This window comes from Andrographis paniculata, unplaced genomic scaffold, assembly GCF_009805555.1.
Source record: "Andrographis paniculata isolate CXL003 unplaced genomic scaffold, ASM980555v1 Contig61END, whole genome shotgun sequence".
Taxonomy (NCBI): Eukaryota; Viridiplantae; Streptophyta; class Magnoliopsida; order Lamiales; family Acanthaceae; genus Andrographis; species Andrographis paniculata.
This window is the reverse complement of record NW_026137597.1, coordinates 393,834-465,922: the sequence shown is the minus strand read 5'-3', so window position 1 is coordinate 465,922 and position 72,089 is coordinate 393,834. Positions and strand designations below refer to the sequence as shown.

Genomic DNA, 72,089 nt, shown 5'->3' with positions numbered 1-72,089 from the left:
CAGGTGTTAATACCACCGGTAAGTGAACGAAATTTGAAGCTATAGATTGTTGCAACTTATGGCACGATAGGTTGTCTTCTCGCTCAAGAAGATGATGAAGATCAGGAATGAGCTATCTATTATCTTAGTAAGATCTTAAATGATGCTGAAACTTATTACTCATGTATTGAGAAACTTTGTTGTCGTTATATTATGCATGCACGAAGTTAGAGTATTATCATATGTCTGTTGAGACCAAAGTTATATGCAAAGTCGATCTTCTACGCTATTTAATAAACAGGTCAGTCCTCCGAGGCTGTTTATTTAAATGGGCATTGAAATTGACATCATCTGCGTTGGTCTGCCAGTCCCTTAAGACCGTAAAAGGCAGGCCATCACGGACTTTCTAGACGAACATCCTGGAATGGTTCAGGCTATCCCTATGGACCATGTGGGGCTAGAACCTTGGCATATGGATCCAACACCTCGGATGCAGTAGGAGCATAAGTGGTGATTTTCAGTTCAGAGGGAAAAGTATGACACTTCGCCCATCAGCTTCTGTGGGGCGTCACAAACAATCAAGCGAAGTACGAAGCCTTGTTGTTGGCATTGGGGTTTTATCACAAAGGATGTAAGAAAGGTCATTATAAAAAAGGATTCTCATATGATCATTCGTCAGGTCCTCAAAGAGTTAAAATGTAAGGAACCATGGCTCCAAGGTCTCCTTCGAGAGTTATGACCTCCTTCGACAACTCACAAATGTAACTTTGGGGGATATACCTCGGGAAAATAATTCAGAGGCAAACGATTTGGAGAAATGGGCTTCTTGAATTAAAAGAAAATGGGCACCGCATAGGTATGAATGTCTGCAGGCTGATCATGACCTAGACTGGTGCATACCACTGCTGGAAGGCCTACCAGATCCCGAAAAGGCCACCTCAAGAGCGATAAGCCATCAACTTCTGAAATACATTCACTTTATGAATAGTTGTACCGATGGAGGTCTCGATGGAACTTTGGCCCGCTGCCTAGGACGCGAGAATGTTATGAAAGTCATGGCCAAAATCCATAAAGGTATTGGAGGTGCATATAGGACCGGACCCACTATGAAATGGACTGTCCTTCGATACAGCTACTTCTAGCCCCAAATCTCACTAGATTGCATGGATTACGCCCCGGGATGTCTTGCATGTCAATGTCATGGCCCTCTATTCCGGATCCCCGTCGAAGAACTCCACTCGATCGTCAAACCTTGGTCTTTCCGTGGATGGACCATAGATATTATCGGTAAAATCCATTCTCTATCTTCGAAGTGACAATCTTTCATTCTTGTAGCTACTGACTACTTCACAAAATGTGCAGAGGCTATCCTATTAGCCAAGGTACAACAAAGTCATGTTATGCGTTTTATCAAGAATAACATTATTCACAGCTTTACCATCCCCAAGACGATAACCACCTACCAAGGAATGGTGTTTATGAGTGCAAAGGTCAATGACTTCACATCCCAATACGTGATTCAATTGGTGCATTCTTTTCCAGATTAGCCTCAAGCTAACGGGCAAGCCGAGGCGACAAATAAGATATTGATCTCCATCATTAAGAAAGCACTAGAGAACAACCCGAGGGGCTAACATAATTTCCTTGGAAGAGACCATATGGGCGTATCGGAATGTCAAATCCTCCGTAATCGGTAGTACTCCCTACAGACTCACCTACGGCCACGACGTAGTGCTGCCGTTAGAAATTACAGTGCCTTCATTTCGAATGTTGAAGATAAACGAGCTATTGATGGAGGAGCAAGACCAAGCCCTGCTCCAGGAACTCGATGCCCTGCCTGAAGAAGGGTTACAGACTCTTGAACGAATTTGACATTAAAAAAATAAAAAAAAATAAAAAAAAAAATCATATTATTAAAACTTATTATAATTTTATATGAATTTTCTAAATATTTCTAATTTATAAAATTTAAAAATAAAAAGTATTAAAATATAATATTTGAAATCAAAATAAGAATGAAAATAAAAAATTAATTAGTATTAAATAAAAAAAAATAATGTATAGTTAAAAACACGTAAATAATAAGAATGAAAACACTAAAATTAAAATTATTTTTTATACATTAAAACTTATTATAATTTTATATATTAATTTTTTAAATATTATTTTAAATAAAAAAAGTTCGAAATTTGGATATAATCTATAAAATAAAAAATATATATTAAAATATAATAATTGGAATCAAATCAATTAAAAAATATATATACAATAAGATTGAAAAAAATTTGTGAGTATTAAAAAAAAAGAATACAAGATAATAAAAATATATATAATACAAATAAAAGTAAAAGAAAAAATAAAATTAATTTTTTATATATTAAAATGTACTATAATTTATGTATGAATTTCTTAAATATTTTTCCAAATCAAAATATTTGAATTTGGACATAATCTACAAAATAAAAAAAAAAAATATATATTATAATATAATATTTAAATTAAATAAATTAAAAAAAATAGATAAACATATATAATAAGAATAAGAAAGAATTCATCAGTAAAAGAATAAAAATAATTTTATATTAATATGATATAATAAAATTAATTCATATTATTAATTATAATTAATTAAATAAATAACTAGAGGAAAAGACATCTGATCGTTCAACATCCTTTCTTTTCTTTTCTTTTTCATTTTTTTTTTCTTCCACCTCTTTCTACATCTCTTTTTTATTTGGTCTCGTTCTCCTATTTCTCTCACTTTTTTAATTTATTCAAACTTAGTAAAAAAATATAATTTTTAAAATTTAAAATATTTATTTTATATTAAAATTTATCATTATTTGTATTGTATAAATTTCATTGATATTTTTTTTCAAATCAAAATATTTAAATTTTAAATGTAATCTATAAATTAAAAAATATTATAGTATATACTTGAAGATAGATTAATTATAAAAAAAAAACATAAAAATAAAAATAAGGCAATCGAAATAAAAAGAATATAAAAATAAGAATAAGAAAATTTAAAAAATTAAATAAAGAATTTTTCTCCCACAATTTTTTTATATATATTGATGGCAAAACGCAATATCTTGCAAAAATATGAAGATCGATAAAAAATTGTAACCCTCCACCCCATTGCAAGGATATAATCTAAGATAACGAATTATATGGGCAAACAAAATATGAAATAGATACGACAATTTTTCACATAAAAAATCTTGTATGATGAAGGAAAAAACCACAATAGTCCAAACCAAAGAAAAAAAATCCACTAAGATCAAATTGGACATAAGAGTTACTAAAATTGCATGCTCAATTACCACTCAATCAATCCATGAAAAACACAAAGTTAAGAATAAATATCAAGAAAACAAACAACAAAAAATGTAACGTTCTGCTAACTTCTAGACAGACATTCAATCAAAAATCACACTGTTGGATTGAAAAAGCTACGAATTATGAACATTTTTTGAAATTTTTAGTTTGATCCGACGGTTAACAAAACATAAATCATGTTTTTTCAAATTTGCACAGTGTTGAACGAAAATCTCATTCTAAATCTGGAATATGATTTGATGAATGAACGTGGAATCTGATTTTTCTTGATAAATGAAAGTTAACTGAATACTTTTATATACTCATATATATATATATATATTTATATATTGATACATATGGTATACTAATTAAATCTTAAATATAAATTTATATCAATCAATCAAATTTTAAATAAATAAAAATTAAAAGAAAATGAACCATACAACTTTCAAATATATATATATATATAATAGCATGTAATCCGTGCTATACACGGATTATTATGTAATGTCGATATTTAAATTAATTTTAAATTATAAATAATAAATAATTTTTAACATTCATATATTTTAAATAAGGTTAAATTGTACAAAATTTACTGTAATTTCATGCAATTGCGTCAAATCTCCTATACTTTTAAAACTGCGTCAAATTCTCTCGTGGTTTCATAAACTCTGCGTCTAACACCTTTGGCGGTCCTTATTTAACGGACATAAATGCATCCGAACTGCGAATAAATTTTAGAATTTCAATTTCTAAACTTCTAAAATTACAAATATATTTATTTTTCTTATATTTAACCTAAAAATAAGATAACTAAAAAAAGTATATGCACAATAAAAATAAAATAAAAAAAGAAAAATAAAATCTTATATTAGAATTTACTATAATTTTATAATAAATTCATCAAATATTCCTTTAAATCAATATATTTAACATTTAAACATAAATTAAAAAAGTAAAAAATGGATTAGAATATAATGTTTGAAAATAAATAAATTAGAGAAAATGCATTAATGAAAAAATAATAATAATAATAACAACGCAATAGCTAATTAAAAAATATATACATACACAATAACAATGAAAATAGTAAAATAATTTCATATATATATATAGGGTGAGTTTGTTTAGTGAGATAATTTGAAAGAGTATTTTTTATGTAAGATATAAAAAAATTGTGTAGAGAATATAAAAACAATGAATATGTGTGATATATTAATATTTTTGAAAAAACATGTATAAAAATATAATACTTGAAACCAAATAAATTAAAAATCATATATATAATAATTTGAAAATTAATAAAAATAATAAAAAAACGCAATAGATAATTAAAATAGTGCATACAATAAGAATGAAAGTTGTACGTCTATCTATTTTTCTCTGACACGATTTTCATTAATATACAACATAGTATAATTATATAATATATACACTTACAAAAAATATTATTTATATTATCAACATAATTTTCTATACTTAAAATTTAAAAAAAAAAAAAAAAGAAAAGAAAACATCAATTCAAAAACACAAAAGAAACAAACTAAATATATATATATATATATATTAAAATTTATCATAATTTTTTAATGAATTACCCAAATATTCCTTAAAATAAAAATACTTGATATTTGGATATAATATATAAAATTTAAAAATATTAGAATATATTACTCGAAATCAAACAATTAGAAAAACCACATAATAATAATAATAATAATAATAATAATAATAATAATAATAATAATAACACTATAGATAATTAAAAATAAATACATACACAATAACAGTAAAATTTTGCATATTAGTATTTACCATAAATTTTCATATGAATTTATCAAATATTCTTTCAAATCAAAGGATTCGAAATTTTGACATAATCTACAAAATTAAAAATTTTATTAGAATATAATATTCAAAATCAAATCTATTAGAGAAAAGAAAAAACACATATATAATAAAAATGAAAAAAAAAATAATTAGTAAAAATAACATACACAATAAAAATGAAAATACTAAAATATAAATAAATATTTATATTAAAACATACCATAATTATCTGCATGAATTTCTTAAATATTCATTCGGATCAAAATATTCGAAATTTGAAAATTATATATTAAATTGAAATTTATATATATATATATATGATGGCGGTTACAGTGCTGACGCACCACCGTACTGATTTAGAGGATGTTTGAAAAATAGCTTTTTGAAGAGTTTTTAATTTGAAGAGCTTTTAGCTATTTGACCAGTCAAAAAGCTAATTTAGGGGCGTGTTTGGCAATTAACTGATTCAATTAAGTGATAGCTGTTAGCTGATTCAATTAGCTGGTTTGACTAGCTGATTCGATTAGCTGTTTGTATTAAAATGTTTGGTAAAATAACGGTTTGATATTAGCTGTTTATACATAAAATGACAATTAAGGACATTACTATTTTATTTTTTATCTAATATATTCAATTGAGTTCTTTTGAGTTTAGAATATTTGACATTTTTTTGTTATTAGTTATTGAAAATTGTAAAAATATTATAAAATAGTATTTATTTTTATTATAGTTAGATTAAAAAAATAATATATTTTTATTAAAAAAATATAAATAATTTTTTCTATTGAAAATAATGTAAAATATAAAATACTAAATTTTTTTTTATGTTAAGTATAGACTAGTTCACTATATTAATAATTTCCAATAAGTTTAATTTATTTAATTTATTTTTAGTAATAAAATTTATATAATGTAATTTTAATATAAAAATAAATTATTAATATTATATTTTCTATTTTGTGTTATTTCAATAAATTTATATATTTTATAATTAAAATAATTTTTATATAAAAATTAAATATTTTAAATTTATAAAAATAAAATTATAATATAATAAAATATTCTAATATAATTTATAAATAATCAAAATATATTTATTGGTGTAAAATGCATAATAAACTTTTAAGGGCATATAAAGAATAAAAAAATTTAAACTGAAAAAACTATTTCAAAATGCTGGTTAAGTTAGCTTTTTAGAAATTAGTTTTTTGGATCCAAAAAGTTATTCTAAAAAACTAATTTACTAAACACCTAAATTAGTTTTTGACTGGTCAAATAGATAAAAGTGTTGAATGAGCTAAAAGTTCTTAAAAAAGCTATTTGCCAAATACAGGTGTTTGGTTCTTAAAAAAGCCCTTTGCCAAAAACCCTCCAGGTGTTTGGTAAATTAGGAGTTTTTGGCAAATTAGCTTTTTGAAAAAGTTTTTTAGATCGAAAAAGCTAATTTCTAAAAAGTTAATTTACGCAATGTTTTAGGAAAGCTTTTTCATTTTAGTTTTGGTTATTCCTTATTTACCCTTAAAACTTAATTATTTATTTTATACATATAAATATATTTTATAGCATTATTTATTAATTATTTTTAATATATTTAATTAACTAAATTATATTTTTATTTTTGTAATTTTAAAATAATTTTTATATTAATTATTACATATAAATTATTTTATTTTTAAAATATATAAATCTTTAAAACTAAGGGTGTTTAGAAAACCATTTTTTGAAGAGCTTTTAGCTTATTGAACAACTTTTAGCTATTTGATCAGTTAAAAAGCTAATTTAAGTGTTTGGTAAATTAGCTTTTTGAAAGAGCTTTTAGCTTATTGAACGACTATTAGTTTTTTTGGTCCAAAAAGCTCTTTCAAAAAGCTAATTTACCAAATACTTAAATTAATTTTTTGACTGGTCAAACAGCTAAAAGTTGTTCAATAAGCTAAAAGCTCTTCAAAAAGTTGTTTCCGAAACACCCTCTTAATACGACGCTCAGATACTATATGAAAACTGTTTGTGTACTTTTATATTTGATTAAACAGAAAGACTGTGTGTGCGCTTTTATTATATTATACATGTGATTTTTTTATTTGTAACATGTGCTATTTATCTATTTATATTAAATATAATTTTATTATTTTAATAAAATTATTGAATAGTTATAAAAATATATTGATTTTCTTTTACTAAAAGTAGTATATCATCATATTACTTTTAGAATTTATATATTTTTTCAATATATGTTCCACTTTTTTTTTTTTTTTTTTTTGTGATTTTTATTTATTATGAGTTGTTGTTTTGTTTAGATAAGTATATTTGAATTTTTTAATGAAAGTTTGTGTATGTGCTTTTATTTTATTATATATGTGCTTTTTTATTTATAATATGTGTTGTTTATCTATTTTTATTAAATATGATATTTATTTTAATAAAATTATTAAATAATTATAAACAATATACTAATAATTTTCTTTTGTTAACACACGTTAAAAAAGTCGTATGATTATCAAGTTACTTTAAGAATTTATATAGTTCTATAATATATATTTCCTTCGTCTCAATACAATAGTCTTGTTTATCATTTTTGTTTGTCTCAAAACAATAGTCTCATTTTTTATAAATAATCACGTCACCATAAAAGTAACCCTATTTTTTCATTATTATTACACAATTGTCACTACTTTTTACACTAATATACTCACAAGGGCAAAAAAAGTCATTTATCCTTACTTTTTACCAACTACCAATATAATATCAATATTAGGTAAATCTCGTATCCAATACAGTAAGACTATACTTTTGAGACGGATGGAGTATTAATTATATTTGTTGTACTTTTTTGTTTTTATCTGTGTGTTTTTTTATCCATTAAGCGTAGACTTGCCGATTCGGCTCCAAACTGTCGGTTCGAATCGGCGATTATGGTTCAAACCGAAATCGTACCCAAACTGAACCGAAATTGTAGTTTGAACAGTTCGGTTTCAGTTCGAGTTTTTCTCACCGCCGGTTTATAGTTTGAATAGGCGGTTCGGCATTTGTTTATTTTTTAAATTTTCCTGTCACCTATCATCAGATCAAGCACAGACGCAACAAAATAGGTGAAGAAGAAAGAGGAAGGAAGAAGAATGAGGAGGAAGGAGGATCGGAGGAGGATCGACAGAGAAGAAAGAAAAGAAATTGAAAAGAAGAAGAAAATAGAAGAATATGGTCCGCTGCGCCTACTGTGGATGGGTAAAGTGTAAAGTACTGATTAGACTATCCGCGTCACATCATTAGTTTTTAAAAAATATATATATAAATTGGGAGATATTTTGCGGCAAAAAGGCCGAGAAGAGATGCTGGAACATGTTATCTAGTTGCCATTAGTTGGGACACATGACACTTATATATATATGTTTTGTTTTTGTAATTTATATTGAATTTATTTTTATATTTAAATTTTATATTTGTATTTTATAAAATGATAGTAATATTGAATATATTTTATCAATTTAAATTTTAAAATATATAAATATAAATATTATATAATTCTATTGAACAAATAATACTAATAAATTTAATTTAATTTATTAAATAAAATATAATTATATATTTTAAAGCAATTAAATAATATAAAATTATATTAAACAATAAATATATTTAGTTTATAATTAATTATACATACATAATTAATAATAAGATATTAATATAAAATAAAAAGACAAGATAATTTGAATAACATAGAACAAAATACATATAATTTAAATAATATTTAAAACAACTCTTCGAACAATTTAGCCTTAACAAGTAGATCATGTTCCGTCAAATTATCTTTCTCCAGTAGTGTTTGATAAAGTTTTATTTTGGCAATACGCTCATTGCTTTTGATTTTTTCTTCCTTCAGTTGTGTCATGCGAGCAAATTGTGATGCAACTTCAATTGGAAGATTTTTTAGAGTTTTTCTCCATTGTTAAAACTTGAATATAGAATAGTGAGAGAAAATATAAAAATCTTTTGATGAAAGTTTGTGTATTTTCTTTTGTAAATGCAAGCATATTTATAGAAAAACTTAGACACTCTATAACTTATATATTATTTTTATATATTATGTGTTGTTAAATCAAATCAATTTATTTTTATCTTGTTTAACTTTTTAAAATATTGTTATATCACATCACAATATTTATTTTTATCATTGTAGTAGTGATCAATCATTTCAAGTTTTGTCTTGTTGAACTTTATTAATTGTATTGTTAGATCATATCATAATTTATTATTGTACTAGATAAGTTTGAACACACATGCATTGTTAGATCACATCATAGTTGATTATTGTACTAAGTAGCTTTAAACACACTTGCATTGTTATATTACATCATTGTTTATTGTTGTACTATTTAGCTTTGAAAACACTTGCATTGTTAGATCACATCATAGTTTATTATTGTATTAGATAGCTTTAAACACACTTACATTGTTATAGCACATCATTAGTTATTATTTTATTATGTAGATTTAAATACATTGCATTGTTATATCACATTACTATTATTATGTGTCACCAAATTTATTTTCAATTATTTTATTATTGTACTATTTATTTACATATTTTTAAATATATTATTATTATTATTATTATTATTATTATTATTATTATCATCATTTCACATTATTATTTGTATTATGTAATTTTAAACGCACTAGTATTATTATATCACATCACTATTGTTATATGTCATCAAATTTATTTTGAATTACTTTATTATTGTACTATTTATTTGCATACTTTTAAATATATTATTATTATTATTATTATTATTATTATTATTTATTTCATATAATGCAAACTATAAATACTTTATGTTTGCAAAAACTCTACACTACAATAAAAATACAAATTTTTGATATTAAAATTTAAAAATAAATTAAAACTAAATTTAATTAAATAATAAATAATATAACTTTTTTCTATAATTTTTTAATAAATCAAAATATTGACAAATAATAATATAATATAATATAATAATTAATTAATACTAAAAATTAAAACTATAATTAAAAAATAATATATATAATATGAAAATAAAAAATGATTAAAAACTTAGGATTAATATCTTTGTTGTAAATATAAAATAAAAGAGAATATCTCCACTGGTGTGATAGATAGAGAAAGTGATGTGAATAATAAAAAGTAGTGGAGATACTAAAAAAACGGGTATCTCAATTGCGGATGGTCTTAGAATTTAGAACAAAAGTATTTATAATAATAATATATTTATTATTTATAATTAAAATTTTAATATATTCATATTAAATTTCTATATAAATAAAATAATTTTAATATCATTTAAAATTAGTATTTATTAATAATATTAAAAAACAATGATACTATAATAATATTTTTAATTTATATTTTAGATTTTGTAATTTGTCATGATATAATTATATTTAATTTTAATTATTTATTATATAATTTATACGTTAATAATTTTATAAGTGATTTTTATTTATCATTAATTTAAAATTTAATTTAATTATTTATTAAATTAATTATTTTTGTATTATTATAATTTAATTAATTATTATTTATAATTTTTTTATATAATAAATAAATAGTATCCCTTCGTCCACTTAACATTAAAAATATCTTTATATTTGTATAAATGCGCTTTATTAGTATTATAAGACACTAATAGAAATATTTTTGTATTTTTTTCTTGATTCGTACTATATTTTGATATAATAATTTATATTAAAAAATCAACCTACAAAAAACAAATGTAAACTTTACAAGTGGACTGGGGGAGTATCAAACATAAAATTAATTATTGTTAAATAAAATTCAAATTTAGAAAAATAAAAAAAATATATAAATTTATATAAACCGCCAATTTATATAAACCGTCAAACCGTAATCGAAATCGATATTCGAAAGGTTCGGTTTCGGTTTAAAATTCTGACACACCGTAATCGGCGAAATGTAATTATAACCGGAGGTTTGAACCGTTTGACAAGTCTAATTAAACGTTGTTGTTTTGTTCATATTAGTGTATTTTTCTATTTAAATTAGGAGCTTTTGTGTGCTATTATTACCTTATATATGTAATTTTTTTATTTGTAATATATGCTATTTATATTACATATGATATTATCACTTTAATAAATTTATTAAATAATTTTAAAAATAATATTCCTATGATTTATTTTTATTGACATACGTTAAAGTGGTACTACAACCACAAATTATTTTTTTTGTTATATATATATATATTTAAAATATTTGTTGTGTTTTATGATTTGTATGTATGTGATTCTACCGATCAAGACTTGTGATTTTATTTTAGATTAGTTTATTTTATATTTAAATGAGAGATTTTTATGATATTATTACGATGTAATATTTACTATTTAAAATACTATTATATTATTAGTTTAATAAAGTATTAAATAATACTAATATATTACTTTAGAATAAGGAATACTTGTAGGATTATGTTTAGGTATATGGCTTATAATATATATATATATATATTATTATATGTTGTACCTTTTAGTTTTTATGTTATGTGACTTTTTTTACTATTAAACATTATTGTTTTTTAGTTTAGTGTATTTTTATGTTTAAATTGACAGCTTGTCTATTTGTTATTATTATTTTATATATATATATGTGATTTTATTTATTTGTAATATATATATATTTTTATTTATTATTTTAGATATAATATTATTGCTTTAAAAATTTGTTAAATAATTTTCAAAACAATATGATTTGCTTTTACTACACACATTAAAAAGGCACGATCATTAATTATTTTAAGGTTTTTGATTTATATATATATATATTAACATATTTGTTGTGCTATTTTATTTTTACGTGATTGTTTTCTACTGACTAAGCGTTGTTGTTTTGTTTAGATTAAAGGGGTGTTTGGCAAATAGCTTTTTTAAGAGCTTTTAGTTTATTGAACAGCTTTTATTTGTTTGACCAGTAAAAAAGCTAATTTAGGTGTTTGGTGAATTAGTTTTTTGGAACAAAAAAAACTAATTTCTAAAAAGCTAATTTACCCAATGTTTTGAAATAACTTTTTCTGTAAAAAAAATTTTTGGGCGTGTTTGGCAATTAGCTGATAGCTGTTAGCTGTTAGCTGATTCAATTAGCTGGTTTGACTAGCTAATTCGATTAGCTGTTTGTATTAAAATATTTGGTAAAACAACTATTTAATATTAGTTGTTTATACGTAAAATGACAATTTAGAACATTTCTATTTTATTCATGTTTCTAATATATTCAATTATGTTTTTTTGAGTTTAGAATGTTTAAAAAATTTTGTTATTAGTTATTGAAAATTGTAAAAGTGTTATAAAAGTATTTATTTTTATTACAGTTAGATTTAAAAAATAATATATATTTATTAAAATATATAAATAATTTTTTTTATTGAAAATGATGTAAAATATAAAATAATAATTTTTTTATATATTTATTATGTTAGTTATCGATTAGTTCACTATATTTATAATTTTCAATAATTTAATTTATTTTTAGTATAAAATTTATATAATGTAATTTTAATAAAAAAAATAAATTATTAATATTTAAATTTTTTATTTTATATTGATTTTAATAAATTTATATTTTACAATTAAAATAATTTTTATATAAAAATTAATTATTTTAAATTTATAAAGGTAAAACTATAATATAATAAAATATTCTAATATAATTAATAAATAGTCAAAATAATTTATTTGTGTAAAATTTATAATAAATTTTTAAGGGCATATAAGGAATAAAAAAAAAATTTACAGAAAAAGTTATTTCAAAACTTGGGTAAATTAGCTTTTCAGAAATTAGCTTTTTGGGTCCAAAAAGCTATTTCAAAAAGCTAATTTATCAAACACCTAAATTAGCTTTTTGACTGGTCAAACAGCTAAAAGTTATTCAATAAGTTAAAAGCTCTTCAAAAAGCTATTTGCCAAACAACCCCTTTATTCCTTATATGCCCTTAAAAATTTATCATACATTTTACACAAATAAATACATTTTGATTATTTATTAATTATATTAGAATATTTTATTATATTATAGTTTTACTTTTATAAATTTAAAATAATTAATTTTTATATAAAAATTATTTTAATTGTAAAATATATAAATTTATTAAAATCAATATAAAATAGAAAATATAAATATTAATAATTTATTTTTATATTAAAATTACATTATATAAATTTTATACTAAATAAAATTATAAATATAATGAACTAAACGATAACTAACATAATAAATATATACATGAAAATTTTATTATTTTATATTTTACATCATTTTCAATAGAAAAAACTATTTATATATTTTAATAAAAATATATTATTTTTCTAAATCTAACTGTAATAAAAATAAATATTTTTTTTAACACTTTTACAATTTTCAATAACTAATAACAAAAAAATTTAAACATTTTAAACTCAAAAGAACATAATTGAATATATTAGAAACAAAAATAAAATAGAAATGTCCTCAATTGTCATTTTACGTATAAACAGCTAATATCAAACAGTTGTTTTACCAAATATTTTAATACAAACAGTAAATCGAATCAGCTAGTCAAACCAGCTAATTGAATCAGCTAACAGCTATCAGCTAATTGAATCAGCTAACAGCTAACAACTATCAGCTAATTGCCAAACACGCCCTAATACTCCTTCCGTCCCACTTACTGTCTCCACATTTCCATTTATGTTAGTCCCACTTATTCTGTCATTTTTTTTTGAAAAGAATTATACACTTTAATCTCATTTTAAATTTTTTTAATTTATAAATTTTTAATTTTAATTAGACTAATTAATTATCTTAATTTTAATCTAAAATTATTTTTATTATACTATAATTATTTTCACTAATGCATTTTTAATTATTTACTAATTATAGCCTCATGTATTCTAATGTCTACAGTAAATGGAACATCGTAGCCTGAACGAAGTATATTTTATGTTTAAATAAAAAGTGTAATGTGTACTATTATTATGTTATATATATATATATGTGATATTTGGTTATTTAATAATTGCTATTTAAAATACTACATTCGTTATTTAGTTTAATAAAATTACTTAATATTAATAATAGTCGTATCCGCATTGCTGCTTTGGTCTTTCCCGCCTCTCATGTCACTTTCTTTTTTTGAAAAATAATTATACACTTTAATCTCATTTTAAATTTTCTAAGTTATTTATTTTTTTAACTAAACTAATTAATTATCTTAATATTTATTTATAATTATTTATAATATATAATAATTATTTTTACTAATATATTTTTAATTATTTACTAATTATACTTATCCTAAATTTTCACGTGAAACGGAGAGAGCATTACTTTAAGAATATAATCATTACTTTCTTGTGACATACAGAATAAAATGTTACTTTTTAATTATATAGTTTATAATTTTTTAGTAAATAAAAATAATGTTTTTCTTCTATATATATATTTTATGATGTGAGAATTCGCAACTGCTATCCGGACGTATGCACTAGGTAAACTTTCGACCGAACCTAATACCCTATAAACTAGGCTCAACAAGCAAGTCACACTAGCCTTGTGATGGTTTGAATCTATGTTTTTTTTTTCTTTACTTTTTCTTATACTTTTAATGTTTCGTACGTGTGATGTCTTATATTTAAATATGTGCTTTTAATGTTTGGTATGAGTTATGTTTTATATTTAAATATGTGCTTTTAATATTTGATGTATGTATGTATTGTTTTATATATAAACTATGTGTACTAAATTTATTTTTGGTTTTAAAAGAAAAATTAAAAATAAAATTTAATTATATTTTGTTAATTGAATTTGATTTAAAAAAAAAAAAGAATTCAAAATATGACAGAAGAATTTATGGCCATGGAATGAAGAAGATAGATTGTTGGCAGCCATAAGTGACTTTATATATTAATGATTGTCGTTGGATTAAATTTTAATAAGATGAATTAGGGATAATCAGTACAGTATTGATTAGCCCTGATCACCGTACAACCCTATATAATACGCATAATCAATACATACAAAATTAAAAGAGTATTAAGTTCGGCCGAAAGTTTATTCAGTGCACACTTTTGGATAACAGCTGTAAGTTATCACGTTATAAAGAAAATAGTAGAAAAAATAATAGATAATTTAAAAATATATAGACAGTAAAAATAAAATTTTTATATATTAAAACTTATTACAATTCTCTGTATCGTTTATCAAATATTTTTTCAAATTAAAAGATTTTGGGTATAATTTACAAAATTCAAAAATATTATAATATAATAATTCAAAACCAAATCAATTAAAAAAAATATAATAAAATATTACTAGAAATAAAAACAACACTCTAGTGATAATATATATGTACACAATAAAAATAAAATTACTTTTTATATATTAAAACTTACAATAATTTTTATATGAAGTCAACTTATATTTTTTCAAATCATAATACTTAAAATTTAGACACAATCTACAATATTAAAAAATATTAGAATATAATATTTGAAATCAAATAAATTTGAAAAACCACATTCATATTAAGAGGAAAGGGAATCCATTAGTAAAAAATTAAAAATAATTTAATATGTAAAAAAAATAATACATAATATTAATCATAATTAATCAAATAAATGAACAAAAAAGAAAAAAAAATCATACATAGTCGTTCTCCATAAATTTTTTTCTTTTCTTTCTTCTTTTCTTTATTTTCTTCCTTCCCTTCTCCTGATTCTCCTATTTATTCTATTTTTTCTGAATTTATTCATTCATAATAAAAAATATAAATTTTAAAATTAAATAACTTTTTATATTAAATTTATCGTTATTTTTGTTGTATGATTTTCTTGTGAAATTTTTTCAAATCAAAATATTTGAAATTTCAACGTAATTTACAAATTTAAAAATATAAAAAAATACATAGCAATAATAAAAAGAGAATCAATATAAAATGAATGATTAATTTTTGCGGAGAAAATTGTAAAAGGTATTCTTCATTTATACTCAATTATAACATTTGTCATTTATTTATGTAAAATATATCTTATATGTTTGAAAAAATTGCCATTTAGATCCTCTAACCATGCGTCATGTTAACGCAACGGTTGTTTTACACGCGGCCACCCACGGCTGTAGGATAGAAATGACGATCTTTGCAAACTTATAAGATATGTTTTGTTCAGAAAAATTAAAAAAAAAAAGAACAAAAGTGATAATTTGATATATATTAAATGATATTTTTTTTGCAATTTTCTCAATTTTGCCATAATCAAATTTAGAATTTTAAAATATAAATAAAGAATTTTACTATAATAATTTTAACTATATATTGATGGTAAAAGACAATTTCTTTATAAGAATATGAGCAACGATAATGAATTATATACATAAATAAAATATGAAAAAGATACGATTATATTTTTAAGTAAAAAACCCTTCTAAGATAAAAGAAAAAAAACTATAAGTTATCTGTACCAAATAAAAAATTCATTGTAATGAAATTGAGTATAAGAGTTTTTATGTACGTAAATGAACCAACAAAAATTATAAATAAAAAAATAAAAATCAAGAAAATAAAACTAAAATATCTGTCACATTCTGTAAACTTTTGGTCAAATTATAAATACGATCGAAAATCTCATTGTTGGATTGAATAAACAACAAATCAGAAATAATTTTTAAAATTTTTACCTTCATTCGAGGTTTAATGAAGCGAAAATCATCATTTTTTTGAACATAAACAGTGTTAGGCGGAGATATCATTCATATATTTTTCCTTTTTTTTTTCTTTGTTGTGAACGATTTGGTTGATTATTTGATTAATCCCTTAATTGTGAAAACAAAAATCATAATACTCCCTCCGTCCCATTGAAAGGTTACCATATTTCATTTTTGTCTGCCCAAAACAAGGTTACCATTTTCCAATTTAGTAATTTACTGTCTATTTCACATAATAAATACCTTTTCAACTTATAACATATTAAACAAATGTCATTAATTTTATATTACACTATCCTAATAGGGATATTTTTGTCTTTTTACTATAATATAATATAATACTAATATTCAAAAATTTACGTACAAAAAGCAAACGTCACCTTGTTGAGGTGTGGAGGTAATATTTTATTATATAAATTTTATATAATTTGGAATTATTATTTATATAGGAATAAAGTCTAATCTAACCCAATATTATTATAACAAATTTTAATGTATCTGTTTTTTTTTTTTTTAACCAATTTTAATTATATAAAAAATAATTCTATAAATTATTCAAATATATTAAAAATAAATTTCAAATTTTAAAATATTAATTAAATGAAAATTTAAACTTAAACTTAAAACTTTATCAACAAATCAATAATTAGATAAATAAAAATATAAAAAAATATTATGACGTAAATTAAGTTTTATAAAAATTTAGGTAATTTGGATTTTGGAATGTATATATTTATCAAATAGTGATTTTGATAAAGATAAGAGATTGTAAAAGATAATCTTAACAAATATAAAATTCAATTATAATAAGTAGGCATTGGCCAGCAGAAAGAATCGCATCCCGGGCGTGTTCCACGCAAAATGCTTTCCTCAACCCCAAACCCAAATCAGCAGGAGGAGTTTGAGGAGGAGGAGGAGGTGAAGAAGAAGAAGAAGAGGAAGCTCCTTCAAAATCACCAATCCAACCAAGAAAATGCTAGTGCTAGTGCTAGTGGTAGTCCTACGCGCCGCTTGCTCGCCGCCGCCGCCTACTTCCTAAGCTGCGGCAACTTCGCCGAGTGCAGAAAATACGCCCTCCGTGCTAGGGATTCCGACGCCACCAGCCCTCAGCCCGCCCGAATTTTATCCATAGCATCCGTGCTTTCTGCGCCCAATGTTTCTTCGAATCTATCCGATTACTATTCTATACTCAACCTTTCCAGGTTTGAGTCCAATGTTGCTCGGATTCGGTCCAATTTCGACGAATTAGCATCCACTTTAAACCCTAAAGTGAATGAGTACCCGCTTTGCTCTGAAGCGCATCGTTTGGTGATGAAAGCTTGGGGCGTCCTTTCCAGCCCAAGCGAGAAGGCCAAGTTCGACGACCAGTTGCGGAGGAATTTCGGTGGTTGTACGCCGCGGAGTGGCACTTGTACGTTTTGGACGGTATGCCCTTATTGTTATTACGTCTACGAATACGATGGGGCTTTTAAGGATTGTTCTTTACGGTGCACGAACGAGAGGTGCCGGCGAGTGCTGCACGCATTCGAAATTATGGCGCCGCCGCCGCCGCCGGAGGTGGTGGAGAGAGGTTATTATTGGAGCCCGGGGTTTGTTCAGTTGGCATCATCAGGAGATGGCAATGGCGACAATATGTGGGTGCCGTTTGATTGCCCGGTGAGTAAACAGTCAGATTATGATATCCAATACAATGGCAATATGGAGAATACAGATGGGAATTTTGGTGAATTTATGGGGAAGGGTTCTAAGAGGAGGAAGTCGCATGTGCATTGGGATACAAAGAAGTCAATGGGGCAAGGGGACCATTGCTCTGTCGGAGATGGAAATGAGGAGGAAGGGCATTCGGAGTCTGGTTTTGAAGGGTTAGCAAAGGATGGTGACAAGGGAGTAGTTGAGTTTTTCGATGGGGAAGATGATGTGTTGGTAGCGGTGGAAGGTAATATTTAGTTTTTCAAACATCTTCTAGGCCATTGATGTTGATTTATATGGTTCATTGGTTGATTACATACATAAATTGTTTCATTGGCGTAGGAAGAGAATTAGGATTTAGTTCTGGATTCAACTTGTTCACAAGTCATTGGAACTTTTTTGCTTGATTTATTGTCTCAGTTGATAGGAAGTTTTTTTTTTCTTCTTCTTTTTATAAATTTATTTATTCTTGCTCGATTTACGGAATTTTGTTTATCTCACCTCTAAACTCATGTTTACACAAGGCCATTTTTGGTCTGATTATGTTGAATGATTCAGTTATTTAATATCAATCTCTAAACTAATCAAAGAACTTCAAACATGTGATTAACCTTGATAATATAATCTTAGTCTAGTTATTCAAACTAAACATGGGCGCTTGTATCCAATATCCAGCATTATTTCTTTACTGTTGCTATCTCAGCTGTCGATGCTCTTTATCCGTTAGTTGGTATTCTACTTGTGAACCATTTTGGGACAATATTGTCCTCACTACACCTCTGAGTCCCTTGATTTTAATCATTTCGCCTTTAGTAACTCTGCTAATTTGATTTATGCTTATTTCTGGAACTTAGTTTCAAGAACACTGTGGAATTTGTTTTGTAAGTAACAAGCTTTTAAAACAAATAACACGGGAACGGATCGATCCTTCATCACATGTTGATTGCTCCAGAATAGTCATAATTGTATAGCTAAAATCAAAATGTTTGTTGATGCTTGGATGGGGTGCGGGCAAGCAAATCAGCTGAAGTGCTATCGATATATCTTACTTAGAACCAGATAATATGTGTCCCTACAACTAACTCAATGAGTCGATGTAGATCTATTAGTTTTGTATAGAACTATATATAGAAAACTGAGTTATATGTATAACTAATTTTATATTGGGTGTGGGTGGGATGTGGTCTACTAAATGGAGTCGAGTTTTATTAAGCTTGAGTTGACAGCTAATATGTATAATGTGAATGATATTTGAGATTGAACTTAACTCAACTGGAAAGAGTGAGTGATGGATGTGTTGTTGGAATGAATTGAAAAGGAAGCCTATGATCTGTCGTGTTGAAATGTTGAAATAATTGAGAGTTTATGTTCTCTAAACCTATGGCACAATCCTTCTGAAAAAACAGATATGGCTTCTGCTGTTACTTCCACGATGAAATATGAAAATTAATGGTTGTTGCATATCTGAGATTACAATCCTACTTTATATCTCTCATCGTCAGGTTAATAAATTACCATCTGGGCATAGGAGATGCTCATTTACTAAATAGATTTAAATCATTTAATATAAAACTTAATCTGATTGATAACCCTAATAGTTATATTTACCCTATAATATTTTTAATCAGTCTATTTATGGCTTAAGAAAATAAGTTGGACTCTTTTCTCTTATGAGCATGCCATTGCCTTGTTTTTTTCTACTATAATCATTTGGGTACAAGATTCTCACACCAAAACTGCAGGCATAGATATACCTCTTGGGTGCGTTTGTTTGGAGAATTGGATTTTAAATTTATTATTCATTCTATTTTTTCATTTCAAAACATCAAATCAAACGCTTATTTTTTATTTTTTATATTATATTAAAAATTAATTTTACATTCAAAACATCACATCAACACCACCTGTTTATATCACTTCATACAACTATTCAAATTCAAAATTTTTATTATTCAAATTTCAATTTAAAATCTATATCTCCAAACAAACACACCCCTTCTTGTAATGTGTATTATTATTATTATTATTATTATTATTATTATGCACAACTTGATGATATAGTTAATTTTTTAATGGTTGTATTACAATATATAAATTTAAAAATAAAATAATTAAAATACTTGATTTATTTAAAAGAATCTAATAGGATACTATTATTTTTGTATATTTATATTTTTTAATTGTAAATTGATTATTTTAATTGGATTGAATTTTAATTTTCAGTATTGGATTCAGAAATCTTTTTTACTGATTGCACAATATATAAACCTAAAAATAAAATATATTATAAGACTTGATTTATTAAAATATAATAATAATATAATATTATTTTGTATATTTATATTTCAAAATATAAATTATTATTTTAATTAGATTGAATTTTAAATATTTGAGTATTGATGATATTTTAAAATTTAAATTTTAAATAATCCTTCCATTCCACCAAAGAAAAAACATCCCATGGATAAGCTTTGCGGCCAGGAGGTTTCGCAATAGAAGAGACATTTGCAACAAGTTTGTGGACGTGGGCTTGTTACACAACAACCCCTTAAATTAGGCATTTAATTGGCTAAATCGAAATTGATCTTCAAATTTTTTGGATAATGTTGTAATTTTACATTTTAAATAAAACACTATGGATGTGTTCTCTTAACAAATTAATAAACATATATTTTTCAAAAATATTAATATATTACATATATTTATTATTTTTATATTTTCTATACCATTATCCATATCTCAAATAAAAAGTTACTCATTTAAATTATCTCACAAAACAAACACTCTTTACAATTATTTATAACACAATTAATTAAAATAAAAAATAAAAATTCATTGGTGTCGCGTGTTTTTGCCTTGATTATGTAATGGCTCATCGGTTAAAAAAAAGACTTATCTTAAGACTCTTCAACCCAGTCGTATTAGAAGATTTCTACCATTTTTCCCATAATAATTCATGACAATGGTTTTCATTTTTTTCAGATTTGGTTTGAATAATAATTTAATTTAATATTTTATGAGAGGAATTTTATTTGATAAAAAAACACAAGGAACAGACCTGTCTTTGGTTGTGGGTTGGTTCCTATTTTCAAATAATTTAGCATTTTCCCTTTAAAATATTACATCAAATATGTATGTGTTAAAGTAAAAAAATTAACTAAAAAGTTTTGTCCGTTCACTTAAAAGCATGCATTTCTTTTATCAGTAAAAGTAATCATATACTAATACCAAAATACTCGTAACTTTTATTTAAATTATAAATATACTATTACACATACAAGACAAAAATATTCAAATTTCTTACACACTTTCACTAATTAATAAAATAAAGATCTAATAAAATAAAGATCTATTTGAAATGCGACCGAGGGAGTATAATAGATACAAAAATATAATACAATTGTGATGAAAAAAATAAAAAAAGAGAGAGAAGCAAGGCAGATAGAAACCAAAAAATGAATATTGAAAAATTGATTTTAGTTAGAGATGAGAAAAATATTATATAGAAGCATACAGACTTGAACTAAACAAAGAAGAAGCTCAGCTGTTTTAACTAAAAGAAAAAAAAAAAAAAAAAACGCCAACTACTGAAAATCCAAACAGACTAATGGATTGGATGTTATCTCACAAGAAGAAGACACACACACACACATACATATATATATATATATACAGATAGATATATAGGAGCATTAGAATTTAGAAGTACATCAGCAGAATCATGGCCACGTGAATTTAAGATGGTGAATTAAAATACAATCGTGAATTTTATAAATTGTGGTCTAAATTGCAAAGTTTCACTTTATTTTGTATTATAAAAAGAAAAAATTAAAAGCCATGACTCCTTTGTGATTTCGAAATTCAGCGTAAATTAAAAATTACATGGTATCCCCTTATACTTTAAAAAATATTGCATGAAACCTACTGTAATTTTAAAACTCAGCGTAAATTCTCATTTTCTTTTATAGAATTTCATGGCACGCCTTTATACTTTCAAAATATTGCATGAAACTCCCCATCATGCAAAACATACCGATAAGAAATCATCTTCTCATAATACAAGAGAATTTTCATTATGGTGGAGTTTCATGCAATGTTTTTAAAGTATAAGGGGGTGTTATACGCTGAATTTTGAAACCACATGAGAATTATGAACAATTTTACCAAAATAAAATAAAATAACCTTGGACACGTGTCACACATCTATTGGAGGAGACAAAGGGACACAAGTCAAGCGGCACCGAGGATCTCATCTGCTAATAAGTATATCTATTTGGCAACATCCACTGCCTAAATTTTATTCAAATTATGATTATTCATTCCTAAAATAATTCAAAATACTTTTTAACAGACATGGAATAGATGGATTGAAGAAACACTGAACTTTACAGCATACCTACAACTGAGGCTGCCTCAATGAGTGAGTGACTGAGTAACAAAGAATCATCAATATCCATCCTCAGATAAGGTTAGATCAGATCAGATCAAGGCATGCTGATGCACTTCATCATTTTTATTTGTAAAACACAATATCACGGCTGCAACTCGCCTTTAAAGCATCTTCCAAACTTTCTGCCCGGTCCAAGTCCACCTTAAAAGTCACCATTACAACATTATCTTTTCCAGTCTCATAATCCTGATGTATGTCCTCCACTTCAAAACACTGAAGCTGCAAATCAGGCAGGTATCAATCATGCACACACTGTCAACATTCGATTTTTCTAAACGAAGCCATCTATCTCGCTAAAATGTTAGAACCAAAAATAGATACTTGAAACATGACATTTAAGAAACTATAATAACACCATAGACAAGAAAAGGGTAGTTGGTGCCAAAGTTTAGGAAGACTTAAAAATAATATTATGTCAATTTAATTAAAGGAACAAAGTAGCTTTCATAGCTGGAGATGACCATTTATGCTTTCATATTTACTTGCAATATTCAAAGCAATAATACTAATTCGAAATGCTAAAATAAAAATCATCTGATAAGCATATATATATATATATATTTTAAAGGGAAAATGATAGACACTGGTTTGCTAGCTTTGTTGGATTAGATCTTACTCGATGGTACACAACTCCCAAAATATCAAAAGGCACCTCCAATCCCATAGGAACCTACATCCATAGAAAGCAGCCCATTAAGGGACCTTCCATCAAACGTAAATGACCAACAAAAACTGCAAGCACGGCCAAAACCTCAACAAATTTAAGGAAATTCAAGTGCAGAAGGCGAGGAGCAAGGAATGATACAAGCAAGTAATTACTTTGGATTTTACAAGACAAGTTGGTGCATTTCTCAGGCATTCTGCAGCCACCCCTCCATAAGCTCTAACTAATCCTCCGGTGCCAAGTTTGATCCCACCAAAATACCTACAAAAAAAAAAGAAAAACATTAGACCTTTAGTCAAAAGGGGGGTTGTGAGCTTCAACTTCCAACTCCAACTTGAATTCAGTGATTCAAGGAAGAAGTATTTGGTAACATTTTGGCTATTTGATTTTATAAAACTGACCATAATCCTATTCAAACTAGTATGTTTCTAATTTGAAATTGAACAGAATTTCCCGACTGGTTCTCAAAATTCTCTATGTACTTTCTTGAATAATTATTTGGATTGACTTTGGCAATTTAGTGGATAGAAACCTGCGTGAGTCTTTTATAAACAGTCATCCTATAAAGATATCAGTAAACTTCGCAGAATTAACAAACAGGAGTTGAACAGTATTACCAATTCATACCAGACTCTGAACCATATTTTGGTCAATGTAATCTAAATCAATGATTTTCCAACCAGATAAAGGATTTAATGATTCAAAATATTGACTATATTTGAATTTGATTGATGAATCAGTGACAAAATTTGCACTCAGTGAAACAGATCATCAGCTGTTAAACAAGGACACTTCATGTAAGTGCCTGTCAAAACATATGAACCAGGCATATATAAATATATACACATACATATAATATATAATATATATATATATATATATTCCAAACTTAGAGCAAACTTAATACTACCTGATAACAACCACCATAACTCTATCAATCCCGGATGATTCAATTGCAGAGTGTATAGGTTTGCCTGCTGTGCCAGATGGTTCACCATCATCATTACTTCGAAATTGATCTCCAATCTAAAATAGAGGACATGAATAAAAAGGAAATACTGACTTAACTAATCAATCTCCACAACAATTTTCCATCCTACTGTAACGATGATACTAAGTTTAATCCAAAAAATAACCCATCACTACAGAGAAGCTCAAGACAGAATCTAAAGAGCTGAAAGATTTGAAATCAATTTAAAACTTCATATTTGAATCTCCAAGAAAGAAAAAGGATAATAAACTCTTCAATACATATTTCAGAAATATCATCAAGTGCACAAGCTTATATCACACAGATTAAAAATATTCCCAAAAGCCCCAATTCAGTCAAAGAAAACCGAATTTAGCAATGAAAGCATTGTTCTGATACAAGATCTTAGGTAAATACCTTATAAGCCCAACAATTGTGCGTGGCACGCGGCTGGCGAACCTATAAACCGAAAACTAGAAATTAAAAAGAAAAGAAAAAGAAAAAAAAAATTACTGGGGAGTTGGGATTCACCTCGGAAAGGAAGGACAAAGCAGTGCGTTCGTCCAAAACAGGGCTAGCGATAGCAATGAATTTGCTCTTCTTAATTTCTTTTTCAAAGATGACTCTCTCCTTGAGCGTCGTGAATGCGCCGGCACTGGAAGTACGGTTGGAATCGGAGGCGGCCGAAGAAGTGGTTATCATCGGCAATCCGGTGGTTTTGGGACGGAGAGAAAGGAAAATGAAGCGGCGGCAGCGATGGCCGAATTGCAGACGGAGTGTCGGAAAGGAATTGGGCAGCGCCTGCATGGAGATGAAGTGCTTCAGTTTGGAACCATAAGCCGGACTTAATCCAAAGATTTGTTCGGACGGCGATGAAGACAAGTTTAAGCTCCATATTTGTTTGGTCAGGAAGGAATAATTGATTTTCTTTTTTAATAAAAATTAACAAAAACTTATTATTTAGGAAAAAAAAATGAATTTTGAGGGAAAAAAAAATCGGTATTATTGAGAATCAAATAAATTAATTTTAGTCTCATATAAGAAAAATCGTCAAAATTGATCCAATTAAATTTTTTAAAACAATTTTGATCATATTCTTATGTGGATGTAAAAATAAAATAAAATAAAATGAGTTGTTATCTTATCTTGCTAAAACACAACCGTTGTTTTGATATATATTGTGATATATACTTATATTACATGAGATATTTAGACGTTAATCTTTGTAGATAGAATTATACCGAACTCTTAGACAATACTTAAGTTGTGGTCGAACTTAATACTCTGCAACTAGGCCCAGCAAGACAAATCACACGCATTGGACCTATAACTTCACGATCACAAGTTTATCTCCATACCACCAGACCATCTTTGCGGAACGTGGTTGTCTTATTTTATTAGAATACATTTGAACTTATGAGAAAAATTTTCACTCAATCAAGAAATCTTAATATTTCCCACATTAAAAGAATGAATACAAGACTGAGAATGATTAGAATGCAATGCATTTACTCGTACAATTTATATTTGTCAATTTTTATGAAGATCTCACTTATCTTATCAGTAATTGCATAGGATTAGATTATCCTCTTTTGCTCAAGTACTTTATGTAAATATCCAATTTTTTTACAAAATTAGAGATTCGTAATCTATTTGTTGGAATTCTTCGTCGTTTTCTATTAACTTAAATCCATTACCATATGGAATGTAGTATTCATTGTGCTTCGAAACATTAATTCTTAGACTCACCGGAAATAGCTCTTTCATATTTTTGTGGTTGATACGATATTTGAGGTAATGATGTTTAATTAGTTAATAACAGTGAGCTATTATATTATTTTATTATTTTTATGTGATTATTAATATTAGTATTTTTAAAATAAATTTGATATATATAATTAAGAAATTGTAGAATATATATTTAAATAATATGAATATCATATAGTAAAAATAAAATTTCATTACAAATAAAAAAAAAATAAGTTTATTTATTTATAATTAAAATTAATTTTAAATATAGATAAAAATATTTATTTTTTTTAAAAAATAAAAATTTAAAACTTTTAATTGGTGTTATATAATTAATTAAATTTATTTATATTTGTAAAATATTTTTTGATGGAATAAATTTTATCTAATATAGAAAAATTTTTAAAAAAATCAATTAAAATAAGAGATACTATTAAAAAAGATACTATAGATTCACGTTTTTAAGATAAATTGATTTTGTGTGTGGAATAAAGAATTGCATTGATAATGTAAAAAATTAATATGTTGGATTGAATAGTTTATTTGAATGAATATATATCTTTATTATATTAATGTGTGTATATTTTTATTTTTTAATAATATTTATGAATAATTGAAAAATATTGACGAGAGAGATAGAGAGAGAGAGAGATATTTAAATTGGAATGAAGATACGCAAGGTGGAGGTGGTGATTGGTTAAAATTTGTAGCAAATATGAAACAAACGGGTCTGATGGTTCCTTTGGTAAGTCGGGTCATTTCTGAAAATCCCACTCATCAATTCTTTCTCTCCTCAGTCGTCACGCGTCAATTCGATTTCCCCTGATTCCTTCCAATTTGACTGCTCCACTACCTTCGCAGCCGACCTCCGGTGCCGCCATCTGCAAGTGCAAGTGCAAGTGCGAGGTCAATCTCTATGTATTGCAAGAAAATCCGGTTGCTAGGGTTTCTCTTCAGTTCCGTGTTAATCCTCGGCGCCGGTTAATTTGGTGTCAGAGACACGTATAATCAATGCTAGTAATTGTCGCGATTTTGTTGCTTTTTGGCGTTGTGGTCCGGTACAACTGGAGGAATGCGTTGGCCCAGAAGGAGGAGATTCTGAGGCTCGTGGCTAGGGTTTCTGAAGAAGAGGCGGAAATTGAGAAGCTGCAATCGGTCGAGGAATACAATACTTCTTCTCCTCCGTCTCCTCCACCTCCCACGCCCCCGCCGCCGCCGCCGCCAATTCAGCTTGAAAACCGTTACTGTTGTGCTGTTTGTTATTGCCCCACCACTACCAGGTGTTCTCAGTGCAAAGCTGTTAGATACTGGTGAGCGCATTGCATTTTTTTTTTGAATATTGGTTTAGGCTAATTTTTGCTTAAATTTTGTAAAGGTAGTTCCTTTCTTATTCGTTCGTATGATATTGAGGATTAAGTTGTTAATTTGAAGTTATTCATATTTCTGATTGCAAACTTTAGGGATATGATTTCAATAATCTAATTTTTGAATCGGTAAAGGCCGAGGCTTCGCATGAAGTTTAGGTTATGAAGCGTCTGTGGGTGGTTTGGAAATTTAAACGGCTAATTTAAATTTTATTGCTTTTTGGTTTGTTCCAAGTTAAGTTTTATATGAGAAAGAACTCCTTTATCTGAGGCAAATAAAAAGGAATGGAGGATGACATTATCTACTCAATATTTGAGTTCCCTTTGGATGTCAAACTGCAATTGTTGAGTTGCATAATATATAAGGATATGCTATTTCCTGCTGATTTTAACTTGAGTGGCAAGCCTAAGGAAAATATGCTGAAAGTTTAATGAACTAATACACCTATTCAGCTAGCATAGCACACCAACTTAGAGGCTCTGAGATCTACGCTTTAACTAGTTTTAGGCACAGCTTGCATCATAAAAGACTTTTATCTTTTAAATTGCAATAGAGAGTGCCAACAACCATGATATGCTTGAAATAGCTAGAGGATGTTTTGGGTCTATGTGAAGTGTGTATTTTCTTTGTTAAGAAACCTGTTTACTTCTTCTTCGGGTTCTCTGCTTTTCACAGTTTACATTTGCTTGATTCTTTGTAGTTCGGGTAAGTGTCAAATAATTCATTGGAGACAAGGTCATAAGGATGACTGCCAACGATCCACTCCAATTAATGATAGCAAGGAAAGCTATAGTGTGGATGAAACAGCTTGGGATAATCAAGTGAAGAAGGATTTGCATGATGAACCTAAAATTTCTTCTGAACCTCCCTGTGAAGTTGATTCTGGATCTTCTAGTTGCTCTTTACCTTGCTTTTCATCTTCTCCTGAACAAAGTGAAACATCACATGACACTTCAGTCAGTGAGGATCTTGGGCCAGGAACACCTGTTAGGCCAGATAAAATGTTTTCTGACTCTCATCCATTGCAAACAACCTCTGATTCTGATGAGGCAGATGTACGAAGCCAGGTTCCCTTCCGTTCTACTATCTATGAAGCAAATACATTTCAGGCTAATAACTTGAAAGGGATGCCAGCTGCTAAACCTGTCAAAGGGTTCCAGCCAACAAACTTTAAAGATCCAAAAGCTGGCAATGAAACTGTTCAGCTAGAAAAGCTTGCTACAAGTACAAGTGAGTTGAGGGGTTCTCATTCCTCCAGTTCCCATAAGAGCTCATCTTCTGTGGAGAATCTAAGAAATCGATCAAAGACATCTAGCCATAAAGCAAAGAAATTCATGGATTTTGATAGACAAGGGAATCACAATCAAGTGTCTAATATTGAATTGAGAAATTCACAGTTCTCACAATCTTTAAGTGTGTCATCAGATGTATATTGGAAAAATGAAGCCCAAATTTGCAGTGGTAAGGAAACAAGGTCCATGTCTGTTCGGAGTTCAGGAAATTATCAAAATTTATATATGAAAAATGGGAGCTTGCACAACTCACTGTCAGAAATTGAACATGTGCCACAACCTCCCTGCAAAGGCCTTAGATCATCAGTAAAGAAATTTGTACAACATTTTAGAGTATCAAAACAGTCAAAGTCCTACATATTTGACATGGGGGAGGAATCTATGGGAAATTATAACCACAAGGTTGTTTCTCAATCTGTATTCATCATTTAATAACTTCTAATTTTAATTTTCCAAGGTTAGATTGATGATCTTGTAGTCATGTTTTCCTTTAACAGATAATATTTCCTCCCAAAATTTTTGCACAATTGTACTCTCATCATGCTTCGGAACTTTACCCCTTTGGCCTTGTCAACAGTGGAAATAGGTATGTTCTCATTTTGAAATTGCATTGCTTTCTATGATATCTGTGACATATGATAGCTTTGTGGATAATGAGCTGTTTTCCTTTTTGCTACATAAGTTGTTTTTCAAATGTCAGGGCCATTGAAGTGGTAAATAGGTTCTTGCTGTACAATGAAATTATATTTTACAACATAATCTGATAATATTATTATGATACTTTTCCACTGATGAAAGAACAAAGCTTTATGATTACTTGTAGCTGATTTTCATTGCCAAGGTTGCTTATCTACAATGCCAATGGTTTAACTGAAAGCTTCAAGTTAACATAAGGCTTTTGAGGCCTATTTAAGGTTTTCCATGGAAGTATAGTTACCACATAATCTGATTATAGTATTGTGATACTTTTCTTTTTAATTCTACAGTTGTTATGCAAATGCCGTGCTGCAGTGCCTTACTTTTACTCGGCCAATCACTTCTTATCTTCTTCAAGGGTTACATTCTAAAACATGTAATTTCCTCATTATTTTTTTGATAAGCATCACATTGTGCATGTCTTCATTTATATTTATGCTTCCTTTCTTTAAAAATGGTTAGGCCAGAGGAAGGGTTGGTGCCTTATCTGTGAGTTTGAGCGTTTGATTCAGAAGGGACAAGAAGTGAAGTCTCCTTTGTCCCCTGCTGGGATATTATCCCAAATACAAAGGATTGGAAGCCATCTAAGTCATGGAAGAGAAGAAGATGCACACGACTTCTTGAGGTAAGTTCTTGGAAAGTTGAATTTTGGTTTGGTGCAAATGTATCTGAATATGGTAACAGCTGTTATGGTTATGTTCTATCAGAAACATTGTGGATACAATGCAATGTATATGGCTTGAAGAAGTTGGTGTTTCTGGTTCATTGGGTGAAAACTTGACCCTCATGGGTCTGACATTTGGGGGTTATCTTCGATCCAAGGTCTGTCTTCATGTTCATTTACTTAAGCGCTTTAAGTTTATTATCTGCAGTTGATGTTTGAGTTACTGTTTTTGCTAACTTTTGTTTCATGGTCCAGATTAAGTGCATGAAGTGTTCAAGTAGATCCGATCATTGTGAAAGAATGATGGATCTTACTGTGGAGATCGATGGAGATATTTATACTCTTGAAGAGGCTCTTGCACGGTTCACGATATCGGAAACACTTGGTGGAGATGATAAGTATAAGTGCAGCAGGTTAGTCCAGGCGTTTTCAACTTTTGATGATTGCTACATGCCCTATTATCATCCGATGTAAATGCCATTTGCCAATCTGGACTGCGTTTACGTTTTGGAATTCGGTTAAATAAATTACTTTATCCAATATAATAAAATTGTTCTTTTTAATGGATAATATCCTGTAATCGGATAGAAATCTCCTATTAATGACATAAACCATGAGTTTACTTATCCTATTTCAGGGTGTGTTTACTCAGAGATTAAAGTTGGATACTATTATTTTACCAACTTAATCATATGTTTACTTTAAGTGATTAAAGCCCTTAATTATAATACTTAAATTAAAGATTACTAGTTCATACTAAATAGGTATTACTAAATATCTTAAGTTATTGTTATGTTAAAAGGCTATTATACCTTTCATCATCAACTAATCTAAAAATAGTTATATCATATGAATTAAGGTTATTAGGTAAAAACAATAATTCTATCTAATAATTCATTAAAGTTCTCGTTAAATTATTTATCTTATGATTATATAATATCTATCAAAATAATATATAACCTACAAAATAAACACACACTCAATCAATGGAGTAGATAATATGTGAATATTTGTAGTCCAAACCAATATTTTTCATCCATAGAAGTGAACTTAAGGTGAGAGAGTATTGGGAGTTTATTGTATCATAGCCTATTAATGTATGTATGTTTGAGATTTTTATGCAATCTATTGATCCGGGCATTTTCATTGCAGATGCAAGTCTTATGAGAAAGCTAGGAAGAAACTGACCATACTTGAGGCCCCTAACATTCTCACGATTGTTTTGAAGCGGTTCAGGGTAATAATCTTTATTTACTAGCGAGGAGTACTTGCAATGCCATTAATGATCTCTAACTTACGTTTTGCCTTTTTTGTTTTGCAGTCTGGAAACTTAGAAAAGCTGAACAAAGTAATTCATTTTCCAGAGATATTAGACCTTGAGCCATATATGAGTGGACGGGCCGACAAATACTCAACATATCAACTCTATGCAGTGGTTGTTCACTTGAACATGATGAATGCTGCTTACAGCGGTCACTACATCTGTTATGTCAAAGATATACATGGAGAATGGTTTCAAATCGATGACAGCAGAGTATGTTATTTTTCTCACTTTTTGACATTATGATTCTAGTTTCACCATTATATTATGATAGTCCATTAACTAGGCTTGTGAGTTCAGTTTCTTCCATTTGGTTGGATGCTTTGTTTTGTTTATGAGTAGAGCTGTATATAGAGCTAGTTGTTCTTGAATTCAGCTTTTTTGATCAGTTAAATAAAGTGAAGACAACTATAAAATTGTTGAACATGCTCGATTTTTGCTGATGTTTAATAGTGTTATTAACTTGGTATTACTCGTGTTCTATAGTGGCTAATCTTACTCATGCTCATTTCATACGATATGGCTCAGTTCCAGTTCGATAATAAAGCTCTTTGTGATCAGCTAACATATGCTTAGGCTTCTTCATTAATTTTATACTTTACTGAATTACATGATAGAGACTCTAGTGCGAATCTTTTTGGTGTAGGTAAACCGTGTGGACCGAGAGACTGTGCTATCAGCAGAAGCATACATTCTCTTCTACGCAAGGTAATCCTACTTATTACTAGGAAAATTATACATTTTCTTCCAACATGTCTCTAACAACACATCACATTTGTCCAGGCACACACCCCGAATCCCTTCATTGGTAGCAAACCATTCGATGATGGATCTGGATGTGAAACCCAAACGGAACATGGAAGCCATCTCATCAAGCGCCAGTGATAAAAAGAAAGCCTCAAAGGCCAAGCCCACCTCTACCTCTACTAAGCGAACACCTCCGGACTATATGACTATGCATTCCTTGGATTGGGGACACCAGGCATATGGCAGGCTACGGCAACAGCAACGGCTACACAACCCTCTCATTGACTGGTCCAGCGATACGTCCTCCATTTTCAGCACATCTGACACTGGTTCGTGCAGCACAGACAGCACCAAGGACTCGAGCGCAGATGACATATCTGGCTACTTATTCGGGTCCACTCTATACCACCACAGGTAGCACACCATTTATTAAGTGCCACCCGGCTGTATCAGAGACCAGACCAGGCCAGACTGACCAAATGAAAGCTGTAAGGTGTAGTAGTAGTAGTAGTAGTAGCAGCAGCAGTGACTCCATCTCCATGTAGTATTTTTCTAAGAAGACTAGTAGTGAATTTCTATTTAAGGGAGAAATGACAGACAAGTAATTAGAGGAAACAGCTCAAACATTTTTTTTAGGAGGAGTTTGAGTTGTTTGTAAATTCCCTTCGTATTTCACAAAACAGTGTTATAGTTTGTTGCAGTGTAAAAGCCTATTTTTTTTTTTTGCTTTCACTTGAATTATATTACTTTGTGTAAATTATATTGCCCACCTGTGTTTTATGAAAAATGTATAGAATGTGTATTTTATTTATCATATGAAATTCTTTTGTGCTATTATGTATAAAATTTGTATAATATATATATATATATTATATATTGTTAGAAAAATAACAATAATTAAAAATTGCAGATCTATTATGTAAATTACATTTGACGACAAACAGATGTCTTAAATTTTTAGACAAGAATTACAAACAAATGTCAACATCAAATATCTTTTTTTAGTTTTTTAGTTTTTTTTTAGTTTTCCTTTTTTTTTTTTTAATTTTTTTTTTTTTTTTTTAATGAATAAATTGTTATATTAAAATGGTCCGTTTTTATTTTTATATTCTCTCTGTTGCACATAATTTGTCCCTATTTTTTATTTTCGTTCATTCTATATAATTTTAAAATTTGAAATTTTAATTAAACTATTTAGTTATCTTAAATCTTTAATTATTTCTAGAAAATAATAATGATTTTTAGTGATACACTTTTTAATTACTTGATAATTATACTTTAACTAAATTCTCATATTTACAGTAATAGTCCCAAAATATATGGGACGGAGGGAGTGCAATATAATATAAGATCTATCTGTACTATAAGTTATAATTCTTAGAAATTTATAATATGAATATCATCTAATTTATTAAATAAAAGGGAAAAAAATTATTTTTGGTCCCAATATAACCAAAATTCATAATTTTTTTGTCCCAATATAACCAAAAACTCATCATTCTTGGTCCAAATATAAATTTTTTATCAATTTTAGTCCAAATATAATCAAAACTTATCATTATTTGTCCCAATATAATCAAACCTTCTCTTTTTTGGTCCTACTGTTAACAAACCGACGGAAAATGCTGACGTGAACTTGCAAGATTGTGCAATTTCTATATTTTCCGTCGGTTTGTTGACGGTGGGACAAAAAAAGATAAGGTTTGATTATATTGGAACAAAAAATGATGAGTTTTGGTTATATTGAGACTAAAATTGATAAAAATTTTATATTAGGACCAAAAATGATGAAGTTTTGGTTATATTGGGACAAAAAATGTGAGTTTTGATTATATTGGGACCAAAATTGATGAATTTTGGTTATACTGAGACTAAAAATAATTTTTTCCTTAAATAAAATTTGAGAAGTAAACTATCAACCTTATTTATTTATTTCTTTTTATTACTAAAATTTTTTACAAAAATTCTTACAATATTTATTTCTATTTAATACATATCATCTCCATAATAAGTGTGTGATTTTTATTTCTTACTACTTTTTGATAAAAAAACAAGTATATTATACATATTGTATACTAAATACAAGAGAGTTTTATGCCATACATAAATATATGATATATTATGCAAATTTCATAATTATGGAGGGTGTATTATGCAATTTATTCTATATATTTTACTTGCTTCATATCTTTTTTTCGGTTTTTTTTTTTAATTGAAATAATTGTTGCAGTTGCTTAATATAGAAGATTGGACAGAAGAAAATATATTTCAAAAAGTATTTTGAATTATTTAGGAAATGTATATAAGTAAAAAAACATATTTGATAAGATATTTTATTGGAAATAGGATTGTTCGGTTACGAAGTTGTGTTGGATTTGGAGGAGACGAGAGGTGAATCATATTGCATTTCTGTGCCTTTAGCCTTGCTAATTAAATTGTAAAATGTACTTTATTTGTCTTCTAAAAATATCTTTAGTTTTTTTTTTTAAAATTTTTATCTATCCCTTAAAAATGTTCCTATTTTCTTATTTATTAATAATTATACAAATTTTAAAATTGTTTGTAGTTTCTTCTTTAATAAAAAATTATACTCTCTTCCTCCGTTCATTATTTTTCATTTTTTTATGTTAATCTTAAAATATTAATAATTATATCGAATTGTAGTACAAATTAAGAGAAAATAACAAAAATCTTCTATTAGTGTCTTATAATACTAATATAATGATATTTGTAAAAAAAATTATACAAATATAATAATATTTTTAATGTTAAAAATAATTACGCCAACTGCAAATGAGAAAATTAATGGTGGATGGAGGTAATGCATTTTTTTTTTATATATCTTTCTTACTAAAAAAGACAGTAATAAAAAATATCAATTAAAATCCAACACATTAAAATCCATACCCAAAAATTTTGAATATATTTTTATATTTTTTAAGACGAATGAAGTATTATTTATTAATATTGACAATATATAGTACAATCTGTGTGCGCTACGCTGCGCTAAAACGATTGTAAATATGTTAATTAATAATTTGAATGTGAATTTCAATAAGAATCAAGAATCCAAGGATGATTCAAACATCAGTGAACAACCACCGCCAGTATTGAAGAATATGCCGCACATGGAGGCCTCTATCTCGACGGAGGCCGACGAGCATAATCCGCTCATTTACCATGTTGGAAAGAGACTAGATCAACCTAGAATAAGATAGGTCCAATGGGGGGGAGTGGTTTGGTTCACTTCCTCCCCTGCCCGAAGACAATAATAAATACATAAGTTGCGGTCAATAAGGTGGGATAGAATGGTTGTACCAGAAAAAAATCATTTACGTATTATTGTAACACCAGCTGATGTAAAAAAAAAGGTGCATGCCGCACTGATGAAGGGCTGCCAGTGATATACTAGAGGAATGGGGGATGACATCAAGTCCGCATGGCCCTTGTGAGCTGGGCCTGCCATCCGCGACTTCCTTTTTTATCTGAGAGGAACTGCTCTTCAGAGCCCAGCCGCACCACCCAGGGTGTGAGCCCACCCGATAGAAGAATGGAGGGAAAATAGCCCATTCTCCGGCTAACCGGTAGGGGAATGCTAAATTACACTGAAGCTACTAATTGTGCTGACTCTCTTTTTCATTAATATGCAATTTAGGTTCAACTCCTAGCATCTCTTCTTCCTCCCGGTGACTGAAATGTTGCTACCTCTTTTCAAGGATTTCTAGCTGCAGAAAGTTCTTTTTATATGGCATTCCATCCTTAGAGTTTACGTTCACTGATAATTCTTAGCCCTAATTGTCTCTTTATGATGATATTGTTTCTGAACCCATTGAGATGACCAAATAAGCTCTTTCGATTTTGCTAGTCCTTGGGAAATGATTAGGATTGGCAGCGACGGCTAATGAAAAATCAGACAAAAAATAGGTCCAACCAATCAAACAAAAGAATTGACAAGGAATCTATAAGGAATGGGTTTGTTCATATAGATATAAGTAATTCTGCTCTTTCATACTTACACCACTTCTACCTTCTTCATATCCAACTTAAACTTACTACTTCCACTTCAGCAATTGAGATGAAGACATCACTATCATTTTATGTCACGTCAACTAGTCTTTTAGCGACATTTCACCCCTAACCACAACTCATCCGCTGATTCTTTAGCATCAGTCGGTTCGGACCTCCACTTAGTTTCACCCAAGCTTCATTCTAGTCACAGATAGATCACCCAAGTTCGGGTCTATAAGCAGTGACAATTGTCCTATGAAGACTCGTTTTCTTTACGGCTCTAGTGGGTTCCCTTAACCAAGCCACTACCTATGAGTGGCCGGCTCATTCTTCAATAGGCACGCGGTCAGGTCCCTATCCCCTCCCACTGCTTGGGAGCTTACAGTTTCATTGACTTTTGTCTATTACTGAGATGGTCACTTATTCACCGAGTGTGCTTGTGATATCCCAATCCACAAGCCATGCAAAACCAAGCATGTCAGAATTGTAGACTGGTCCCACAGGTTAACGCGAGTCCTTTCAGCGCACTTTTGTCCTCACTCACGCTCACTCTGGGAGACTTCCCAAGGGGTCATCCATTCTCAAATTACTCTAAAGCAAACACACTTAACTCTAGAGTTCTTTCAGTAGGACTTCCGAAAAGGAATGTGCACATTGTTGACATGAGTAGTCTATTAAATCCATTTAATTACTATTCAATCTCGTTTGGCCTGGAACCGGCTCATCCACGGGAGTTAGCCTAGCACCGGCCCAACTTTGGGGGTATTACATCCTCCCCCACTTAAGAATGCAATGTCCAAGTTGCACCCCAAGGATCGTCAACTGCTAGACCTGTCACCAGTCAGGTCAACAACTGCGAGTTGTCGCAGGTCGGCTCTGATACCAACTGTAACACCCCAACCCATAAGCCATGCAAAGTTGGGTGTGTCGGGATTGTAGACTGGCCTCACAGGTCAACACGATTTCTTTCAGAATGCTTCTGTCCTCACTCACGCGCACCATGAGAGACTTCCCAATGGGCCACCGATACTCAATTACTACTCTAGAACAAGCACGCAAACTTTAGAGTTCTTTCAGTAGGGCTTTCAAAAAAGAATGTGCATATTGTTGACATGAGTAGTCTATTCAATCAATTTAGTTACTATTTAATCTCGGATGGCCTTGCACCGGCTCATTCACGGGAGTTGGCCTAGCATCGGCCTCATTCGAGGGTATTACATCCCCCCCACTTAAGAATACAACGTCCATGTTGCACGCCAAGGATCGTCAACTGCTAGGCCCGTCACTAGTCTGGTCAATGACTGCGGGCTATCGCAGGTCGGCTCTGATACCAACTATAACACCCCTGCCCACAAGACACGCAAAGTCGGATGTGTCGAGATTCTAAACTGACCCTACAAGTCAGCACAAGTCCTTCCAGCGCGTTTGTCCTCACTCACACCCATCCTCAAATTACTCTAGACCAAACATGCTTAACTCTAGAGTTCTTTCAGTAGGCCTTTCAAAAAAGAATATGCACATTGTTTACATGAGTAGTCTATTCAATCGATTTAATTACTATTCGATCTCAGATGGCCTGGCACTAACTCATCCACGGGAGTTGGCCTAACGTCGGCTTAGCTTTGGGGGTATTACAATGCCGGATGCTGGCACTGCAAGGTTGGCTAATCATACGCTGCAGGCTCGAAGACCCCTGGTCCGATTCCTTTGTTTAGACTTCTACCATGGGAAATAAAAACTTTGCGGTGTCCTATTTGAGCCTATTTCCTGAACTAATTGAGAGAGCACACCAGATTTGAGTGCCCCAAGCCCCTCTTTCCATCGTACTGAAGCGATTTGAAAGATCGAACCAATCAACTTCTGAGCAGTGTGGGGAAGAATGATGGGTCGCTAAGAAGGCCTCTAAAATAGATTTTCTTCTCAAGACCTTAATTCATTCTTCTTTTTTGGATTCACCCTTTTCCTATCTAGAAGATCATGATCATAAAAGAATCAAGAGAAAAAGAAAGAATCGGAATTGATCGATCGATTTCGCGAAACAAATGGTCTAGTTGAAACATAGACTTCAAGGGATGAGAGAAGGCAAAGAGAGGATTCAAGAGGCCTGTAAGGATTAAGTCTGAGGGCCATAGTACCTGCCTAATCCTTCGCTCCGAGGGACCATAGATCTGCAAACGTCTTCTAAAGCATGGTGCCAAATATTTGGAAGAGTATTCGAATGAGAGTGTAGTCCACTTTCCACAATAATGCGTTATCGTTGAAAAAGTACTTAGATATTCGTGGTCTGACAATACGCAATGAGATAGCTCAGTTTCAAGAGATGAGAGAGAAAAAAAGAAAGCCTCCTGATATCTCCCCCAAAATTGAACCTGTATGGATTGAACAATCAGCATCGGAGGCCGAACTAGCAGCTCGTAAAGCACTATGCTTCGGCCAAGTTATGATCCTTTAGAAGAATCAAGATATCCCCGATGAACAACCGGTTACTTCATTACATAGCAAGGTTGGATGATTTGCTGGAGAGACATCTAAGATACCGGGGACATAGAGCAACTGGTGCATTGATGACAAAACCCATTATTTGTCCCAACGGCACCTTTACCCGGATCAACAGGTAATTTGGCAGCCCTATACATGTTCTTTTCTACCAGTGATGGCAGCCAACCCGCATCCACCGCCCACCACGGCTAGATCCATGCTCCCGTAGCCTAACTTATCCCGGAACAAAGCTCGGGGACCGCTTGGAGCAGTTGAGCGCCGCCACCTCATTCAACCTACTTTTTGACGTTCAGCGGGGACACTTACATGGGTTTCAGTCACCCCAATACCCAGATATGGGGCTGGGGGCAGTTTGACGGCCCAATGAGTGCGTTCTAGCAAAGGATGCACAATTTTGCAGGCTTCGCAGGCATAATGACGGGTTCAACTTCAAATCAACCTATAATTAGGTGGCATAACGTCGTCAACTTCTTTGATCGAAGAAATTTCAATGAGGAATAACCATCAAGATCTCTACAAAAAAGGCACACAACGACGCACATATCCACTGCCGATTCTAATGCCACTGGCTACATCGCAAAACACTGCTGTAATGCTCCGATTTTGAAATATATAAAATAATATTGTTATATCATAAATATTTTGATAATTTTAATGAGAGCAATAAATTAATATTATAGAATAAAATATTCCTACTTTATATATTGATTATAATTAAAAGATTTTAAATGAATATAATAACATAATAATAATAAATGAATAAAGATGATAATTATAATAGTAAGATAATATGATGATATTATACATATACTATTAGGAGAAATAACCGAATAAAGAGGGCGAGACTTCTACCAGTATTGAAGAATGTCTAGCTTTTCGATCATATTAATATTATTTTCTTCTAAATATACTTCCAACTCAAAATTTTCCACATCTGAATCAAATTCACTACTTGAATCAAACTTCTAAAACCAACCAAAAAAGCTAGATTAAAATATTTTATTTGAGAACTAAACTAAATGTTATATAAAAAGAATATATCATATCGAGAAAAAGATTTTATTTTCTTGATGTGGTTTTGTACTATTGTCTTGAGATGTTTGATTGATGCTCTTCTTTAATGGATGAGACAGAGACGAACCTTGAGAACATCCGCGAAAAAGAGTAAACAACCTTTGTCGAATCTTAATAACTTTAATAATTTCCTTATCACCATATAGTTTTTTATATGCCCACTTTACGAACCAAAGTTAGTATCTTGGATCAAAAATTACAACTATAGCTAGCGTCTCATTAAAATTAGACCAATACTTTTCAAACTTTCATAATATCTTTAATGTCATTCTTGTTATGAAGTCATTACCATCACTTCCACTTTCTACTTTTAAACTATGATAAATTAAAGTCAGCAATGGAAAGAACAAGATTGAAGTGGGGTACTGAAGTTTCAGAGAATAAAAAGAGGTCAAATCATAAAAGATCCTAAAAAGTTACATAAACTTTCAATCTTTATTCATTCTACTTCATCGGGGCAAAATGTATAAGTACAATAATTCATTGTCATATATTTGATTAAATACAGTTTTGTAGCAAAGCATGATTTTTAACATAAGAAAATTAGAATTTCATCTTATAGATATATCTTGTTTCAGCCTATGCTTACAATCCAAAGGCAAACTTTTCACACAATCAAAAAAACTTTTTTGTTTTGCTTGAGAGCCCCCGGACAAACTTGACACTTTCTCGAACCTTATCCACTATTGTATCAATAGTCTATAATCCATTTTATATAATCAAATTCAAGATATGCGCACATCAACAAACATGGAAAAAATCACCATTGAAAATGAGTGTTTTTCTACTATTCAACTTATCTATCGGCATCTCATACAACAATCATTTGAAAAAGCATTATCCAATGTAAATATGAAATTTTTTTCAAGAATACTCCATTTAGAAAAAAAAAAAAGCATAATTTTGTTAACCAATGGTGCATTAGTGTGAGAAGAAGACATGTAACTTAAACACAAAATAAACTTTCATAAATACCAATATTTGTTAAAAAAATGGACAATTATTGCGAGAGAATCATTAGTTCATAACTCTGAAGTCAAACTAATTATGCCAGGACTAGATGTCAATAGACACATAATCTTGTTCTTTTTTGCACCATACAATTTTAAAATATCGACCTATGATGTATTTCTTCTAATTGACTGCACATCAGGTCGAAGATATTGTAAACATGTTCTAATAGTTTTGTACTCAACAAAGCAAAAATGTAGACTATGCATAGTCATAGCAACAACCACCAAATCTCTGAATCTCTTAGGTTCAAATGAATTATCAGATAGAGTTGTAGTACCTTGATTGGATGATAACAAAAATTAGCCTACATCTTTCGTCCCTTTTGCACATATATTTTTTTTTATATGCAAGAGTAAATGCTTAGTTCCTTACTAGAATAAGCAATGGATATATTGTGGTAATACTTATATTTTACCCTTTGTTGTATCTTATCTTCATAAGAAAAATTATCAAAATAATTCCAACATTTTGATCTTCTCTTTATCTTTATCTTTTACTCTCTCTTCCGTCTTTAAAGGTCATATTTACCTTTTGCATCATTGTACTCAACATTAAAAATATCCTTATATTTGTAAAATTTTTTGTACAAATATCATTTTATTAGTATTATAAGACACTAATGAAAGTATTTTTGCAATTTTTTCTTAATTTGTACTACATTTTGTTATAATAATTAATATTCAAAAATCAACACACAAAAAGTAAATAAGACCTTTAGAGCCGGACGGAGGTAGTATTTATTATTATTATTATTTTTGCGGCTGTTTTTCTAATATCTATCCTTTTGAAGACTTTTTAAATTCTTTTGATGACGATCAAATATTTATCTTTGATGATGTTGTGTGGGATCATCATTTGATGTCATTATCATCAATGTTGACAATAGAATCACTGGAGTATACCATATTTCTATTTTTCAAAACGTACATGGATAAGAATATCAATCAAAAGAAAATCCTCATCATCGCCTATTGACTTTAAAAAAATAGGCACACAAATACAATTCAAATAAACATATAAATAAATAATGAATAGACACAAATGCTAACAATAAGAAATATTTGAACCTCACATTAGAGTATAATTTCTAATAAATTTTATCTTACAATACGCTTGTCTGTTTCAAGAATTCAAGTGGCTAGTAGTTGCATAGTTGTTTTACATGCTCCATGTTCCTATGATTTTTTGTAATGAACAAATCAATAATTGATTAACTAAACATTGTCTAATGAGTAAAAGATACTTAAGATAACAATTTTGAAAAAGTTTAAATATTCCACACATCCAAGAGTCAATATGAGAAACACATCTTGTGATTTCAGCCAACCTCTATAACAATAACATATCAAAAAAGAATAGATAAAAATAAAGGAAAGAAAAAAAAAAAATACACACACACACATATACTGATACAAAAAATTTCATATATTCAAATGTATGTATAATTTCACTAATTCTCTTTTAGGCAATACTGAAGTAAATGGAGAAAATATTGGAACGTACCAGGAGTTAAACTCTAAGCCCAAGATTTATCGTGTTGAAATAATTGAGATAAATAATAAAGCAAATAAATCTAACATGATTTCATTAGCACCTGATCCGAAACCATTATGTTATTCAAATTTATGATGCAACCCTTCCTGAGAAAATCCTAGGTTTCTCTGCAGTCCTTCTCCATAATAAAATATGAAGAAGTAATGTTGTCGCGTCTAAATTATGGATCACAACCCTATTATATTGTACCTTATTATTAATTAGTCTCATCAACTAATTGATAATTTATCGGATTTCTGCACATAGGAGGCCCACACTTATTAAATACATTTAGGCCCAATAAATTTAATAGATCACATTTCAAACTTAATGTGAATGATAGCTCAAATCGTTTATATCTAACCTATAATTAGATTTTTAATATATCAATCTCCCACTTAGGTAAATGTATATTGTTGATGACTCCAAATATGAGTATATTCGTAGCTTGACAAAAATGTATATTGCTCGAATTTCTGTATAAAAACCATCAAAATAATTTGTAAACGGCATACATTATTGATCTATATCACTTGGCATGATCCAGAATCCGTTGTTGAGATTATTAACGATTTTTGCCCCTTTAAGCGGTAATCTGGTGCCAGAAAAGCTAAGGCAGACGCCACAAGCGACAGCCACCTTCGCTCACAAGCGCCCATAAAACACCTTGAAAATACTAAGGCATGAGAGGCAAGCGACAACCTTCACTGGCCGCAAGCGACAGCCTCTCCCGCTTGCAAGCAACGACCTAGACAGCCACCGCTGCAGATCAAGTCCGGATTTCAACTAAGTGTTCCAACTGCAGCGGTACAACCATTCCATTTCCAGCCAGCATAAGCGAGCCTAGCTGCGCTGATGCCCTCATACCAGCAAACGAGGAAGATCTATGCCCTTAGCCTTCAACGCAAGCGAAGCGGGCACCCTGGGAGTTATGGCCAGCAACTGTTTCAACAGAATAACTGCCAGCAACCGCGTAACTGCCCAACGGTTGGAATCGTCCAACAACTGCTTGTAACTGTCCCTTTTGCACCTGCTATAAATAGGGCCAGATATCTTTATGTAAATCGATCGATTTTTTTTGGTGATTTATGCATACTTTAGCATTCGTCGTCTTCCTGTTTCAGAGAGCTCCAACCTTGTAAGGGAGTTCTCTACAAGAATGGCCAATGGAGTAGGGGTTCTCCCTCTCCCTTAGTCACATCTTTACTGCTTTCTTAGATTAGATTACTGCTTTCGTTTACAGCTTTGTAGTTCTAATCTTTCACGCTTTCATAGTATATAAAGAATTATCATTCACTTCTTCAAACTAAATTCTTTCACACTTTTCCACACTTATATAAATCAAGTTTAGAGAATTTCATTTCACTGGTTTAGAGCGAGAGAAGAATTGATTATCTAAGCCTTGTTATGAGCCAAAAGCGGTCTCAAGGTAGTTCAATGTAGTTAAGTACGCGGGAGCCTTGTCGACCTGCTTAACTACTATGATGAATTCGATTTTGATTAAATAGTAGTAACATCAGGGGGTAAAGCCACTAATGAGGCAGATATTGGGAAAATTAATGGGACATAGGCGGGGGTCTATTAGGTCGCAGAAATTCCTAGTGACAGTAGGGTTCTTTCTTATAATGTCTCGATTCTGGGTGTTATTGAAGTCTTGTTGTAAATCCCCCCCAGGTCAAAAATTCCAGTGTTATGAGTTCTTTACAATTTAGTTTATATAATTACAACATCTTCCTCCCATCACTTCCGTAATATACATATACTCTTCCGATAACACACTTACATCATTCGCTCACTACATCCAGGAAAATCTATCCATTTAGTAACGCACAGATCAGACACAACACCTCTCCTCCACTCTAATTCACTCATATATATATATATATATATACAAGGTGCCGCTCGCTCATGCCCCGATCATTTGGTAACCGCGATTCATCCATGTCCCGCTCATCTGGTCCCCACTTCCGCTCATGTCCCGATCATTTGGTTACCATTGGCACTCCACCTCTTGCCTTCGCTTCGCTCGCTTCCGCTCACTTCATCTTTATTGCTTTATTTATCGCTTTCAGTAGTTAAACTTCGGATCCGCTGCAAGCGGATCCTTTTCTGCATTTTTTCGTCGCTTTCTTCAAGATTTCCACCTTTGAAATTCATGACTTAAACTCCTTGTGTTCGACCTGGAAACTCACCAGTAAAAAAAGTATAAATAATTGTGATAACTATTCAGGGTCTACAACCACACAATTGCTATATCTGATCGCTTTCCTATAAAATCCTACTCATTGATTTTCGAATAAAATTCCCTGCGAATTTGTATAAGAATTACTGAAAACCAAATTTTAGTTATCAATTGTATAACCTTATAAGCTCATGAAAATTTTCTATCAAATCCTTTAATGTATTTCTCCAATCTTATCGGTCAATTAGATTAACTCAAATCAAAGCAGTCATTACCACATTTATCACAATTAAACCTATCAATGATTACAACATTAATACAACTTAAGATTTGATCAAGTGTGGATGTAATACATGATAATTTCATGTAATGTAAGCTTGACATGCCTATTTCCAATTGATCGACCTTAATTTTAATTCAGAATAACTGAAGACTATAACTGAAGACTGAATACTTAAAATCGAATATTAAATACAAACGTGTAAAATAAAGTAACTTAAGGGGGTGTTTGGCAATTAACTGTTAGCTGATTTAATTAGCTGCTAGCTATTAGCTGATTCGATTAGCTGGTTTGACTAGCTGAATATATTAGTTGCTTGTATTAAAGTGTTTGATATTAGCTGATTCAATTAGCTGGTTTGACTAGCTGAATATATTAGCTGTTTATGTAAAAATGTTTGATAATGGGCGTGTTTGGCAATTAGCTGTTAGCTGTTAGCTGATTCAATTAGCTGATAGCCGTTAGCTTATTCAGTTAGCTGGTTTGACTAGCTGATTCAATTAGTTGTTTGTATTAAAATATTCGGTAAAACAACTATTTCATATTAGCTGTTTATACGTAAAATGACAATTGATGACATTTCTATTTTATTTTATTTTTTTTCTAATATATTCAATTATTTTCTTTTGAGTTTAGAATGTATGAAACTTTTTGTTATTAGTTATTGAAAATTCTAAAAGTGTTATAAAAATATTGATTTTTATTATAGTTAGATTTAAAAAATAATATATTTTTTATTGAAATATATAAATAGTTTTTTCTATTGAAAATGATGTAAAATATAAAATAATAAATTTTTCGTGTATATATTTATTATATTAGTTATTGATTAGTTCATTATATTTATAATTTTTAATAAATTTAATTTATTTTTAGTATAAAATTTATATAATGTAATTTTAATATAAAAATAAATTATTAGTATTTATATTTTCTATTTTAGGTTGATTTTAATAAAATTATATATTTTACAATTAAAATAATATATAGATAAAAATTAATTATTTTAAACCTATAAAATTAAAACTATAATATAATAATATTATAATATAATTAATAAATAATCAAAATATATTTATTTGTGTAAAATGCATAATAAATTTTTAAAGAGAATAAAAAAATTTTTACAGAAAAAACTATTTCAAAACGTTGGGTAAATTAGTTTTTCAGAAATTTGCTTTTTGGGTCCAAAAAGCTATTTCAAAAAGCTAATTTACCAAACACCTAAATTAACTTTTTGACCGGTCACACAACTAAAAACTGTTTAATAAGTTAAAAGCTCTTCAAAAATCTATTTTGCCGAACACCCTCAAAATAATTAGTTGATATTAGTTGATTACACTTAAAATAATAATTAAAGACATTTTGTATTTTATTTGTAAAATAATTAGTTACGTTCTTTCAATGTATAGGATTTTTTTTGAAATTTTAATTATAAAATTTTATTAAAATATTTATTTTTATTATTTTTAAAATATTTTGTAAGAAAATCAATGTATTTTTATTAAAAATATGATTTTTTTTTTCATTAGAAATTGTATACATTTTTAAAAAAATAAATAATTTGTGTATATATTTGTATTAAGTTAATTATAAACTAATTTATTTTCACTAAATTTATAATTTTAAATAAATTTATTCTAATATGCGACAAAAATATATAGTATATATAAATAAATTAATAATATTAATATTTTTTTTACTGTCTTTATTTAAACAATTTTAAAATTTTATAAGTAAAATAATTTATATAAAAAACAATAACTTTAATCAATCTAAATTTATAAAATTAAATTTAAAAATATTAAAATAATAAATAAATACTGAAATAAAAACTATATTAATATGTATAAAAAGAATAAATTATTTTAAGGAGAAATAAGGCACAAAAGAAATTTAAGTTCTGAAACACTGAGATATACAACATTTCAAAAATTAATTTTTTTTTGGATCAAGAAGTTATTTTAAAAAGTTAATTTAGTAAATATTAAAATTAACTTTGTGATTGGTTAAACAATTAAAAATTATTCTATAAGCTAAAAGCTCTTCAAAATATTATTTTTCAAACACCTCTAAGTGTATTTGAACATTACTAATCACCTTTTACTAAATCAAAATATTAAAATATATTTCATACAAGCAATATGCTCATTATAGATCTTAGTGGCAACCATTTAGTAAGTAGATCCGCAATTATAGAAGTTGTACCAATATGTTCAATAAGTAATTCATAATATGAAATGACATTATTAAATAAATAATTATTATCATATAAGGTACTAGTTCCAACCGCTTTTGACTTTTGAAAAATACTAAAACTTTATTTGTAATGAACAATAATAACTGAATCTTTCCAAATCATAAATGAAAATAAATTTTTTTTTAAAAGATGATACCACAAAAAAAAATGTCATCAAAATTCAAATAATAACCAATACTTAATAATAATTTAAAATTGTCAATAACTTAAACTTAAACTTTATTGTCTTTAGCAATACAAATGTATCTTTCACCATTAATTTTTTTGGACAATGTAGACAATATTGTATAGACACAATGATGTAAGTTATTGCACCAAAATCTATCCCTCCTATGTGTTTATAAATTAAAACTAAATTAATTTCAGAGCAAACTAAATTAAGTTTGGAAGAAGGTGAACTAATTTCTTCTTTTTCCACTTCCATCAATTTTTTTCTCAATATACTCAAAAAACTTTGGCTTTCAAACTTTCATGATAGTATCCTAAATGCTTTTGAATGGCACATTTCATTATTACAGTGGCCATACGATTTGACTTCTCCTATTTTTTTAAATTCCTTATTTGATGTGAGGAACACGTATTAGTAATGATTAGAAATATTCTTTTCTTATGTTACTTTTGCCGTTATACCTCATGATAATAAAACTTTCACCTTATCGCCTTTGGTAAAATTTTTCTCAATTTCGAAAATAAACTCATTGGCAATAGTGATATCCTTAGATATTGTTTTTGAAAGATTTCTGGAGTGTTTTTCTTAATAATCATTAAACCTAGACGATTAGACCTATTCCACTTCTTAAACAACTGCTTTTCAGTAGCAGTGCTTTTCGCCATAAGAGGAGTGAGTTAGTCTATTCTTAATGCCCAGTCGAGACTCATTTAGTCCAAATGAATCAATATTGATTCTTTTTGGTGCTTGAAGTTGTCCCCAAACAGTGTTGGAGACCTGATAAATATACGCATAAATACTCACATGACATAATGAAACTCAAGAATAATGCAGTCTCATCTCAAGACACTAAATGCAACATCAATGATCAATATTCCAATTAATAACATTGATTGCTAACAGTCATCTTGTTGCAATAATCATATATGAATAATAAGTAATATCAAATAATAAATCACTTTTTGGATTGATTCATTATTCACATAAGTTAAAACCATATAATTATCTCACACATATTATCGAAGGGCGGCAGTTTGGGTGTTGATTTAATCAAATCAACATCATATTGATTTGACCAAATTAGCATACTAATATGAAGTAATTAGCAAATCATGACACGACATACAACATATTACTAGTTAGCATATTAATCTGAAATAATTAACAAATCGTCACAAGACAGATAAGATATATTGTGTTATATTATGTGCTATATATTATATTAATATTTATTATTTTCTTTGTAGACATTTGTTGTTTAGATCAAATTCTATTGTGCTGAAATCAAAATATATTTTACTAAAATTATGATAGATTTTGCTACATATAATTATAGAATGTTCTATTCAAATATGTGTTATATATTATATAGATATTTACTATTTTTTTTTATAGACATTTGCTAATTGAGTCAAATTAGCACCATGCTGATTTGACCAATCAACATGGTAACCAGAGCGATGATCATAAATGTATATTTTATTTTGTCAATTATCAACTACGTATGGGCCATAAAATAACCACATGAGTTAAAATACAGAAATAAAACACTTATATTATCAAGAAAAAATCTCGTATAAGAGATGTTACTTTGATAACTTCAAATATTTGATTTTCACCATCAAAATGCAAACAACATTATTAATGAATTTCCAATTTTTTTTAAAACCAAATTAGAATAAAAGTCACTTTCAATGCATATGAATTTGATTTCATAAAAACAAAGAATACTTATAAGCAATTGAATGCATGGTATGTGAATTTAAAATAAACTTTCAATGTCATCACATGTTATCGAACAACATCAATAATTGTCTTTGAAAAATTACTGACTCGTCAATGTTAATCTTGTTTTGACAATCAGATATTGACAATAAAATAGTGTGTCAAATAATATCTCCGTCTTTGAATAGATCTATTACTCACACACAAATAATCAAATTATCATCACCGTATTTAATATCACCAAACATGAAAACAACATAGATGACTACTGAATTTCACCAAACATGAAAACAACATAGATGACTACTGAATTTCTTTGGACGAATCAATAATCTCATACATCACACACAATATTCCAATATATAAAAAAACTAATTTACACATTATCAGTTTCTTTGACAACATACTATTTCAACAGATTCATAAAGATATATTATATTAATGTCACTAATTTAAATTCACATTAATATATCTATATATATATATATACTTAATGCAAGTGAGAAATATAACAACAACAATTAATTTCGAACTCATTAAAAATAATCAGTCAATTCAAGAAAGCAATAAATGCAGTGAAATTACACAAATAAAAGATATGTCTCCCAAAGAGAGTATAAATTTAATACAATAAATTAACAATTATAATCGAATTTGAACAAATAAGTATGATAAAAACACATGCTACTATATGGACAATTAATTGGACGACCAAACAAATTAGATTGAATCTTCAATTATTCCCAACATCAACAATAAAAATAAATAAATAAATAGTATACTTACGGAAAAGATCTCGTTGAATAATTGGTTATTTAATTGGTGGAATTTAATATATTAAAAAATTAAACTCGAAATTTACACAACCGATTAATCGGCGAGTGAAAATGCGACGGGTTGGTGAACCAAATTAATTGGATTAATTTGGCCAAAATAGATAAACAATATTTATTTATTGTATATGGTTTGATTAATATGTTGGCTATTTTTTCTGTCTCGAGACAAACCAAAATATGCAGCCCTAAGCTAAACCCGAGTATATGGCCTAAGTTGCAGGATTATCTAGATAAAATCTTATTCGGTGGATAAATTTATTATAATATCAAACGGAATATATGAAATTAGAATAAAGTACAATCGTCTCAAACGGAAAGTTTGCAATTAGAATATATTACAATCGTCTCAAATAGAAGTTTGAAATTAGAATCAATTACGATAGCCTCAAACGGAATGTTTAAAATCATAATAAATTACATCGGTAATGAATATCATAATTACGATCAGAATTGATCCCTGCCTTTTTGGCCGAGAGGAAACACCTATATAAAGAGCCACCCTCATAATTCTAAAACACAATACAAACAACATCCTCTCCTCATCTTCTCCTCTCTTCTAGCTTTCTGGAAACCTACCGAACTTAGTTCCTCCCTCGTTTTAGTTTGCTGAAGCTCCGAAAATTTGAGGTGTCACTCTTATCCGAGATAGAAACCGTTTTATTTTTGGATTAGAACGCCGCCACCTGAGGTACTACCGGGGCGTATCTAATTTTCGAAAAGAGAATTCATCATCAACTCGATTTTACGGTACATTTATTTTTTGTAATATCTATTTAAATAACAATTGAAAATTACGATACTACTTTGCGAGAATGTCAACCCTTAACGAAGCCTCCGGAGCCGCCGCCGGAGTTGCTGCTCCCCCATTTGGGCCGGTTCCCTTTATAGATAACCCTGTGTTTACTGAGTTTGCCTCAAGTGGATGTGGGGACGTTTTTGAGTTTGTGGCCGCACCCTCTGCTGCCTTTATGGCCCAAACTACTGATCCTAGGCTTGATCCATGGATGATGTTCCACGTACTAGTTCCACAATCATTTACTGGAGTGGACTTCAAGAGGTGGCAAGAGAAGATGCTCTTCTACCTGACCTCGATTGGGTTTACCATGTTCGTGCTGCACGATGACCCAACAACCGGAGAGCCCGATGCGGATCAGCAGACGCATGCAAATTATGATTCGTGGGCACATGTAGACTACATGAGAAGGAACATCATATTAGGTAGTCACTCTAACTCTCTTTATAATGTATACTGTAAAATAAATAGTGCGAAAGGGCTGTGGAATGCCCTTGAGAAAAATTATGAGTATGAGAACTTCGGGTCCAAAATGTTTGTTGTGGCTCGGATTATGGACTATAGAATGATAGATGGCTAGTCTGTCGTTGAACAAGTAGAAGAATTTCAACACATTGTCCACTCTGTCATCGGTGAGGAGATGCCACTGCCAGAAAAGTTCACCACGAGCATGATGATAAAAAATTGCACCCGAATCTGAGCAACTTCAAACACGGGTTGAAGCATTAACTAAAGCAATTAGGGCTTGAAGATCTTATTATCCGAATTCGGATAGAGGAGGACAATAAAAAATAGCACAAAGATAAAGACAAAGATATTGCCAAAGCCAACTTGGTCGCAGATCCCTCCAAGAAACATACACGGCCAACTCAAATGGATAAGGGCAAAGGTAAGGCCAAACAATTCAAGTTTACACGTAACTGTTTTAACTGTGATAAAACATGGCACCAAGTTAAGGACTGTAAGGCACCAAAAAGAAAGAAATCGAATTCCCGATTGGTTGAGACGAGCCACCGGACTAATCTTGACCTCAACAAGGACGATCTTGTCACTGTTATGTATGAAACAAATGATGCAGAAAGTTTGAAAGTATATTTTATTGATACCCGAGCAACCTGCCATGCTTGCTCCAATAAGACAAGCTTCTCAACCTACAAAGAGACGGAAGGAAGGAAACTGCACGTGGGAAACCACACAACTTCCGAGGTCCAAAGCGTGGGGAACGTGGTGCTTAAGATGATCTCCGGCAAAGAGCTAACGCTAAAGGATGTCCTGCACGTGCCAGATATTAGAAAAAATCTCGTTTCAAGATCGTTGCTAGTTAAGCATAGTTTTAAACTTGTCTTTCTTGCAGATAAATTTATATTTTTGAAAAATGAGATGTTCTTAGCTAGAGGTTATCTTACAAATGGATTGTTTTAAGTTGAATGTAATAGTTGTGCGTCGAGCACCACCTAATGATAATGAAAATGTTGCTTCTTTTTCATACTTGATTGAGTATTCTGATTCATGACATTGTAGATTAGGTCATGTAAACCTAAATGCTATAGAAAGATTGGTAAAAATGAATTTACTTAAATATAAAAGAATTGAACACTCAAAATAAATGTGAAATTTGCATGGAGGCCAAAATGGCAAAATTACTTTTCCCTTATGTCGAAAGGAATACTAAACCATTAAAATTAATTCACGCTGATGTGTGTGATTTAAAATTTGTGCTAACTAGAGGTGGAAAAAAAATTTCATCACCTTTATTGATGACTGCACAAGATATTCCTATATTTACCTATTAAGAGATAAGAGCGAAGCAATTGAGGCCTTAGAGAACTTAAAAAACGAGGCAGAAGATCAATTTGGTTGTAAAATCAAGACAATTCGAAGTGATAAATATGGCGAGTATGTGGCCCCGTTCAAAGAATTATGTAAGGAAAGTGACACAATTCATCAGAGAATGACTCTATATTCACCTCAATCGAAAAGTGTTTCGGAACAAAAATGTCTAACATTTAAGGAAATTATAAATGTCTTGTTGATAAGTTTAGGACTTCTCCAAAACTTGTGGGGGGAGGCAGTACTAGCTGAAAATTATATCCTGAACAAGATTTCACTTAAGGATAAGGATGCTACTCCATATAAACTATGAAAAGGCAAGAAACTCTCATAAAAATACTTCAAAGTGTGGGGGTGGCTAGCAAAAGTGAAAGCTCCACCTCCAAAGCAAGTCTCTATCGGCCCGAAAATGGTAGATTGCATATTTATCGGATACACACTAAATAGTGCTTATCGTATCATAGTTCACAAATTGGAAATCCCTAGGATGACCGAGGGAAATATGATAGAATCAAGGAATACCATATTCTTTGAAAATATCTATCTTTGTAAAAAAAGGATTCAGTTCAACCCAATACTCGTAGATGAAGAACTAGAGGGTGAAAAGAAACAAATGGCTAGTAGCCTTGATCAAGAGGTTTCAAAACCTAGGTATAACAAAAGGACAAGGGTCGAGAAAACCTTTGGTCCAGATTTCATTACATATATGTTGGACAATGATCCAGTAACGATCAATGAAGAACTATCTAGTCCTAATGCTCCTTTTTTGAAGGAAGCAATAGATAGTGAAATAGACTCAATAATGTATAATAACACTTGAGTGTTATCTGACCTACCCGAAAGTTGTAAACCACTAGAGTGAAATTAGGTCTTATAAAAGAAACTCAAGGCTGATAGGTCTATTGATAAATACAAAATTTGTCTCATAGTGAAAGAGTATAAACAAACCGAAGGATTTGACTTCTTTAACACATATTCACTAGTAACTAGGATAACATCCATTCGAGTGCTTCTCTTGATTGCATCTTTAAACAATCTCGAGATTCACAAAATGGATGTGAAGACCACTTTCTTGAATGACAAATTAGAAGAAGAGGTATATATGGAAAAGACGGAAGGATATATCATTCATGGCCAAGAGAAAAATGTGTGCAAACTAACAAAGTCTTTATACGGACTAAAACAAACACCTTTAGCGTACACTTGAGCCAAGTGCTTAGGCGTTCTACAAATGTATGACCAGTGTTCCTTTGTGCCGCAATTTTGACACTTATCTTCATCATTTATTTTCTACTCGTCATTCTGCAACTTCAGAAGCTTGTAATCTTGTCATTGTTTCAACGAGGCTGAGGATGGTCACGTATTCGGCCTCTGCCTTCTCTTCGGATTTTGTTCGGCTTTAGTTGTTTCCACGGCCTAGATTTGCAGACTGTATCGCATTCCCTTCACGAATTGGGCTAGAATCTATTGGCCTGGATGTGTTATGTTTCAACAATAGTTTTTTTTTTTCTACCAAAAAAAAGAAATGCAATAAGATTTGAATATGTTCTAAAGTCTCTCTCTCGATACTACTACTATAAAAGCACGTTTGAGATGTAGAATGTGAATAATGTTTTCTCCATCATGTCACTATCATTTATATCTCGCTGCATAGGTTCAACTGTGAGTGATCCTAAACATAGCGGAATTATATTCAGTGACTAATTTGAAGTCTTGCAACCTCAAATTTTGCTATTCGCTGCGGGCTTTTGGCAGTATGTACAATCTCAAATTTTTCCATTCTCTGCGGGCTTTTGGCAGTATGATCAATTTAAGGTGATCATATCGTTTTTTAGCTTATTTCACAAGTCAAGAACTTATTGAGTGTTAGATATTTAATTTTCAATCCTTCATCAATGTGATGTCGAAGGAATATTATTGTCTTTACTCGACTCTTTTGGCATCATTATTGCCTCTCAAAATCGTTCCACCCAGGCCGATCGATTCCATATGCATTTCAACATCTATACCCAAGACAACATTTTTGCCAAAACTGACAAGTGAAACATATTTCTATTTTGCAATATTAGTAGCCATAATAATATTAAAATACACAAGTTGATCATGTTGATAACGTATTATAAATATAATATCGAAATAACAAATAAAAATATTACCCTATTGTGAAGCACTATTTTATAGATATAATATGCATATATTGTTGTGTGTGTTTAACGTAATATTATATATATATGCTATAAAATGTAATATAATATATATTTATATATATGTATGGTATTTATGTACTCCATCCGCCCCCAAATTATGCCAACTTTTCTTTTTTGGTTGTTCTATACAATTATACAACTTTTTATAAAAGGAAATAATTAACAAATCTAATAAAAATTAAATCTCAACTAATAAAAATCAATCTATTTATGATATATTTGTTTATTTTTTATGTTTTAAATATTTTATGGCGGTAAATAAATAATAATATTTTGTTTTGAATTGTTGATTTTTTATGAATGTACAATAGATATTATCTATTATGTGAATGTGTGTTATATTGTATATTTTATAATATTAATTGTGAAATATATTAGAAGTTTTTATTGAATTTTTTATCCATAATTATTTCAATAATTTATTTTTAATTAGAAGTAAAAAATATCTAATTGTCAAAATATCTTGCATATCATATTGAAAAAAAAGATACCAAAAATCATAAAGTTTCGGTATCCTAAAAACTTCAATTCCATATGATATTATACCAAAATTTTTTGATACAATATTAGTATATAATTTGACACCATCGATATATATCGAACTACCAAAATTATTTCGGTTTACAACGAAAAAATAATACTATATTACATTGATACTTTAGTATTCGATATATTGGTATATATCCAAAATTTAGTACATTTAAAAAATAAAAATAAAATAAAAATATATTGGCTGATTTTTTTTTAAAAAAAATAAAAATAAAAATAAGTTCAATTTAAAAAATTTGAAACAATATATTTCATAATTAATAAACACTAACCATATATTTGGTTAAATTTTGGATGTGGATTCAAATTTTGAATAATAATATATTTTTTTAATTTGAATAATTATTTGATGTAATATAAAAAATATTGATATTGTCCATGTATAATTGATTTTTATAATATAAAAATAAAATCTAAGAATTTAATTTGATATTGTTAAAAAAAAAAAAAATATCCATTCACCCAACTTTATGAATTGATTTTTGGTTTGTGGTATGAAAAATTATGTTAAAAACATAAAATATATAATATATTATTTTAAATTAAATATTTGATTTTTAAAAAAATTTTAATAAGTATTTGAATTTTTTTTAATTTATATTTTAAATAATTACAATAATAATTTATTACAAATAATTCAAATTTATATTTATATACTTTTTTTTTTAATTTTTAGTATTTTTACAAATACTTACACCAATAATTTGTCTAAATATAAAAGTTATATGCGTTAAAATTGATTTATATTTGTTAAAAGAGATTTAGAAACAATATATTATATTTATGGTAGTTATTTTATTTATGAAATTTATAAAATTTTTGCTTTATTTAGACGATTTGTATATCACTATAAATATGTATGTATTCTTACAATTGAAATAGAGAATTTCGGTTTCATATTCCAACATGGAATCAGAGCCAAATTCTCTCCAAGTACCTACATGATCCGTTATATCCCATCTATATTTCTATATTTTATTAATGTATCTGCTTATATCCATGATCATGTTGTTATCTCATGTCGTCTCCGTCTCTACTACTTCACTACAGAGCTTACTTTCGACTCTAACGTCGTTGAGAGTCCTATTTCGATTCTAACTCTATTGAGAGTGAGGGAGTTCTGTTTCTGACTCTAGCTTTGTTGTGAGCGAGCGAGTCCTATTTCCGACTCTAGCTCTATAGAGTGAACGAATCCTATTTTCGGCTCGTAGTTTCATTGTGAGCGAGAGAGTCATGTTTCCAATTCTAAAGGTGTTGAAAGTTCTATTTTTGACTCAAATCTAATTGGCGACTACACCACTTTTAGTCAATCTTAGCTAATTCAAATTTGTATGTGAAAGATCTCTGCTATATCTTTTTCAATCACTTCTGACAAACTCAAGTTTGTTCCATCGTATCTTGAGTTTGAGGAGGGATGTTAAAATATATTTAGAAACAATATATTATATTTATGATAGTTATCTTATTTAAAAAAATTTATAGAATTTATCTTATTTAAACGATTTGTATATTACTATAAATATATATGTATACTTACTATTGAAATAGAGAATTTTATTTTCATATTTAGAAATATTTATTTTTAATTTATAAAATATTAAATAAATAAAAATCTATCATTCTATTACAATTATTATATTAACTAAATTTCAACCAAAAAGTTTTTGGGATAATGGACTGGGACGGAAGGAGTATATTTATATCTTATGACGATGTGATTGGAATAGCTAAATAGAAAGATAGGAACGAGGGAGAAAAATGGAAAATGCATGCGGGAGGAAATGATTTTTTAATCGAGCAATATTTTATATTATATACAAAGATATTTCATTTTGAAGTAATCATAAAAATATACAAATTGACCTACAATACGTAGTTATTATAAAATATTAATTATTTATTAATTCTATTTTCAAAAATTTATACTTCATATTTATCCGTTTCTAAAGGTCAAATTTGTTTTTTATATTATTTTACTTAACATTAAAATATATTTGTACTTGTATAAAATTTTTTTTATAGATATCTTTCTATTACTATTATTATACACTCATAACAATATTTTTATAATTTTTTTAATTTATATTATATTTTAATATAAACTTATATTCAAATATTAACCTGAAAAAAAAAATAGATAAGATCCTTAAAATCATACCGAAGCGAAATTCATTAAAATTAAAATATTACATTACTTCAAAATAATCATACAATATTACACTTCTTTCATTAATTTTTTTCTTGATTTATTTCGCTTTGGATTTTTCAATAAAACAAAGCCTTATAAGTATTATTAGAAAAATATAAAAATATACCCGTATTAGTATAATATATATCTACTTATAAAAATTCAATTATTCAACCCAAAATATTTTTATATCATCAACAAAATTCTCTATATCACAAAAAAAAAAAAATAACTAATTTATCTAAAACCATGTACAGACTGTATATACAATTTATATTAAATATTATAAATTTATTGATGTCAAAAAGACAAATTTAAAAACTTCATTTCAAATTTTACAATATAAAAACAATTTTGAGTACATTTTTTACAGATTATTAAGCTAATATGATATAAATAAAAAATACTACTTTCATCCGACTCTAAAAATCTTATTTACATTTTGCTTGTTAATATTTCAATATTAATTATTATATCAAAATATTTTACAAATAAAAAAAAATACAAAAAAATACTTCAATTACTATCTTTATAATACTAATAAAAAAATATTTGTGAAAAAAAAATATAAATATAAAAATATTTTTAATATTAAATAAAATAACGTTAAAAAATAAATATAATCTCTAGAAACAATAATCTTTAAGAGACGAGAGTATAAAATAATTTTTATATAATTTGCACTTCCCTTTAAATCATTATATATGTATATACTTTATCCGTTAAAAAAAAAAAAAATTGTGATTACTTCTTTTGTATTTTGCAAAAGTAATATAAAATTCCAGCAGAATTCAAACTCGAGCTCGGGTTTCTCGATTATCATCCGAACTCAAAATTGAATTTGAACTCAACAAACCAAAACTCGAGTTATTACTTTAGCTCAAATTTTTTATGAATCAAACCAGAACCAAACTTGTATCACTCACAAATTCTAAGTCAAACTCGATCGCCTCGTTTAGCAGCTCTAGAGCCGGAGCTAATTGGAACTAAATTTGATCATATGCATGCTAAATAACACAACTCAAACTAAAGCCGAGTATAGCAATGTACTAATATTATATATATAGAGTGTGTTTGTTTCGAAAATTTGTAAGAATTTTTAACTATTAATTCCAATTTTTTTAACTAAAAAATATCAAATTAAACATTTATTTTTTTATATTATAATAAAAATCAATTTTACATTAAAAACATTACAACTATTTCAATTCAACTTTTTTATTATTTAAATCAAACTCAAAATCCAAATCGCTAGACATACACACCCATAGTTTATTCTAACGGAACGGGAAGGAATGAATGATTTATTATAAAAGTAGATAGTGTGCACCGATGCTATGTTGTTCCAAGATAATGATGGATGAAATCAAAGTTTACTGGTGATATTAATGTTCCTAACCTTGGGCGCTTTGGAAGTTGTCTCCTTAGGTATAACCACCGTAAGCACGCCGTTCTCCACCTGCGCCTTGATCTGTTCTACCTTAACGTCCTCCGGCAGCTCCATCTCCCTCACGAATCCGCTTGCCGCCCTCCTCTCGGCTGCGTGCCAAATCACTTCCTTCTCCTTCTCCTTCTCATCCTCCCTCTCGCCCTCTCCTCTTATCACCACAACATTTCCATCCTCAATCTGCACTTTTATATCCTCTTTCCTGTACCCTACGATACGTACAGACACAACCACCGAATTCAGATATAACTTTTCGTATGTTTAATTGACAGGGAAAATTAAGAGAATTACTAACCAACCTGGTACATTGAGCTTGAGGATGTGAGCGGATGGGGACTCCACCCAGTCTAGAAGAGCCGCTGATCCCGGCGGCGCGCGGTAGATCGATGGATTGACGAAGAATCGCCTGAAGGGGTCGCCGAATAGAGCCATGAATATTGAATACTGGATTGAGGATGTAGAGGGGGAAAGGAAAGAATATAAGTGCAATTTGTTTATTTATTTATTTATGCGTGTGTGTAGAAGGTGCGACGATCGTCTCTAGAAGATTCCAGTCAAGCCCAGGTAGGCCCTATCGTAAGAAGTAAGAACAACGGCGAAATGGGTTTAAATGATCCTACTTTTATTTCTGCAAATAAATACTGTTTTAAGTCTTTTCAGATAATTTTCTAATTTGACACTGTGTTTATATTTTTTGAGTTTTATACTATAATAAAAACTAATCTTTAATAGTAAATTTTTATAAAAAAAAAATAAATACATATTAGATAAACGCATCTATTTTCTAGTTACCAATAATACATTTTATAGTAAAATTATGTTATTATATGATATAATTAATTATTAATTATCTATGACGTAATTATCTTTTGAAATAGATCAACACATATGCTGAATTTATAATTAGGCACATGACCATACATTTTATACCACTACTCTTCTGTAATAATTAAGTGAATATGCGAGTAAGTACCAACATATTTGTGCTATATCTACGGACAACCAAGGTTGTGTTTCACTACCAATATTTAATTTATTTAATATATTATTTTTATTGCCTTATAAAATAGAATTAATATATGTATGTATAATATCAAGGTATAATATTGTTGTTGGCTCGCGAAATCCTACGAACAAAATAAAATTCAAAAGAAACAATGGTAGAATTTTGAATTTGATGAATTGACTTGGGATCATATATGAATTCCTAGACCTTGCTAGAATAGAACTTCAAAATCTAAACAAGGAAAATAGAAAAAAAAAAAAAAAAAAAAAAAAAACACATTTTCAAAAAATTAGCATCTGCATTTTTTTGGGGCTTCCATTTTTCTCCACATTCGGCCCCTTAAATTTGTCTGCCTGCGTCGATTCTAAATGGTTGAATTTGGTTACTCAGTTACAGGGTAACTGCCTGGCGGTTATCCCCCGAATCTCCCATAATCTGCATTAATTACTTCAAGGAGTGCGCTTCCCCGGCATTTGGATACCGTAACCATCAAGTCAGTACTTCTTGGCTCTTCAACCATTCGGCCCAAACGAACGACCAATTGGCTCATCACACCTCAATGCCAGCCTCGCCGAATTGCACCGCCAGATCTTGCTATATCTAATTTGGTTCTACCGGCCCATCTTGTCCTAATGGGCAATTAGAACAAAACTCTAGGCACCATTTTCCGTAACTCAACAACTTGCCTCCCCCTAGAGAATGTCGAGAGTCACATCTCGAAGACGGTGACCGTTGACATGATGGCTTATGTCCTTTGTCCCAGGTATGTTCCATCATCATTATGACAGTCATTTGTGTGTGTACCCATGGAGACCACTACCAACATTCCGTTTGATGGATCCGCCCCGCTGTGGCCATGAACCCGTCTTCTACCACTACTCCGGTGGTGCGCCCCTTTGTTTCTATTATTTCCGAGGGGGCTCCCATGCTGAACTTCTTGCCATTCATGACAAAGCCTTCAACGCCACCCGTCTCTGGGACGGAATCAAAACTAACCTCCTCAATCCCAAGGATGAATTTCGTACCTGGTACGAAATAGTAGAGAAAAGCTTCGGGGCGCAATGGAAGCAGCAAAGGCTAGACAAAGCATTCTGTTGTTTTGCCAAAGTTTCAACATTCAAGACACACTCATCCTCGCCATGACTGCTTTCTGGGGCCCGGAAGTTAGTGCGTTCTGCTGCCCTCAGGTTCGATTGGCCCGACTTTGATGGATGTTTTCATGATCGCCCACATTCCGATTGTGGGGGAAGATCTAGTAGTCAGAACCCTGACCGGCCAATAACCAGCAGCCGACCACCCAAGATGGGCGATAAAGACAATCCCGCGCAACAAAGTCGTACCCTGGGGACCTTTTGTAAAGCTGCACTATGGAGTGAAAGACACTCCAGTGATCGATGAGGAACATGTTGCCTTCCTGCTGTACTGGCTCTGCAGGTACATGACTCTCTAAGAATTCAGCACTTTATTCTTACTATACAATTTCCTCATACGTGTTTATATTCTGGTGCCTTAACAGATATATAATTTTTCCCTCTTCCAAATCCATCACCTATACCCACACTGATATCGCCATTCACCTAGCTCAGGACCAATTTCTCTCAGTCGGTACTTTGTTTCTTGCCAGTTTTTATGAGGGTCTCTTTCCAAAACCTACCCAAACTGTCCAGCTCCACCAAATTTGACACCGTCTTTTCTGGTCCGGTTTGGTTTTTGGAACTTTGGTTCTGTTTGTACTTCCATCCCCTTTTTTTGGTCGGCCGCCTCTTCTTCTTGATTCAGATATAACTTTTGGTCAATATATCCTCTTCCTCTGCTTTGACCGAAAACATCATAAGGACCCCTAGACCACCCTTAAAGCCATTTTGGAAACCGACATATCAGACTCAAATTATTATCCCTATTTTCATCTTGCTACTTTTTCCGCGCCACCTTTCTGCGTTCCTCATTCTATACCTTTTCCATATGCGCCACCCGCCGAATCCCCACATCCGACATTTAAACATTACTGGGAGGTGACCCTAAAACCCTGATCCATTTTTGCTGGGAAGAAGCTCGAAAAAATGAAAAAGACATATGCTTCCTTCCTATATTACCGACATTACCTGGAGCGTCAGTTCGGCTGCAGTCAAGGCATCCCAGCCTTGACTTTTACTCCTCACCTTGTCCCAACCCATGCCCAAAACGCTGTTGCTGAATACGCCATCAAGCCACACATTGATCAACTCACCAAGTACTTAATCAAACATATCTACACTATTTTCCGTGACTGCCCTGATATCGTCCTAGCTTTCCGAGAATGGTGGTTAGAGATTGCTTGGTCTGTGGTCGGAAATCTCATTAATGACTGCGTAAAGATCCTTTTTCCTCCGACCACCCAATCGGAGTCCAAGCTGATTTTTCTGCCACAACCTTTAATGGGGCAGGTTGCCTTGGGACCTCCACAAGCAAAATGGAAATGAAAGACATAGACCGGTGGGGCCAACGCTTCCCGAAAAAAAGCAAAAGTTCCTGAAACGGCCCAGCAGGCGACCTCGGAGGAGCAACGTAAAGCGAGAGAAGATTACCTGGCCTCGCTTCAAGTTGAAATGACCATTTTCCTTGCATTCCAAACGCCCACCGCACAGCGAGCCCTAGCAGGTAACCTTATCCTAGTAAAACCTTTGCCTTAGTTATTTATCTTGTTCTCACCTTGCTCCTGTACCAGCCACTGCTGGCCCGATTGCCAATCCAACCACTATGCCGACAAACCCAACTTCAGCCGAATGAATGCCTGTTCCAACCAACTTGCTGATGAACGGCCAGAATATAGAGGCACTGGTCGAAAGGCAAATCTCGTCTACCCATATTCCATGCCCCGAGCACTTAGTGCCTGCCGAAGTCGGAGGCCAACCCCCAATCCAGGTAGTCTTTGGCTTTCCATAACTATGTACATCCACTTTGAACTGTACTTATGTGCTAAGTTTCCAGCTAGTCAAAGTTTCTGGAGATGGATCGGGGACGGTCCGTCAGCTGCCAAACAACTAGGGTGCAGAAGCATCGGCTGAGAGACAAGGGCCGCCAGGAGTGGCCGAATTACAAGTGCCTGAAGAAGCTCCTGAGCACTCTCTGGCCTCAATTCAAGATTCCAAACGAGGAATCTTACACGGTAACCTAGTACATTCTTGATAACTTAACTTCCACGGTTTTACTCATTGTCATATTTCAGGAATCGGTCTCGTCCGCGCCCGAAGAGCTCCTTGCTAGGCCAGCCGACGGGGCTGCCGCCCAATCCCAAATGAGGGAAGAAATAGCGGCCCCCTTCCCCTGCAAACTCAGTACGGACGATGACAGCTCCGCGATGTCCTCAAGGTCTACGCGATCCATCCGTGTACTTGGCCCCATCAGCCCAGACGGCCGCTCAGGACCAGGTCGCCGAATTTGCACTTTCGTTTTCACTCTTAATTCTTTTATATAGGACCCAGGATTTTTGATTCCCCTTTCCACTGTCGTTCTTTCTGCTGACATCCGACATATGATTTTCAAGATAGTAGGGAGATCTCTTTCCATCCTGACTAGAGATGAATTAAATGAACTAATGGACAACCTCCTTTGTCTGTTGGGTGATCAGCTTGCCGGATCCCCTACCGGTCACGTGCTCAACCAGATTCTTGAGCGATTATCTGTGGTTGTTGTAGACTTACCATTTCTTCAATTTACCGCTACTCAGGAACTCTGATTCCCCACAACCGACTCTATTAATCACACCTTGGCAGACGTGGATTCGGCTTCGGGTAGATCACAACAACGAGTGACAATTCTCTAACTATCCAGGGAACAACTCTCTGCAGACATGGATAGAAATAGACAAGAAATCGAGAGTCTACTGCAAGAACTGTTAAAGCAAGAGAGCGAGCTGGCCGAACTTCACAAGTATCTGTTCGACAAACATCAAAGAGTGCAAAGCCAATCGGACCGTCGAACAGCGCTTGTAAACAAATTGGATATCGCCTGCCGAACCAGACAACGGGCAGAAATAACATCCTCCATCGCTAAAAAAAGGGCAGCTAGGCTAAACCATGAATGGTCAGACGTCGTAGCCTCAATCAACTCGCTTTTGTAACGACATTGTAACTTTGCAAGTTATAATGGACATTGTCTTTTATGCCTTACCTTGTTTTGCACCGAGACTTGGTTAATTTGAAATCTCGACCCTACAAACCAGACCAAAACATTGGCAACTAACAAAATAAATAGGCAATCAGCCTTCAATCCTGACAATCAGTACCTGTTAGGCGGAAATCTTCGACCAGGAGATTAACATGTCGTCTCAACAACCTCGCATCCGTGTCCCGATTAGAAACTGAGAAGGTGTTCTCCAACCCTTTTTGGTTAGGCAACACCCTATTTCCGTTCATGCAGAAGACCTGTTGTAGTGCTAAAATAACTTGATTTCAAATTTAAATTCTCTCAGAGAGGATGCCGTACCTTACACCGAACTACCCGTCTGATGCAACGGGTTACTAAGAGTTACGAACCCTCCAAATACATGCTCAATCATTTTCCCGACCTTGAACACCATATGGATCTTATTGAACAGTACGTTATGGCCGTCCTACTAGATCTCAATTGGGTAAGCGAATTTTCTTAGCAAATGACAGCTTTTACCCGTTTGCTGGTGCTCATTAATAGAGAACGCCAAACCCTAGATGATATGAAGAAAATGACCGAAAGAATTCTTGAGGAGATGCAGGAACAATAAAAAAAGGTATCTTCCTGAACTAACTGATCTCCTGGATGAAGATCCCCCAATAGCTGTCGGACCCTGGGCCCCAGACTCCGATGATAACAAGGACACCCCATGCATCACCATTCCTGATGAAGACTAGTTACGTTCCGCACAGCTTCGAACCCCCTGCTGGATTCTGAAATAAAGTGACGGTTTAGTCGGTCCTGTATCTTGAAAAGGCAGGGTAATACCTTTTCAAGTATTTGGTGTTCATGCAACCATATATTGATTTTCCATCCTGGTCTATAATAAGGAAGACTCATTTGCCACATCTTCTTCCTTAAAGTTCCTTGTAGTACCTTCTGGTTGTAATATTTCATTCAAACCTGGCTCTATGAATATATATGGTCGATAGCCTCCATTCGAGACACATCCAACTTTTCTAACTGTTGAAGCATCTTTTGTCTCATATTATTTTCGTCACCAACCTCGGTCAAAGCCGTTCAGGCTGAAGTTATTCTAACTTCAGCCGGCAAGACTACATCCTGCCCAAAATTAAGCTGATATGGTGAGAACCCAGTAGCCGAATTCCGACTGTTCTGATGCGCCCACAAAGCCTGTGGAAGAAACACATGCCATCTCCTCGAATTATCGCTAATCATCTTCTTGATAATATTAATGATGGTCTTGTTTGTAGCCTCGGCTTGTCCATTCGCCTGTGGATAATATGGCGAAGAATGGTGCAACTTAATATTAAATTATGCCAGAAATTCCACGAACCTTTCTCCAGGGAACATGAGCCCCTGGTCTATCACAATAGTGTGTGGAATCCCATAGCGGAAAATAATATGTTCCCGAACAAAATCAATTACTTCGTGTTGGGTCATGTTCTTCAAAGGGATTTCTTCCACCCACTTAGTAAAATAATATGTTGCCACCAAAATGAAACAATGGTGCTTGCATGATGATGGGTGAATCTTCCTGATAATATCCATGGCCCAAAATTTGAACGGCCATGCTTTGACCATCGCTTGCAATTCCACGCTGGAAAAATGATTAAACGGCCCGTGCCTTTGACATTCATTACAACCTTTAGCAAACTTTATGCAATCTTCAAATATCTTAGGCCAAAAATATCCCAAACGATGAATGACCCATCTCATGTTCAGACCTTCTCGATGAGCACCGCAAATTCCATCATGGACCTCATGCATAACAACAACTGATTCTCCAGGTCCCAAGCATCGGAGGAGAATATCTTCCAACGTCCTTTTATATAGGGATTCACCGATTAAATGGAAACATAGAGCCTTCAGCCTGACACTGACCGAAACTGAGGCATCCAGGTCCTCAAATAATCCTCAATCTCCGTTCTCCAATCTGCATTTTTTACCTCTTGATCGGGATTCTCCCTTGTCACACAATTAATGCTCTGGTGCGCCACATGGTTGTTTTGCGCCAGTTCGTCTGCCCAATGGTTTTCCGCTCTAGGAATGTACTTGATCGTAACCTCAGTAATTCTTGCCAGTAGTCTACTTACTATATCCTTGTATTTTCTCAAATGAAGAATATTACAGGCGTACGAACCCAAAACTTGATTGGTAACAAGCTGAGAATTTTCTCTTATGATCACTGACTGGACACCTCTCTTTACAAGAGCATTCAAACCTAAAATTAAGGCCTCACATTCTGCAGAATTATGAGTCGTAACTTCCAACTATAGAAAAAGTTTGATCCGTTTGGTCCCTGGGCCTTCTAGAACTACCCCAGCTCCCAAACGTTCCCAAGTGTTGGACACATCAAAGTACATGACCCATGGTCTGACACCGACTAGGAATTCGTGATCAGAATATGTTTTATCTGTTTGGGAGAATTCTGCCAAAAAATCGGCTACAACATGACCATTAATCGCCTTTAGGGGTTTGTATGATAACGTAGAAGGGGCTAACTTAATTGCCCACTTTATTAATCTTCCCTGCATGTTAGGCCTCTGAAGAATTAATTTAATAATATCGAACTTGGCAATTACCTCAGTTTCTCTTGGCAGAAGATAATGCTCTCAGGTATAGTATAATTGAGTTTGGGCCCAACCAACGTCTTACTGAGGTAGAATATTGTTCTTTCCTTAACGTCATCCCAATCCTGTGCCAAAAAGCAACTCACCACGTCGTGTGTATTTGCCAGGTAAAGTTTGAGTGGCTGACCGAGTTTAGGTGGCACTAAAACTTGTAAGAGCTTGTTTGACTGCATCTAAGGCCTTTTGCTGCTCCTCCCCCCTTGACAAAATCGGACGTTGTATTGGCTTTCAAGAGCTTGATAACAGGCCTCATTTGGCCTACTACTTTAGCTATAAACCTTCTTAAATAATTTATTTTCCCAAGCATGCCCTGAACCTCTTTGACGGTCTCAGAGGGGCTGATAGCCAACACGGCCTTAATTCGGGATGAACCCGAAGGCGCACTTCATCAGGTTCATCCTGAGATTGTATCTTTTCATTCGGACGAACGCTCTATTGAGATCGGATAAGTGTGCTTCAAAATCGGTTGACTTGACGATGACGTCGTCGATATATACTTCCATGGAATTGCCTATCAGATCATGAAAAATGGTATTCATAGCCCTTTGATAGGTGGCCCCTGTATTTTTCAGACCGAACGACATCACAGTCCACTCGTAGATCCCAAGAGCTCCAGGGTATCTAAAGGTTATTTTGTAGATATCTTCTTCAGCCAAAAAGATCTTATTGTAACCTGCATATCCGTCCATCAGACTTAGAATATGATGACCTGCTACAGAATCTATAAGCATATCGGCCACTGGCATGACATACTCATCCTTAGGGGTGACCAGATTTAAATCTCTAAAATCGATGCAAATACTGATCTTTCCATTCTTCTTTGTCACTGGGACTATGTTAGCAGGCAACCATTCCATATATCTACAAGGTCAAATGAATCCGACCTTTAAGAGCTTTTCGATTTTTTCCTTAATTTGTGGCATCAACTCTGGTGAGACCAGTCGGGGAGCTTTCTGCAAGGCTTAAAATACGCCCTGATGGGGAGCCGATGTCCGATTAAGCGTCGGTCCAGCCCTGGCATCTCCGCATAATCCCAAGCCAAGCACTCGACGTACTTCCGGACTATATCCACAAGAATTCCCTCCTGAGTTCGAGACAAAAGCCTGCTGACACGAATGATTGAACGAGTCCGTGACCATAAATTGAAGTAATTTGATGGGCACATAATCATGGTAAATTGCTCCAACATATAAATTATGAAGATAGTATAGCATAATAGCCTACCATCGGATGAAGAGTCAAGTGCGCGCATACCTGGCAAATTGTACTTCTGCATGGGGCAATGAATTAATATTAGTGCAAATTACAAATGAGCGACCATGTAAGTAAGGCCAAGTTTCAAGATATATACATATAACTGCAAATGGATTTTTACATGGAATATACTTAAGCCTTGGACTCCCATAACACTGAGGACATCTTTAGGTGATAAAAAAAAACCTTAATGTTGTTATCTTATACATTTTTTATCCAGTACATGCATGTCTTATATCATCATATTCATATTTATTGAAATAGAGAGGTAGGCCAATTAAGTTATTGCATCCAAACTCATTTAATCTTCATATCATCCAAAGAAATAAGATGAACCATAAAATAAATGGAAAAATGCAAATCTATCATCATCAAATTAAAAGAGTTAGAACATCATAGTCACTTTAGTAATTTGATTCAATAATGTGGAATAAAAAAATGACATTGAGGATATTAACGCCCATTTCGACCTCATCATCGCAAGAGGGACCTAAAATATGGAAACATTTGAATTAGCCTACTGATCTGGATACCAAAACATAATTCAAGAAAATTTGCTATCAATTAATACCATTTTCAAAATATGGAACGTTAAAAATGCAAAGATGTGTAGGAAAGAACGAGAATTAGAAAACTTCAAAGTTCAAACAACTGAGAGGAAAAGCAGTTACTAATTTCAGAAAAGTCAATCTAAGTCCAAACAAAAAAAAAAAAAAATAGTCATACCCACCGGATCTATGCACTTTTCTCAGCCGCAAATCTCTGAAGAACACCAATTCACCGGTTGACAACGTAGAATGATCCTTGAGAAGCAACGGAAAGACCAGACCTAATTAGCTTAGAATGTGGTGTTCAAATGGCCACTGATTGGAGTTTCCTACATAAATAAAAAAACCATACATGAAGGTAGGTAAGTAAGTAGGTATGCTAGTGTATACTGCATCACTCTTTATAATCACAATTGTTGGAACTCTAACTCAAACAATCGTTAATCATCATCGTCATCTTCTTCATCATTTGAGGTCCATGTAATGGCAATCATAGACATAGCACGAATTTATTTAACAAGCACTTACTCTGAGGGGCAACACACCTTGGGTGGAGAGTGGCTGAAGAATGAGGTGCATTGGACGTCGGCCAACCTGAATGGATAGGAAGGTCAGGCATCGGCCAACCTAATGTCATTGGGCCATTCGTCATCTCAATTTGTCCTTCATCTTAGACCATAACATGTCATTATTGTGGCCAAGCAAATGATTTCAAAATAATTTTGGGTGGTTGTGCAACCAACTTAACCAAAATTATTTGTTTTTTAAAAAAAATAATTATTTTTTAAATTATAGTTTCTTTAGTTATTTTTTTTATTAGAAGAAAATATTCTCTACAAAATGATATGTATATTGATTTTTTTATAAGTTAATTGTAAAATTAAAATATATTGATATCCTAATACTAATACATAGGAAAATGTCACCCTTTGCCCACTTGAGAAGTAAGTATATATCCACTGATCATTTATCCAAAACCTCTCATTTTATTTATTTTAAATCTCTTCAAAAGAGATAAATTTGTAGATACAAAAAATGCATAGATAAAAATTTCAAACACATTATAACAATAAATTTTATCACATTACAAATTTCAAAGGAATAACATTAAGTAGACCATATAAACACTCTATAGACACGGAAGTCAGGTAAATACTTCATTTATTAAAAAGCTACTTATATCAACTTCTATTGATTTGCAAAGACTGGAGATGTAGCTCCAACCTAGTTGAAAAATATTTGGTGAATATGCTCGGAAAAACGAACAACATCGAGTTGCATGGTAAGGCAATTCAGTTATGGAGACATCAAGGAAAAGTAATTAAATAATAGTAGAGAGATCCAATAAATAAATAATTGAAAAAGTTAGAAATGAAGAAAACAAAAGAAAAAAAAAAACGTAATGAAAAGTTCAAGGAAACTATATATGTCATCCTTTGCTACTTTCTTCACAAACTCCAATTCCAGGGTAAGCAATGCAAGGCTGAAATTTTTAAGAGGGATAAACAAAAAAATGCAATAGGATGTTTCACTTAGGGTGTGTTCGTTTGGAGAATTTCTCCAAAATTCTACTATTCATTTAATTTTTTTCCCTAAAAAATATCAAATCAAACACTCATTTTTCATTTTTTATATTATACTAAAAATTAATTTTACATTCAAAATATCACATCGACACATATTTATATCACATCACACAATTATTACAATTCAAAATTTTTACTATTCAAATCTCTATTTAAAATCCAAATCCTCAAACAAACACACCCTAATAGTGCGGCCATAAGATATTCATTTTATAACAACTGTAAATCAAATCTAATATACCTACTAACAGGTATTGAGTTTCTAGTGGAGACTTTGGCACAACAGCGTTGGATGGCATTACGAGCAATTTGGCCAATATGTTTATCCACCACAAGTAAAAAAATAATAATAATACCTTGGACATGAAGATGTTCTCGGTATTCTTCTTGTTAGGCCTAGTCGTGGCTATCTCCGTCGGCGGCGTTTCAACCAGCAATTTGACAATACGTATAGTAGAGGATGGAAGATTCTAGAAAATGAGCAAGTCATGGCACTGACATTGGATTGGACTTCGGGCTCGGGATTTAGATCTAAACATTATTTTATATTAAAGACTTCCAAATCCTCAATAACGGGCCAAAAAAGGCATTTGTACAATCCTAACAATTCATCAAGGTAAATACCTCTTCCGAAACTTACACAACACCACTCATGAGAGGCAAATCGAAAATTCGTTTATATACTGGCGAAATATATATGGATACAATATTTTCTAAATGTATTAGTCATCATTGTCTTTCCTCCTATCCTCCTCAGTGGCGGTACTACATAGGGGCTAGGGGGGCACTTGGCCCCGCCCCTAAAATATAGGGATTTATTAGTGTTACAAATAATAAAATTATCAAACTGAATCATCTGTCACATTAACACATCCTATCCCTTATCCCCACACACATAGTGTGTATATACTATACATACACACATGAGTATGTATATATATTATGTGTGTGGGGATAAAAGAATATGATTTATTTTTGGGACAAAGCATCCCATGGGTAAAATTATGTAATTTTTATTATTTTGCCTCTCTTATTTTTAAATTTTCTTATTTTATAGTGTAAAAAATAATAGTAAATTTTTTGTAATTTTGTTGATTTATACTTTTAATTTTAATTTTTTTTAGTAGAAATTATTGAATTTTATTAAATTTTCTTTAATATTTTTCTAAAATTTTAATTTTTAGTTATTTTTTTCCCTTATTGTTTACGTGATTTCATATAGAGAAATGAAAAAAAAATTAAAGAACATAATATTAAAGAAAAAAAAAGTGAATTGATATTTCTTATTTCTTGTTTCATCCCATGGGATCGTCGGTCCCTAGCCATCCCAGCCCCTCCGTCCCACCTATTAAAAGAATGATGCATGGCACCGGCAGTAATTCTTTTCTCCTTTTCTTTTTAATTCTAAACTAAATTTCTTATTTTTTGCATTTTAGTCATCATCTTCTTTCTTTACCTCCAATCATTTTTTGCCCTTGCGTCATTGGCTTTCTTCTTTTGCCTCCAACCGCTGGTCTAGACCTCGGTGTGTACGATTTTTTTTTTTACAATTTTTTGCATGCTGGAAAATTTAACTTTCGTTTCATTAAATTTTGCTGGAATCAATTAATCTGTAAATTCCTAAAATTCTCCTTTATTTCTTTGTTTGCCCAGTTGAAATTTTGTTGTGTTTGAAGAGAGCTTTGATTCTGAGTACTTTATTTCATAGTTTCTATGCAGCCCCTTCCCCGTTGTTGCCCAGTCTCACCTCGTCGTTGGCCTCCTCTTCTTCCGCAGGTACATGGTTTATTATTTGGAGGGGATCAGTTGGGTATTGGTCTCTCAATAACTTTCAATCTAGAACTGTTATTT

General features: G+C 30.8%; 4 protein-coding genes and 1 long non-coding RNA gene across 15 annotated transcripts in view; 3 read left to right on the top strand and 2 right to left on the bottom strand.

The window, feature by feature from the left end:
* Nucleotides 1-17,681: 17,681 nt before the first annotated feature.
* Nucleotides 17,682-23,018, top strand: LOC127260306 (uncharacterized). 2 transcript variants are annotated; one of them, XM_051288026.1, is made up of 2 exons: nucleotides 17,682-18,797; nucleotides 22,902-23,018. In XM_051288026.1, exons 1-2 carry the CDS (start codon nucleotides 17,723-17,725, stop codon nucleotides 22,910-22,912), a joined length of 1,086 nt encoding a protein of 361 aa, XP_051143983.1. In that variant the 5' UTR covers nucleotides 17,682-17,722; the 3' UTR covers nucleotides 22,913-23,018. The 2 variants fall into 2 exon arrangements, with proteins under 2 accessions (XP_051143983.1, XP_051143981.1); XM_051288024.1 differs by lacking the exon at nucleotides 22,902-23,018 and adding an exon at nucleotides 19,405-20,428.
* LOC127260307 (uncharacterized) lies at nucleotides 22,821-25,532 on the bottom strand. The gene is made up of 6 exons (XM_051288027.1): nucleotides 25,166-25,532; nucleotides 25,052-25,093; nucleotides 24,575-24,690; nucleotides 23,820-23,925; nucleotides 23,617-23,670; nucleotides 22,821-23,219 (listed from the first exon to the last, which is right to left on the bottom strand). The coding sequence occupies exons 1-6, from the start codon at nucleotides 25,439-25,441 to the stop codon at nucleotides 23,064-23,066; spliced, it is 750 nt and encodes a 249-aa protein (XP_051143984.1). The 5' UTR covers nucleotides 25,442-25,532; the 3' UTR covers nucleotides 22,821-23,063.
* A 1,560-nt stretch (nucleotides 25,533-27,092) lies between these two features.
* Nucleotides 27,093-33,246, top strand: LOC127260292 (ubiquitin carboxyl-terminal hydrolase 17-like). The gene is made up of 11 exons (XM_051288011.1): nucleotides 27,093-27,693; nucleotides 28,449-29,442; nucleotides 29,538-29,626; nucleotides 30,027-30,112; nucleotides 30,199-30,361; nucleotides 30,444-30,558; nucleotides 30,656-30,813; nucleotides 31,553-31,637; nucleotides 31,722-31,934; nucleotides 32,368-32,429; nucleotides 32,505-33,246. The coding sequence occupies exons 1-11, from the start codon at nucleotides 27,395-27,397 to the stop codon at nucleotides 32,884-32,886; spliced, it is 2,646 nt and encodes an 881-aa protein (XP_051143968.1). The 5' UTR covers nucleotides 27,093-27,394; the 3' UTR covers nucleotides 32,887-33,246.
* Nucleotides 33,247-39,273: 6,027 nt separating this feature from the next.
* On the bottom strand, nucleotides 39,274-59,546 carry LOC127260353 (15.7 kDa heat shock protein, peroxisomal). 10 transcript variants are annotated; one of them, XR_007840717.1, is made up of 5 exons: nucleotides 59,362-59,545; nucleotides 59,015-59,271; nucleotides 53,862-54,135; nucleotides 51,948-52,113; nucleotides 50,782-51,240 (listed from the first exon to the last, which is right to left on the bottom strand). XR_007840717.1 is itself a non-coding variant. In XM_051288071.1 (3 exons), the coding sequence occupies exons 1-3, from the start codon at nucleotides 59,492-59,494 to the stop codon at nucleotides 39,289-39,291; spliced, it is 516 nt and encodes a 171-aa protein (XP_051144028.1). In that variant the 5' UTR covers nucleotides 59,495-59,546; the 3' UTR covers nucleotides 39,274-39,288. The 10 variants fall into 10 exon arrangements, 7 of the variants coding, with proteins under 7 accessions (XP_051144028.1, XP_051144030.1, XP_051144032.1 ...); XR_007840716.1 differs by lacking the exon at nucleotides 50,782-51,240 and having other exon boundaries at nucleotides 51,273-52,113; XR_007840718.1 differs by lacking the exon at nucleotides 50,782-51,240 and having other exon boundaries at nucleotides 51,274-52,113; nucleotides 53,862-54,143.
* Nucleotides 59,547-71,627: 12,081 nt separating this feature from the next.
* The window catches only part of LOC127260238 (uncharacterized), a 1,678-nt gene continuing 1,216 nt past the window's right edge, over nucleotides 71,628-72,089 (top strand). Inside the window, exons 1-2 of the long non-coding RNA XR_007840663.1 lie at nucleotides 71,628-71,763; nucleotides 71,947-72,014. This is a non-coding gene — a long non-coding RNA (uncharacterized LOC127260238). The remainder of the gene's footprint in view (nucleotides 71,764-71,946; nucleotides 72,015-72,089) is intronic.

Excerpts from the sequence above, each read along its gene's own strand:
- LOC127260306 (XM_051288024.1), top strand. The coding sequence starts at position 17,723 with ATGCTTTCCTCAACCCCAAACCCAAATCAGCAGGAGGAGTTTGAGGAG. Across the intron at positions 18,798-19,404 it reads TGTGTTGGTAGCGGTGGAAG|TTTCAAGAACACTGTGGAAT; the intron begins GTAATATTTAGT and ends TCTGGAACTTAG.
- LOC127260307 (XM_051288027.1), bottom strand. The coding sequence starts at position 25,441 with ATGCAGGCGCTGCCCAATTCCTTTCCGACACTCCGTCTGCAATTCGGC. Across the intron at positions 25,094-25,165 it reads CTTTGTCCTTCCTTTCCGAG|GTTCGCCAGCCGCGTGCCAC; the intron begins GTGAATCCCAAC and ends TTCGGTTTATAG. Across the intron at positions 23,671-23,819 it reads CTTGTCTTGTAAAATCCAAA|GTTCCTATGGGATTGGAGGT; the intron begins GTAATTACTTGC and ends CTATGGATGTAG.
- LOC127260292 (XM_051288011.1), top strand. The coding sequence starts at position 27,395 with ATGCTAGTAATTGTCGCGATTTTGTTGCTTTTTGGCGTTGTGGTCCGG. Across the intron at positions 31,638-31,721 it reads TTGTTTTGAAGCGGTTCAGG|TCTGGAAACTTAGAAAAGCT; the intron begins GTAATAATCTTT and ends TTTGTTTTGCAG. Across the intron at positions 32,430-32,504 it reads TACATTCTCTTCTACGCAAG|GCACACACCCCGAATCCCTT; the intron begins GTAATCCTACTT and ends ACATTTGTCCAG.
- LOC127260353 (XM_051288071.1), bottom strand. The coding sequence starts at position 59,494 with ATGGCTCTATTCGGCGACCCCTTCAGGCGATTCTTCGTCAATCCATCG. Across the intron at positions 59,272-59,361 it reads CCTCAAGCTCAATGTACCAG|GGTACAGGAAAGAGGATATA; the intron begins GTTGGTTAGTAA and ends TACGTATCGTAG. Across the intron at positions 39,415-59,014 it reads CAACTTCCAAAGCGCCCAAG|GTTGATTTGAAGTTGAACCC; the intron begins GTTAGGAACATT and ends ACCTAATTATAG.